Consider the following 72,089-nt stretch of genomic DNA (forward strand, 5'->3'; position numbering starts at 1 on the left):
AAACTTTTTTTTTACTTGCCAAGGGTTCAATCTTACCTCAGATCGTTGATGGCAGTGGAAGACACTGAGACTGAGCTGTGCTTAAAGTATGAACAAAAGCTGGGTGGGGTCCCCAACTGACAACATTGCTGGAAATCTGTTGCTCCCTGTATGAACTAATCTTTAGGAGCTGAAGATTCCACCTTAATCTTCTTAATGTGATGTTCAGTGAAAGGATCCCAGGCACTATTAGGGTGGGGTCCTTTGGAATAAAGCTCTTTCAATTCTTTTTGCCTCATAGGCAGAGATTTTGGTGGCACAGGCCAGTGACCCTGAGCACTGCAATCTCTCTCTCTGGACAAAGCAGCCCAGGAACACTTCGACAGTTGGGATCTCCAGAGTGGGAGACTTGAGGCTTCTCAGAGATCAGAGGCAGCAGAGTCTGTCTAACAGAGCATATGGGCTGCAGAGAATGGAGGGAGGACTACCAGCAGATGGAGATTTCTCTGGGTGTGGAACTACGGAGATTGTGGGTACAAGCTGGCTGTTCCAGACTCCTCTGCTCCGTCTGTTCCCACTGGAGCCCCCAAAGACCCTTTACAGTGACTCTTCCAAAAACATTCCTTCCTTAACAGCGAGTTCAGGTGTAAAGGCAGCACTTTCTGTGAGGCATGAATCCAGTGTAACAACTCCTGGTGATCAGTTTAAAATCACAACCATATTCCAGATCCCAAATTAACCTCAAGGGCGCCATGAATCCACAGGATGGGATCGTAGAATGAGTCGCCTACCCTTTCTCTTCCTTAGCACACTCTCTGTAACCTCCAGCCCTGAACCCAGTGAAGTAGCCCTGAACATAATCTAGTGTTGGTTTTCACTCATTTTTTCGTTCTTACTCAGTCTTCCAGCACAAATTTCCCGAAAATCTTTTATACTTCTCACACTTTGTTCGATGCTGAGCATACATTTTTGAAGAATACAACAGAGTATGAGAAAATCAGTTGTTTTGTGGGAAGTACTCGGTACAGGGGAATGCATGAGAATAACAATTATCTTGGACTTAGTGGAGGGGATTCTCAAAAGGCTTCTTAGAGGCAGTAGTAGTTAAGTTTAAAGATGAGGTGAAGTTCCCAAACTAAAAAGTGTTCTGGCAAGGAAATGTTTTCCCTGGTAGAATATATAAATAAGCCCAGAGGTGAGAGGGAGCATGGGATCTTCCAAAAACTAGACAGCTGAGGTTTAGAGTTCAAGGATGCAGTCTCTAGAAACTAGGCTGGAGAGATATAAAAAGTCAAAATCACAAAGGGTCTTAAAGCCACATTGCAGTAAGTTTGGTCTTCATCCTGAGAACAAAGAAAAAAACATGGGAAAATTTTTTTCAAGTTTTTAATTAAATTCAAATTAATTAAGATACAGTGTTATATTTGTTTCAAGTTTACAATATAGTGATTCAACACTTCCATGTAACATCCTGTGCTCATCATAACAAGTGCCCTCCTTAATCTCCATCACCTATTTAACCCATCCCTCCACCCACCTCCCCACTGGTAACCACCATTTTGTTCTCTATGGTTAAGAGTCTGTCTCTCGATTTCTCTGTCTGTCTCTTTCTCTCTTATTTTTCCCTTTGCTTGTTTGTTTTGTTGCTCAAATTCCACATATGAATGAAATCATATGGTATTTGTCTTTCTTTGACTGACTGACTTCGCTTAGCATTACGCTCTCTAGCTCCATCCATGTCATTGCAAATGGCGAGATGGAAAACATGGAAATGCTGTAAGTTAATAAAGATTGGGTTTTATCTGAGAAGAAATGCTCTGAGGACGGCGTGGAGAAAGGCAGAATGACTGAAAAGCTGTAAGAAGAGCATCCACGGTGCTGAGCAGCCACATGAGTGAAAGGAGATGTGGAGGGTGAACTAGGGAGGAGGCAGTAGGGACAGTACTAAGTGGAAGGACTTAGGCAGTGGTTAGGACATGGAGCAAACAGGTCTTGTGAGTGGTCTGATGTTTAGGTGGGATGGGAGGAGCCAAAAGAAGAGTTAAAAATGATACCCGGCCACATCCCTGGCTGGATCAACTTTGTGAATGGCAGTGCCATGTAAACATTTAAAAACTGGAGTGGAAGATAAAACTCTGTCTTAGAGTTTGTTACAGGTCTGTTGTCTATCAGGGACAATGACAGACGGAATGTGTCTGTGTTCTGGGCAGGGGACATAGATTTAGAATTTATTAGCATCTTAAGATGGTATGTAAGGCATTTAGCATCAATGGAATCGCATGAGAAGAGTACACAAAGGATGGGTAGGAGAGCAGAGGACCTGAAAACCAAGGAACCTAACGTGGAAAAGATAATTACAGGAGAAGCAGAAAATGGAGCTGAGGAGGGGCCAGAGAAAGAAAAGGGAAAAAAAAAATCAGATTTGTGAGGTGTTCAACACAATGAAGAGAAGTTGAAAATGTTTCTCAAGCTTCTGACATGGAAGATTGCACAATTGGTTACTTCAACCACAGTGGAGACCAAGGAGGGGAGGAAGAAGACATTTGACTGGGATGGGGAAAATCAGTGCTTTGTTTTGGACCAATTGAGTTCGAGGTTTGTGAGACATCCGGGTTGAGCTCGGCAGTGAGCCATTGACTATTTGGATCCACAGAGAGAAAGAATCCCGATCCTTAAGTGAAAGAGATGGCAAAACATAACCTTGACTTCAAAACATTTTGTAGGAACCTTATCATAGCTTTCTTTACATTATCTAGAATACTGAGCTCTCTTGTAACGTTTCTCAAGGTTATCTTGAGCAAAACTACAACTGCTTTTCCATCAACAAACAAGATCAAGAACTTCTGGTGAAACTTGAAAAGTGCTTTCTGGGATAGAAGTTGAAACCAGGAATATGGGGTCTGACAGATCTAGGTCTGACTACTTGATCTACCACTGACTTGTAATGTCACCTTGAGCAAGTCAATCTCTTTGATCATGTATTTTTTCATCTGAAAAATGGGGCTAGTAATATCCCACCTTGGAGGGTGTTTGTAAGCATGAAATTAGATGATACATGAAAAAAAATCTGGTTTCGTAATTTGCACCTAATCGAAACTCAGTAAAGAGCGACTATTATAATGATTTAAAACCATATTTGCTGTACAAATAGTTTACTCCAGAAAAATCTCAAAGAACCACCTAAGCTATTTCCTAGAGAGGATCTATCAATTCCCATACACGGAGCCAAGCATAAAAGTCTCCGATGCCTTGATCTTGGCTTGCTACTAAACAGAAGCTAGGCACAAAAATTCTTTACTCCTTGTGTAATTACTTCCCCTTTTCAAATCACGTCTACTTTTTCTCCTGCCTTAGCTCCTTTTAGTGTTAGCAGCGTTTCGTGCATAATAAACTCAAGATTTTCTCAAACGTAGAATTTGTTCGAAGGTGTAATTACTATTTGTGAGCCACCACGGGAGGGATAAGATAAGAGAAAATAGCAAATAGCATTGCCCTCAAGGTAGGGGCAATCCAGTAGAGGAGTCTTTACAATGCAATGCATGAGTGAAAACTAGTATCATATGTACAAGCTATTAGTTAGATAGTACCAATAGCCCACCTTTGATATAAACTTGGGTATGCCTTAGTAAGCACATAGTGGTTACTGTTTCTTCATTCATATCTAGAAACCCAAGAACATTGTGAATGTGGCCACCTGATGGCTTTCTCCAATATATGGAAGGATGTGTATACACCAGTCCCAGAAAGATGATTTCACTGGAAAATGACGTTAATGTTAGTTAGCCTTTTATAAAGATGTGTGAAATCTGGAAAATGCTGCCAAGAATTTCTCCACTGCGTCACCTTTTAATTCACACAGAGCTAGCGTCAAGTCAAAGTCTATGGAGGCATCTCTCCTGTCTTTTCTGCCCATCTGCCCTTCCCCCGTCCCTTGCTCCAAGTTCCTAGCTTCTGTTCAGTAGCATGCCAAGGTCAAAGCATCAGAGACTTTTATTCTTGGCTCTATTTATGGGAACTGATAGATCCTTTCTAGGAAAAAAAACTTAGGTTGTTCTTTGAGATTTTTCCAGAGTGAACTATTTGTATAGCAAACATCATCAACAATCAAACAACATATTTCTCAGGCTACATTTTACCATGTCTCAAGTGTAATGCTCAAAGATCTGACTCTGGGCAAGGAGAGAAAGAAATGAAGTGTTTGAAGAAAAATGAAAAATTTGCCCTACCCTATAACATTCTGAAAATGGAGGGAAGAAATACCTCTGATTTTTGCCTCTGACCTCACTGAAGAGGCTTCCTAGTTGGTCCCAGTTAATGGAAATGTTTAAGTCAGTAGAGAACTTTGACGACTATACTCTGAAAATAGTAGCAAAGCAAGCAGTATTTTCTTTTCTTTTTTTTTTTTTTTTAACGTTTTTTTTTTTTATTTTTGGGGCAGAGAGAGACAGAGCATGAACGGGGGAGGGGCAGAGAGAGAGGGAGACACAGAATCGGAAACAGGCTCCAGGCTCTGAGCCATCAGCCCAGAGCCCGACGCGGGGCTCGAACTCAGGGACCTCGAGATCGTGACCTGGCTGAAGTCGGACGCTTAACCGACTGCGCCACCCAGGCGCCCCAAGCAGTATTTTCTAATAGTTCCAAATGGAATAGAAGGGTATTTTATTTATGAAACCCTGTTATTGGGCATAAACAGCCCCTTAGCAATGAAAAACAGGGAGTAAGACAGAATCATCTGACCCCAGTATCAATAACAAACTGTTTACATTAACACAGGCTAGGGGCGCCAGTGGGTTAAGCACCTGACTCCTGATTTCCACCCAGGTCATGATCTCATGGTTTGTGAGATCGAATCCCATGCTGAGCTCTGCCCTGACAGCGTGGAGCCCGCTTGGTGTTCTCTGTCCCTCTCCCTCTCTCTCTGCCCCTACCTTGCATGTGCATGGGCTCTTTCTCTCAAAAATAAAATAAAAAAATAATAAATTAACAGTCTATTCAATTCAATAAAAGCTTTTAAAATGCCTGTTATATACCAGAGTAGTAGGTCTTAAGTTTAACAAAGATAAGGTCCCTGCCTCCTATAAATAACAATCTAGGGAGATAGACTAACAAGTAAACATATACTATAAGGGGCTGAAGGTTTAAATAGAGATATAAAGTGTTAGGGGGAAAAGTGAAGTGCATTTGTGTGCATGTCTGAGGAGGCGGTTGGAGGTTTGAAAAACGTCTGGGCAAGTTAAGGAAGGGAGCTGAACAAATAGATACAGCGATAGGCATGTTTGAGAAAATTATTTCTATCTTATGAGTTTGCATCAGGATGGTGTGAGCACCATTCAACATGACTCTCTTTGCCAGTCCCTCTGTGTACTTTGAGGACCAACGCAGATACTGTCCCCTTCCTCTGTTTGTCCCATTTCGCCAGTTTAGAGAAGAAATACTGATTACCCTCCCTGCATAATTTCACCTGTGACACTCTGTGTTGGCAATAGACGACACAGTAAGGCTGAAGTATAATCCAAAGACCGCCGTTTTAGATCCTGTAACTATGTTCTTGCATCAGCCACTTTGGCTCTTCAGAACGTTCTTTACTATTCCTGCTATTGGTTGGGGCTGGGGCGAGAGGCAAGGCTCTGATGTAGAGAAAGTCAGATTCCCAAATGAAAAGACTTTCTGCAGATGACTCTGACGCTTTTTAAACAGTTGCTTTGGAGAAATGTCCCATCACTTTGGAATAATTAACATATTAGATCTTAAGAAATTTTTCTTTTTTTTGGAATCAAAAAATTTTTTTAACATGCTTGTTTCTTGGCTCCAAGAACAGACTGTTTATTAGGAGATTAAATATTCCAAAGAGCTCAGATTAAGTGCTGGTTTAGAATGCCTTTCCTAATTCCGATTAGCAGGGTCACCCTTGGATGTATATTGTAAGAGAGAGCTGGGAGAAGGGGAAATTATACTTTATAATATACTTTATAATAACTCCACTTTATTTCCTCTTTGAGGAATAGTTTATCTTATTTCCAAGGGAAAAGGGAAATATGTGGACATTTATGTAAGTTAGAAATATGCACCACTGATATTCACAGAAATTAAAAATTGTAATCAAGGGGCTATAGGCAACAGGTAGCTGATAGTGAGAAGTATCAATAAATGAGGGCTTGGGATGAAGAGTAGAGTCTGTAAAATGTAACTGGGATGGGGTTGAGGGTGTGGAAAGTAAATGATGTAATTAAGTATTTGGTCAGTAAATATGGTGGCTTGACTTCGTCACAAGAAACTGCATTAGATAAGAGTACCCTTATTATCTGGCCTATTGCTTACTTTGAAACGTGGAATTTAAGAGCACGATAACAGGTTAGGTTCATCTATCCTGTACTTCTGGTGGCAGAAATGATCTCCAGGATGGTTAAGTGATCTGGTTAGAAAGAGAAATGAGAGTTATCCTAACTCTGACTCCAGGACTCTCGAAACTTCACCAATTTTTTAAATGCCATTGGTGGCTGAAAAACTAAAGCACAGACATGATATTTAAATTTTATCTACTGTGTAATTTGCAAAATCAAGGGTCCACTATATTAATGAATTAATTTGCTTTTTCTGATGAAAAGGCAAAGTGGCTTTGTGCCATTAAAAGGAATCGGCTTATTTTCTGCCACTAGGTGGCATGATATGTTTTTTTTTCTGCCACTCCTTTGAAAAGGAATCTGTTCCTGTCCTTACAGACAGACAGACAGACACACACACACACACACACACACACACACACACTCATCCATTCTTGGAGGACATCTGTCATTTTAACTGCTATTAATTTTGACTTGGGGTATCTGTAAAATACTTCACATCAAAATCAAACCTATTACTTTCCACTTTTTTCATTACATGGTTTCTGCTCCTCTGATACATATCTGTTTCGTCTAGTCTGTATGGGAGGAGAAACTAGGTTTGGTTTCAGTTCCTGTTTATGCTCAGTGCAATAAATGGTGGACAAAGTCTCTTCTCTTTTTTTGCCTTTTGGAGAGAAGAAGAGAAACAAAGTTCTAGTTGATTCTTAAGTGGCCACGTATTCATCCAATGTCTAGTAAGAGGTAATCATGTAATAGCGAATTATCTATTGACAATATTTTGGCTATTACCTAGCTTACGATCTTCTTATTTCCCATCCCAGAGAACATTGCCAAGTGGAGGTCCGAGTCCTGAGGAGCAGCTATCTGTTTAAGTGAAAGGAACTGGCAAGCCTGACATGCTCTGAGAGGCACTGGAAAGGCTGAGGATTGAGCAGAAGGAAGGGACTGAAGTGAATTTTCAACTACTTCCCAGGGTCGTCAGCCTCACCACCTCCGGGATTTTCTGAGTCATCAGGAGCTTCAGCATGTGAGGTAAAGGAAAGAAACGGCAAGAGCAGGACTTACAGACTCCATCCTTTTGAAGTTTATCTTTCAACCGTGTGTCTTACTTTATGGATGCTTTTCCGTCATCTCTTTGTCATTCCTTCCCTCATCCTCTGCCTTAATTTACAACTCCTTATACTAAATGTCACAGCTTTCCAGTTTTTAGTACCATGTGTTATTATTTTCAACGGAATCATCTTTTAGAAACAAGCAAACACACATTTATGGAAGGTCCAGACATGTAAAAGTTTGTTTCAACCTCATCAAAACATGGAAATCACTGGGGAGGGATGAGGTGTTTTTTGGTTTGTTTGTTTTTGTTTTGTTTTTTTTTTTAAACACGCAGGACCGAATTCACGCCTGACCAATTAAGTCTTAAATTCTAGGGCTTAAGGTGGGACATTTGAATTTCCAGAATAAGCATAAGCTCTCCAGAGTATCTTGATACACATTGAGGGTTGAGACTCTGAAACGCAGTGATATGTCACGTATCGCCTTTCCCTTACACCAGCATCTTGGTCTTACGGAGTTTCCTAGCGACTTGTATGGAAAACTCAGCCATCTTTACCCTTCCCTCTGCTGTACATGTGTGTAATTAGTCCCCACACTCTGCCTCCTTCATCTCACTAATGTCTTATAACGTTCCACCTTGTCTCTTCGTCAACACCATCATCTCCATCCAAAGCTTCCCACCATTCTCTCTCTCCAACATTGATGTATTTAGCTTCTTTTGCTGATGGTTGACTTGACGATTTGTGTAGCACTGTCAAATGGCAAAATGACAAGAGGAAGAAATCAGGATAGGAGAAAGGGATATTCCCCTGGGGAATAAAAAACTCTTGTTCAATGTGTAATATAAAAGAAAATCACCTCCACATTTCATTCATCTGGAGGAGAAAAATCAGCATCCAAGAGCATCACCAAGATAAGTTCCTTTCTTCCCTCTAGCAATATATTACTGAATTACCACCTACTGACCTTACCAGAAGGGTAAGATCTATGTATCTCTTGTTCACCATTTTATCCCTGGGGGGAAGCAAGAGGTTTTGTTTTATTAATTGAAGCTACACTAATTGTAAGTACCAGGAATCATTTTTGAGAGAACTTCTACAAAACAGGCAAGGTATAAGGCTATAGAGAGCAGTGGTTGAATTTAGCCTGGCCTGAGGAAAAAATGGCAAACAAGCCCGAGAGAGCCTATAGGGCTCAAGGCTTCTTTCTTGGTGCTTATTTTATTTTTCTTCTTTGCTCCATAGACTAGCGTTTTGGGCTTCTCAGGCCGTTATGGTATTATATACCTGCCTTCTCCTCCCAGTATATATGAGACAATTGTAGCCACGATAAAAGATTAACGTGTTACTTTCTAACAACCTTCTTGGGGACAGAATCTATTTGGCCCAGCTTGAGCGACATGATCAACTCTGGCCAAGTCAGCTACAAGCTCATGGGGGGTAACTATGGCTGTTGGAGATCTACCCCTGATGGACCTTCCTAAGGTCTCCAAAAAGGAGAATCAGTTTAAGCTGGGCAGATACCCCAAAGATGTCTATTGCCCTGACATGCGGTAAGGATAAAATAAATACTTAGAACACATAAATGAATTAAAAAATGAGTGAACCAAGAGACTCCGTGAGTTTGGGGTAGTCATCTAATTAACAGAGATTGATGGATACAGGACAATTCATTAAGGAGCTACTTTGTATGAGAGGCTGTGCTTAATAATGCAAGGAATAAAAGCTGAAAAAGAAGGTAGCTCCTGACCTTGAGAAGAAAGGGGCAAGAAGAAGTGTCATTGATATATAAGGAGAATGTAGACAGTGACAAGAACAACACCAAGTGTTATGGATATTCAGTCAATGGATAGGTCGTAATTATCATTGTGTTAGTTAAGTTAATATCAGCTGCCCAGAAATCTCAGTAGATAAACACAGAAATTCAATCGGCAACAGAGGGTGGGGGATGGGAAGGAGAGCAGACTCTATTGCACAGTCTTTAGGAACTCCAGCTGTGCCACCTCCAGCATGTGGCTTCTTCCATAATCTGAATTCTGCAAGTCAAATCCAACCAGCAGAAGAGACAGTAATGGCTCACACGGCAGGGTGTTAGGACTTCTGCTGACAGCCCATTGGCCAGTCTACCATCACATGGCTATAGCTTACTGAAAAGGAGGCTGGGGGATGTCATCTTGCTATGTTCAGGAGGAAAGGCAGATACATTTTTGGAACTTAGAGCTGGTGATGACCAGAACAGAATTACAGTCAGGGCAGTGGGAGGGAGGAAAAATCAGAGGAAAAAAAAAAAGTATTAAAGGATTGCTATGCGAGATCATCTTTGAGGAGTGCATCTCAACTGTTGAAGAAAAGAGTTGTTTTTAGGAAAAAAAAAAAGAAAAAAGGATAGGGTAAAGATATGGAGTTGAGGGAAATAAGTGTTGGGGGAGTGGTAGATATGGAGTAGCTGAGTTCAAATGTAACAAAACCCAAAAAAGGTAGATGTCTTTATTTGGCTCTTTCTTTTGAAAACATCTTTCTGTAGAACTAAGAATTTATTTTCCCGGACAATGGATTTTGGCTAGAAATTATACTGAGAATTAACTAGCAAGGAGGAAAGAAAGTGTGAAGGAAAAATAATGAACAAAACTTGATTATAAATATCTACCTTGATTATATCTTGTATTCCCATTCTTCCCATCTTCATTCTACTTTTGAGAAAGAGAGAGTGTGAGCGTGAGTGGGGGGAGGGGCAGAGAGAGAGAGGGAGGAAGAGAATCACAAGTAGGGTCTGTGCTGTCGGTGCAGAGACCAATGAGGGACTGGATCCCACCAACCGTGAGATGGTGACCTGAGCCAAAATCCACAGTCAGATGCTTAATAGAATGAGCCGCCCAGGTGCCCCTGACCTCTTGCATTCTAAAAGCTCTTATTCATTTAAGTGATCTCTACACCCAACGTGGGTCCGGAACTCACAACTCTGACATCAAGAGTCGGAAGCTCGACCAATTGAGCCAGCCAGACGTCCCCTGAATTTCTGCAGTACAAAAATTTGCAACTATCGTCATTTTCTTTTAAAATACCAAGATAGCTTTATGATTGTGTACAGAAGCGGTGCAGGTTTATTTGTCAAGATGGAGATTTAAAACAATCAAGACCAATATTAATATATTTTTATTTTTCCTACCTTAATCTTCTAACTGAAGTCAAATATATCCATACAACTGTATTTATATGTAAATGTTTTACCTTGGATGGCATTAATCTCAACAAAATATCTTAAGAGAATAATGGGAGGGTTTTTCCTTTTTGTTAGAATTTCTTTTAAATCAGACATCTGGTATTTGGTACTTGACTTTTATTAGACCGATTGAGCACTTTTAAAGGGGGATAAATCATATGACTTTCATTTTAATTTTTACTGTAATGGCTTAACGTAGCCAACATATGCTGAGTAATAGCATTAACATAAAATCAGTAAATGAAGGATTACAATCTGTCTGTGTTCAATTTTGCAAAGACACTAATTAGAGAAACATTTTTCAGATCAGCAATTTTTAAAAATTATAATATAACATAAATGCTTGGGTTTTAGCGTGTTGCTATTGGGAAAGAAAAAATTGCAAGGGAAGTGAACACTTTCGATCTGCTTCTAAGTTGTGGAGAGCCTAGGAAACTCATTAGCATGACCCTGTCCCCACCACCAGAAAGCATTTGGACAAACAGCTTAAGCCATTTCACAGTTATTTATTTGAATTAGAAATATTAACTTGAAAACTAGAATGATTTGAGTTGGCCTAAGGATGATGGAGGTTTCTCAACATCATAAGGAACATTCATTTTAATTTTCTCATTTGACTAACTTGGATATAAGAAAGACTTTCTATCCTATTTCTTCATTTTTGGCAGCCAGCCAGCTATGTTCTATGGTTCTCCTTATTGAGGTGCAAAACAGTGTTTGGAATTAAGCTGGAATCTTATTTACAGATTTAAAATGTCTTGCTGAATGTCCTTAAATATGGCACGTCTCTGTAATTTCTACGCAGAAATCGAGCAAAAAGGATATTGAGGCAATATTTACTAGTTTCCTTAAATTCCTCCACTTATGAGCTGCATAAACAAGAAAATTCAATGGGTTAGTCTTACCACAGAGATCCTAATTATAGATACTTCGGGTTCATATATATGACCACTAATTCAAAGGAGATTTTGACCAGTAACCTAAAACGTGGCAAATCATGCTGTAAGAGATAATTTTATGGCTTGTAAGATAATTTGGAGAGGTGTTGCTCTGATGAAAAGAATAAAAGGCTTTCCATTCGGTGAGACAGAACATCATGACACTTTTATCCATTTCAATATCATGAATAGGACAAACACATTGCGTTCATTGAGGGGTTTTCAATTAATAAGAAACATATATTGGTTGTATTTTGCTGTTTGTAGGCCTTCACTCTAGTCATAATTTCTTCATAGTACAGAAATCCAAAACAAGACAAGCCAAATCACTGGCTCCATTTGCCAAGTCTTGCAGAAAATGGTTTTCAGAAATGCAAGCATGTCTTCGCCCTGCTTTATTCCCTCAAATTAGTCTCCCTGATATCTTAAAGATCCTAAATTTCAGCCATTTTTGCTTTCATTTTTTTGTTCTCTCTTTTTCTGTACAATCTGGAGCAAAGACAGTGTATAGGGAGAAATCTCACGGGGTGTCACAAAGACTTCTCCTGCGGTGTGCCAATTTGATCCGTTTTCTTCTTAGACAGAGAGTAATGGCCACTACCAGATTCATTAGAAACTAGACAATAAGGCAGGAGAATTGCATTAAAAGATATAAATATATGTAATGAAAAAAAAAAAGGTACTGAGTCTGGTGTGTTTCCTTAGTCTTTCTATTTTTATATTATGTTTTATTTGAATATTGCTCTTGGCAAAACAAAAATACTATAATATACATGATTTGTATCCTCAAGGAGTTTATTATGAAACAATAAACACACCTGAAACAATCTATAAGCAATTCAAATAACAAATAACAAACTGAGAAATTAAATATAATTATTTCAAGTAATCAAATATGTGTGATACAGCTAATAGTCAGGACATGAGTGGGAGTTTATGAGTCCAGTTTATGTGTGGAAGTAACTTGAGTTGGGCTTTGGATTATTATCTAAAGAAAAGAGTGGAAGTCCAGAGGTTGTCACTGAATGGATGGAACAGAGAGAAAATTCCAAGTATGGTAAGCATTGATGTGGCAGAGATGACCTCGGGGAGGCCAGAGTATCACCTTGAGTGTGCTGAGTCAATGAGGACATTTCTAAGTTTATTTAGCATCCATCAAAGACTCACACGTGAGGCCTTTGGAAGGGTGTGTGGATATAACCAAAGAAAGGGAAACAAAAGATCTGCATTGACTGCTTTAAGATTTGGGCTAAGTCTAGCGTTATTCCAAGTATTTATCCCTCGTCCTTTCTGTTTCCCAATTTTCAGACACTACCTGGTGAAATAAAATAAAAGGAGACGTTTTTCTAAACTTTTCCATGCATTCTGCTGCATTAATTTACATCTGAGTAGCGATGCCCGTGAGCAGAATGGAGCTGTAACATCTTTTCACCTGCTAGGGTAGTTCTCACTGAACAGACCTTGGTGTATTTCTTTACACCCATCAGTCTCTACACACTTGCCAGGGGTTTGGAGCACGTGACAGTTTTGGTAAATGGCTCCAACTTTCTTAGGAAAGTGCAACCACTGGTCGTCTCCCAATGAAAACTTTCCTCAAGTGTAGGTATATATTTTGTTTGGAATATTTTAACTGGATTTTTCTCCCCAGAGAGAAAAAGTTTTCATTACATAACATACAGTCTCAACATATTTGGATCAGTATTTTCTGTCCAGTGTCTATGCCTTTTAGTCTCTTTATACTTGTTTATCTCAAGTAGAGGCATTTGACATCATGAAGCCGCTGGAATTCTCCATCATGGGGAGCCATGATGTCATAGGGGAATTGGACAAGCTTAGCTCAGAACAGTTTCAGTGAAACTTACTCATGTCACATCTTATCCACTTAGCCTTTGTATTGCTTCTTTGTATCAAACTGAAGGGCTTTAGTTTCTCTAGTTAGATGTAAATCACAGACAATGCAAAAGAAAGCTTAGGAATGGTAAATTCCCTTCAATGCACATTTTCTCCTATATCAGATCCCAGGTTTTCTATCCTAGTTGTTCCTAAGTAACTCAAAATGTCCACAGTTGTGTTAAAATGAGGAAAAGTGAAGTTCTGATTACTGAGAGTAATTACAGAGACAGTGATAAAAGAAATTGGTTCTGTTCTCTGTGCAGTGTTCCAGGTTAATGAATCTAGCATAGAGTAAGATGTTATTTTGTATGCAATCACAACCCTTATCTGATTTGCCTTCCTGTGGTACAATGATGAGGATTAAGCATTGTAAAATGTACATATGCTACATATTTAATTTAGCTTGAAAAAATACCATTTGATTCTACCACATAGCCCAGGGCTAGCATTTCCCTCTCTAAGGCTAAAGGAACCTGACTGAGCATTTTCAAGGAGCAATTGCAATTAGAATTTCCTTCATAGACTTTCCCGAAAACCCAATAAAAAGAAATAGAAAGGCGAGGCTGAGCCTATTACATTTATTGTAGGCCCACTGCCTGCTTTCTATTAAGTTTGACAGTATTTATTTTTGAAGCTAGGATAATGTACAAAACTGTGGCTGTAAATATTTTCCCCAAAATATCAAATATCAAATACGCAAACCCTAAATAATAATAATGAAAAGTGTGGAAAGTGACAAAGCTCAAATTCTCCTCCCTACTGCTAAGTCTCAGAAATTCCACTGAGTGGACAGACACTGATACTTCCTGTCTCACTGTAAAGTCTTTTGGTGCTTAGATTTAAGTCTCCATTGAGCATTTTGAAAACAGATGTTGGAAATATTTCTCCATTATATATTGCCTAAATTGTATCCTGAATAAAAACTCTATTTCTTAACCAGTTTAAAAAAATTGTCCCCATTTTTAGTCCATGATGGTATATCAATTGCATTCAGTTAATCCATTGCTGTTCCAATAAAATTGTGTCATCAGTTATGAAATGGGGGTATGTTTTATGAAACAATTAATATTTGTATTATTACCTGTTAAGAAAATTCTAGAAAATTCAAAGGAGTTTTTTTCCCCTTTGAAGTCCAGTGTTATAATATTTTCAGTATAACTGTAAACCTGTCTTTAAAAAGTTGTTACTTATAAATCCATTTTCCCATATTATACACCCAAATTCTAGGCCCTGTCCAAAACTTAGTATTTCTCCCCTACATTTTCTCTTTTGATAGCTGGTCATGTGAAAAAAAAAAAATTATGTTTCTCTAAGCAGAATGATTTTTCCAATGAATAAAATCTTAGTCCAATGTCCCCAGTAAGAACCTGACCAAGTAACCTTCTTGGTATGTTGTAGAATTTCAAATTCTCCTATGGGCAGAATTTCCTCACAAATGTAGCAAAATTACTGCTCCTACTTTTCAGGGTTCTTGTTTTTTTTTTTTTTTTTCCTGTTTTAAATAGCGGACTTGAAATGACCAAATCTGATTGTCTTTCTTATGGACTATCTTTATTATAATACGTATTGTAAAACTTCAAGCTTCGTCATTATTAAACTGGCTATTACTTCTGATATTACCTTTTAAGCAAATGGTATTCATTTAAATTTGGGTTCTGTGAATTTTTGATTTTACAAGAACCCTTTGGCTTCGGAAGGGGAATGAGAACATCTCTGAATTCTTCCACCCCTCTTTAACCGTGGGGCTCAATATACTTTCCACTAAAGGAGTGAGCATTGTCAAGTAGTTAACATAAGCCATTGGAAAAATCCCTGAACTTCGTATGGGCAGAATAATTGCACACAAATGCATTCAGGAATCCTATGGAAAATATAGTGCTGTTAACTGGCATGGTTACAGCACAATTTAGCAAGTATGTTAGAACAAATTACCCCCTTTAACCGTAAGCCATTCTGTTTCACGCTTTTTAATGAAGGCCTGTGCCACACACCAGAATACTTCTCACCTCATTACTACTCATAAAAAGCAATGATCCATTCAAAGGTTCCTCATATCTCCCATATGAGCGGTAAAGAGCTTCGCCTCTCATTCTGGCACAAAAGACAAGGAAGCTTCTTCCCGTCCTGTCTTTTGAAGTTGATCCTTAGAATGTTTACCAGATAAAAGAACTCAAAAATTTATCTGCCTTATCTCACTGTTGTCATGGGTTAATGTTCTACCCTTCCCTTAAAAACAAAACAAAACAAAACAAAGCAAACAAAACAAAACAAAATAAAACCTGAAGACAGATCTGTTCTTGTTTCGGGAGTCCATGAGATTTGCGAGACTGTTAGTGAAAATTTTTCTCCTTTAGTATTCACAAGGCATTTTCAAAGAAACTCTAAAAAGCAGGAAGAACTTAATGGGCCACTGAAATACAAAGTATGGATTCAATAAAAAGGCAGGCAGAGAAGAAATCTGGTAGGCCAGTTTAGGAGAAACAGTTCAATTTTTAAATTAAACTATTTTCCCTCTCCCCAGAGTAGCATCCAAAAAAAAAAAAAAAGTTGATTATCCTATTCTTGAAACATACTAGCTTTTTATATCTGTTACTGATGGACAGATTTCACCTAGCCTGGAATATTCTCCCCACCCTCCATTAATTTCAGGGACAATATATAATACTATTCAATATACATTTTTTATGTTCGATAAAATTTGAGGTGAATGCATGGTTTTGGGATGGGGGTGTAAGTGGGGAAGGATACATGTTTTAATTTTTTTTTTTTTCCCCAAAGGTATTACAGGGCAATTCCAACTACAAAATTTTGTACTTCTTTTTTTAAAGCTCCATGTAAAAGCAATGAAAAAGCCTATATACTGAAGAGAAGGAAGATATCGAAAAATATTGTGTGTACAACTTTACCGCAGTTCAACCAGCAAGAGAAACAGTTGTTTATCTTTATCACACAAGAATTTTCAGTTTGGCCATTAGCTTAATGGTACCCAACAGAATCACAACATTTGCAATTCAAGAAAAAGCCCACGCCAGTCCTAAAATAATTTGAAAGCAGAGAACTAGCAACTAAATTCCGTCATGTAACAAAACACTGAAATCGGGCGCATGTTATAAATTGCAGTGATGTTTAAAAACCCATTTCTCTGCAGGAAAAACACGTTTTCATGTAAACTTTTTGGTGACATTTCCAACTTTCTTTGTGGTATCGCGGAAAATATATCTGATCACCTGATGCAGTGCTGTCAAACCCTACCAAACACTTAAGCTGAGCAGTTTCTAAATTAAATTGGTATTCTCCAGGCGCTTTCCCAGAAACGCGAGCTCGGGTCGGATCACACTCACCAAGCTACGAGAGGGAAATGTCGGTACTGTACTTTAATAGGCTCGAGGAAGCACGTGCTTGCAGAGACCAGTCGACCCCGGCAATAATAGCTGCACAGCTTTGTTTCATTTGAAAACATAAATCTGTACACACATACTTAGTTAGACATATATCCATGTATACAGAAAAAAGTTCAGCTAATAATAAAAGAAAGGATGAACATTTGGCACTGTAGATGTTGACAGCATTATGCAAACTTTTCAATATTCCCTTGCATGCTCAACTTTAACTTTTGTTTATAAAGTCCACTTAGACATAATTTACAACTTCTGTTAACTTAAGCTGGGTTCTGTAAAATCTGTCTAAAAAAATCAGCCCAGAGTGCTTTTGAGATGTTACAAATATATCTAGATATCAAACATTGAGCCGTGCAAATTATATCCATTTTGGAAACTCTGGGTTTGTATTTATGTACATAATATATTTCAGCTCTGATGTTCTAACGTGATGAAGCAAGTCTTGCTTTTTTTTTTTTTTTCCCCCTGCCTTTTCCAAGTATTGCTGTAGTATCTATGAAAGAGAATTAGGAGCTCAAGAAAAATAAAATGAGAGGTCCTGGAGGTTGTCACTGTTTAACAAATTCTTGGAGTTCACATTTTGTAGAATGATTTGGGGAGAAAGATTTAAAAAAAAAAAAAAAAAAAAAAAAAGGCCAAGCGAAACTTCTTGCCAATTACCTGAAGTTTGTAATGTTATCATAGTATAAAGACTTCAGTACTTAAAAACGTTACAAAACTTTATCTGTTCCTTCCCCCCTGTACAACAATTGCAGAAATCTGAACTTCTCATCCTTCGGGACTAGTTAGAAATGTCGAGGAATTGAGATTAAGGGAATGGGGTAAATCCCATCTCTTTATTTGCTCTTCCAAATTTAAATTGCTTTTGAGATCAAAGAGATGGAAGCTGCTCTCAGTGTCCACATTTTACAGTTGCAGAAGAGCAAAAACACTCAGCTTCATTGTTTGCTCTCCTTGCTTTCATCGAGAGAACAGCCTATACTTTTCTCCCTGAAGTAGCCGTCAAGAGTGAGGCGCCCAGAGTGGTGCCCCTTTGACAACATGGCAAAAAAAAAAAAAAAAGAAAAAAAAAAAGAGAGCGTACTCAGTAAACAGTACACATTTTCAACAGGCTTTGGTCAGAGTGAAATATTTCCAGCTCAGGAGGGGAACTGCAGGGATCAAATGAAATGTAAAATAATGGAGAATAAAATAACTTGATTATATATATTATATTATTATACATATAATATATATTATTGAAGTATAATTACCCTACAGTGTTATATTAGTTTCAGCTGCACAACATAATGGTTCAACAGTTCTATAAAATACTCAGTGCCCAACACGATGAATGTAGTCTTCAATGGCCACCAAAGAATGTTTTTATGATTTTATTGACTATATGCTCTACTTTTCATCTCTATGATTTATTTATTTTGTAACTGAAAGTCTATACCTCTTAATCCCCTTTATTTCATCCCTCCTCCCACCCACCTTATAATATTTTAACGATATAGCAATTTTTCACTATGAAAATATGGACGTAAATCAAGTATTAATATATAAGGGGGGGGACGAATTCCGTATGAAAATACAGCTGGATACACACACGGAGATCTTCTTACAGGAATGGTAGGCTCATATTTAACTTTGGCCAATAAGAGGTGCTAGACAGAGTCTGGAGAAGAGAGAAAAGACCAGCTTCTTTTGTTTCTATTCTGATTATGCACCAATAACTCTCCACTCTGGAAGCAAGGAGTTCCAGCTTCTAGCCTTTTCCCCATTCTCCGAGAACCAATCTCACCATGTCCTCCCAGGTATAATCAGGATCTGCTGGTCAGTCCCTTCCTTTGAGATCTGGAGTCGAGCTCTGGCCTGTCCTCAAAGCTTCCGGGTCCCAGTTACCCCACCCACCTCCCTTTGTTCTCCCAGCCTTAGGGGCCCCTGCTCTCTGAAGTTACTACCTCTTGCTGAATGCTTGTGAAGCAGTTCCCAGGTCTCTCTGTTAGAAAAACCAGCCTGGTTTCTGTTTTCCTTTTGGACCCTGGCTGGTATACCCACTTTGCTCCACAGAGCAAAGAATTCTTAAGTTCCGCAGATCACCAAGGCTCTGCTCTTGACTCGCCACATTCAGTTCTCTCTGCTAGGTATTTTTTCTGTCCCTGTTCTTTTACCATCCCTCTTTTAGCACTTACCTCTCAGCTTTTGCCCAGGTAACTCCTCCTTGAAAGGTCACTTCCTTAGGGATCCTTCCCTGATCCTAGACCAGATTGAATCTCCATCGTCTCACCTTTATAAGACCAGTTACCTCGCTTTCTTGCCCAACATCCCTCTTCTCTCCCTCCTCCGTGCAATGAGAGATCAGGAGATGTATTTTTTTCCTACCTAGTATCAAGCACATTCTAGGCAGTCAACAAATATGGATTGATTATTGATTAACTTAGCTTCTTATAATTGAAAAAAAATTGGGTACAGTTTTTCAGCTAAATTCTAATTTTAGATTTTTATTTTTTTCCCCTTCCTTCCTTCCTTCGTCCTTTCATTCCTTCCTTCTTTTCTTCTTTCTTTCTGGTAGAGAATTTACTTCCTTTATAATCTCTCTCAGGGCCCCCTCTGGTGCCAAGGTGCCCTAAGTAAATAAGCTCTCTGAGTGAAAACTGTGTGCTTGCTTGCTGAGCAAATACTGTGTTAAGGAAAGTCCTCTAATTTTCCTTCCAACGGGATGACTATCCCAAGCCTCTCTCATGTTCCGGAACTGTCACTACTTTTGCTTTTGGACTTTAATTTTCTGTGTGCCTGCTACTGCCTTTTCCTGCCATTTCAAGGATTCTGGTTCCGAATCTACAAGCACATAGAAAGGCTACTTTCAACTCAACTGATGCACCCCCTCCTGGTACCTAGCTACCTCAGAAGATGGCTCTCTGCCATTAAAGAAGAGGCCAAGTGAAAAATTTACAAAGTTGTTGACATTTCTACATTAAGGAGAATATCCAAGAAAATATTCTTTGTGGCTCAGAGAAAATAGCGCTTTTGCGATTGTTGCCAGCGCTGTTTTCATACAAACCTGCAACATAAAATAATTTTATTTACACGGCTCCCTTTCTTTCTTTCCCCACACCACTAACCCATGGCGGTGGTAAACCCGAGCGCATCGTTGCCTCCTGCTGTTGTGACAGGTTTTCCAGGTAGTAGCTGTGCAGGTGAGAATAGTTTTGTTCCACCCCCACAGTAAGTTTCCTCTCTTTGCCCCATCTTCTCTCGGGAAAACGAAATGAAAAGCCAATTCATTAGTAGGTACTACAGGGCTAAGGAAATCAATTTTAAGCAAACGGCGCCTTTGAACTAGAATTTTCTTTCTTTCTTTCTTTCTTTCTTTCTTTCTTTCTTTCTTTCTTTCTTTTTTAATGTCTATTTTTGAGAGAGAGACAGAGTGTGAGCGGGGGGAGGGACAGAGAGAGAGGGAGAGAGAGAACCTGAAACAGGCTCCAGGCTCGTTCAGCACGGAGCTCGATGTGGGCCTCGAACTCATGAACTGTGAGATCCTGATCTGCGCTGGAGTCAGACGCTTAACCGCCTGAGCCACCCACGCGCCCTTTGCACTAGTGTTTTCTAATGTCACTATTCCTAAATTGTGCCCTTTGGATATGACTCCGTAGCAAAATAACAGATATTTGATACCTTTTTTTTCTTTACTGGACTGCTGGGAATTTACACTACTTCTGAAGGTCCTGTACTTGATGGTGACCAAATATAGCTTCAGATTTAATTTGTGGGGCCTTAACCCGAAGGAGAAATCCAATGATGTTTTTTAGATATTTGGGGCCTGAGGTAGCCTCTGGGGCTGATACAAATCACTGCTTACTTTGTCTTGAATGAAGTCTGCCCAGAAAAAGAATCTTGAGTGCGTTACAAACATTTACCTTCTAATGGGTACATGGTTAGTTAAGTGGCTTGACTGGAATTTAGACCCACACTTGGCCTCCAACTCTTTGCCCTCTGTCCTTCTCTACTAGGTTGCACTGTCTCATTGTTTTTCCAGTGTGGAGCTTGATTGGCAACTAATTTTATGACTTATTTGTAAGTATCTTTTTTTTAAGTGTTTTATTTATTTTTGAGGAGAGAGAGAGAGAGAGAGTGAGCAGGGGCGGGGCAGAGAGAGAGGGAGACAGAGGATCCAAAGTAGGTTCTGCACTGACAGCAGCCAGCTCCATGCGGGGCTCGATCTCACGAACCTCGAGATCATGACCTGAGCCAAAGTCGAATGCTCAGCCAACGGAACACCCAGGTGCCCCTAGGTATCTTTAACTTAACTTTCTGACAGGGTTCAAGGTCACTTAATGGAATTTTGGCCAGACTCTGATCTACAAATCCAGTGTCCTGCTTACATTCTTGAAGATCGGGCTTCGGTAATTTTATAGGCGCTTGTGTTTTACCCTATAAATAAATTTTGTTCTGAATGTTTTCAATGAGACTAAGCAGACTATTTGCCTGCCACTTCTATCTGATCACCACAATTGTTATGGAAACAAAGAAACAGAAAGCCTTTAAAACCTATGTAAGGTGTAAACCCATGTAAACCCTCTATTGTTTCTTCTATGGTGTGTAAATACACATAGGTATAAGATGTTTATAATGTTAACACATTAGCTTTCAAAGCATTTGCCAAATTTGGGACTTCTCTATGAAGTGGTATATTCCTAGATGAAGTTAAAAGAAATTCTCTTCTGATTCTTCCAGTAACCTTTTACCTAGGCAAGAATGGAGATTCATGAACCTGTGACAAAATGCTAAATATGAAACCCCCTGGTCATTTTGAACAGGAGGTAGTGGTGTGCCAGAAACTGCTCACACTGGCTCACAGGAGCTGATGGTTAAGTACTGAAGAATTTTGTGAGCCGGTTGTTAAACATAGCCATTGTTAAAAATCGGATGATAGAAACTTACAACTAAACCAATTATGTTACACACAAAGGCAGTAAATACTCAAAATGTATTACTTCCTAATTAACTTACTATATTGTACTATTATCTATGCTCTTGACATAACATATGTCCACTGTCTCTGTATGGTAGGAACGCCATATAAAGTTGTGCTACTGCAGATTTCTTCTCAACTCTGCCTCAGGGAGGCATGTTAGTAGCTTGAACTCCATCATTGTGGAAGTGCTGAAGCCACAGAAACTGGCAAACGCTGCGTAGCATGGTTTTATGTATTGGGGTATTTTTTTTTTCCGATGGCCCAGACTTCAGGCAATGATGGAGGAAATGTTCATAATGCAGATCATATTGAAAAGTGTATTAGATCTGTGGCTGTTCTATTGTGAATAACGCAAACTTTGGTGACAACTTCTTCTAGTATTTGCAAACTGTTAGGAGAGTCAGCAGAGGAAATGTCCATGTCATTGATAATGAGTGAGGTTCCAAAGTATTTCTTCAGGGTTTTTACTTTCATATTGTTGGTTAAGGTAAAGAAAAATTCTAACCAATGTTCACGTTGGAAATATATTCATTCATGGGTTGTAACCAGAAAACAATTGTGGACTTAAGATTTTGGCAAAAATCGACAAAAAGCCTCCTGTGAACATAAATTGGCTATATGAAATTTGAAGAAGAAAGGGTTTTAGAAACTTCATTACTATTTGTAATTTGTATGCTACACATTCTTTATATCAATGGAATTTATCATAAGCAATAAACATGCACACACACATTTTATTTTCTTCTAGAGAGTCTGTTGTTAAACGTACCAGTATACTACTGACGAGAGGCACATGCAAGCCTTATCCAGATTCCAGTTTATTCTCTTTCAGTTGTAAGTTTACTGTCTGCCTCTACGGGGCTGAGGATTGTCCTTCGCCACTATCAGTTAGAGTATTAGTATAGGTAGTTTAAGAAAAGCATGTCTTACAAAGGCTGCTGGTGAAATCTATCGTGGAATATTAAAAGTCTTCTAAATGTCAATGGATGATTTCCCCAGAATGGACAAACACCTCATCCTGCAAATCTCTGGCAAACTTCCTTCCTCCTGGAGCACACATAGAGTGCAGGGTATTTATAACATCCAAGAGAACTTTAAAAAGCCTGTTGAATTTTGTTTTCTTCTGGGTATAATTAGTGAATTGAAGAGCATGTGAAATTTTTCAAAATACTTCCTTAATCCTTAGAAGCTTTAGTCACCAGCTGTCAACGTTGAAAGCCTTGAGTGGTAGAATCTTGAAGAGATGTTTTCTTTATTTTCAAAATGTTAAATTTCTACCTTTTTTCTTTCATTTTTTCTCTCTACTTTTTTGGCGTCTCTCTTTTTTCTTGTATTGAAAATGTTCATTCATTGAAGACTTTAACTGAGAACAGAGGCATTGATGATTCAGAGAAACATAAGAATTCATGGAAAGTTACCAAAAAAGAGCGAGAAAGCAAGGCATAACTTTAAAAATTATTATTTTAGATACTTACTGTGAAAGGGAAATGGAAAATAATATTTGAGTAATTATTTTAGAAATCTTTCTAACTTGTTTAGGTACTCAGAACCTCTGGCACTTTAAACACTGTAGGTAACCTATGAAGAAGTAGTTGTTTCTAATATAAGAATGATGAATGGTTTAAAAGGCCATTCTATTCAAAATTTTATCTCCTACATGCTCCTGGGATGATTTGCCCAAGGGTTAATAAGGTACGTTTTGCAGACACTGTTAGACCATGCTTTTCATTTCCAAGACAGTCTGTATGTGTGCGTGTGTGTGTGTGAGTGTGTGCACGCGCGCCTGTTGGTGTATATGAATGAATGTGCACAAGTACTTACAATAACTATCTTGAGAATCCTCGTGAGTCTAATTTCCTTTCTGGCTATAATTTGTGAAATGTTTTGTGACATTATACAATGGGAAGAAATTTAAAATAACAGTCCCTATTTGTTTAAAGCAAAAGCAGCTTGGTGCTCATCATGTGGTCAGTAAGGCAAAAACCACTTTTGTTTATTTGTTTGTATGAATCTAAATTCTTATGATTGTCCTAAGATCTGCGTAGTTAAACAACAGTTTCTGTTTTCCTAACAGCAGAATTGTTCTCTCAAGGATAAAATCGAAGTTATCCAACAGTCCTAAAGAGAAAAGTAAAGTAATAATCAAAAGAATGAAAAGTACCGTGATTAAACAGTTGAACCACCTTGATTAGTAAGCTGTTTGGTGTGTGAGATCTAACAGCAAAATAAAGGTAAAGAGAAATTAATTTCTTACTCTAATATTCAGAAGATATTCTAATGTGGTTCTAGAAAAATTTCCTGCTGTAAGAATATTTCTGAGAATGAAATCCCTCTTTTTAAAAATTTTCTTGCATCTTAAGTCCTAAAAGCAGTATTAATATTTGCTAGAAAATACATTTCACTTTATTTTGAATCCTTCTTCAATATATATTCTCTCCCTACTTTTCTTTAGACGACACCTGTTACACGAAGCTTGGCAAGATTTAAGTTGAGGCTTGACACTGAATTAGTTTCCCCAGAAACATTTGCCTCTCTCATTTCACGGACCTAATGACAAGAAAAATATGCAAAATTGTTCACCTTCCCATTGATCCAAGTGACATCTTGCTTATCTTTCACTTATTCTACTTTAGACTTCTCTGGTTTTGAGACCCTTGACATATGAACTTAACTCATTGTTTTATCGTCTAAACAGTATGAAACTTGTCCTTTCACTTTCTCTCTTAACAGTGGGGGTAGGTCCAAGGTAAGCCAGAACGCCAGTTCTGGCGGGAAGTATTGCTTATGAGTCTTCCTACTGGATTTATCTGAGGTAGGCTTTCAGTATTATATGATAATTTGCATCTCTCAATTCGGGTCTTATTTTTCATATGTTCAAGGAATCCCATGATTGTCAGGCATCCTAACATCCCACAAACCCAAACACTTCTTTCTTTAATAAAGAAACTGAGATCTAAAGATCTTAAGTGATTTGCCAACCTCATGAAAATAATTTGGAGCAGGGCAGAGAATAGAATACAGATTTTCAGGCTTCTATTTCTGTTATTTCTACTACTTCATGTGGCCTTTTCTGAGGCCTAAATCATCTTCTGTGTGGTTACTCCTTAGAAATGAACTAAATGCAAATCAGAGAATTCCAGTATTTTTAATATTCATTTGAGAGTCTCAGCTATTGGATTGTTAGAACATGTTCCACAAGTCATAAGTGCAGGGTGGATAAAGTTATGATCTGTGGCAATGATTACTGACTTTCTGAGCCCCAAAGAGCCTCTTATGGGAAGAATAAAAATAATTCTAGGTTTCCCTGGTTAGAATTAATTGTACATTACAAGTTCCTAAGATAAAGAGGCATTTTGATTCAATTGGGTTTCTATCTCCCTTCCCGTCTCTCTTTTCATACCAGTTGAGGTTCTGCCACCAAAACATTCAGTCCTTGAATAATAAACCCCTCTGACTCCAAAGGGAGCCAGCCAGCTTGAGTTTATGACTTTCTAAAGACTCTCACAACACTAGAAATGGAAAGTACTTTGGAGATAATCTCATCCACATCTTTCATTTTACTGACAAGATCCAGAGAGTTGAGCTGGCTTGTTAAGACCACAGATATTAATGGTGCCACAGCTACAACCTGGGATTCCTACTTCATAATCCACTTCTCTTTCCACTACTCCATGATATAATGAGATGGTTAATACCCACAGATGGTCCCTGACTTACAATTTTTCAACTTTACGATGGTGAGAAAGCGATAGCATTTAGTAAAAAAACATACTTTGAACTTTGAATTTTGATCTTTTCCTGGGTTAGGGGTATGCTGTGCAATTCACTCTCGTGCTGCGGTTCAGTGGCAACACGTCGCAGCTCCCCGTCAGCCGTACTAGGGTAAATGACCGATATACACTCACAGCCATTCTGTACCCATACTACAATTCTGTTTTTCACTTTTAGTGACGTGTTCGATAAATGACATAATATACTCAGCATTTTAATATTAAATGACTTCGTTAGATGGTTTTGCCCAACTGTAGGCTAATGTCAGGGTTCTGAGCACATCTAAAGTAGGCTAAGCCAAGCCATGATGTTCGATAGGTTAGATGTATTAACAATGGTTTTTTTTTGGTGGGGGGGGCTCCTGGGTGGTTCAGTCGCTTAAGTGTCCAACTCTTGATTCAGGTTCAGGTCACAATCTCACGGTTTTGTGAGTTCGAGCCCCACATCAGGCTCTCTGCTGACAGCGTGGAGCCTGCTTGGGATTCTCTCTCTTCCTCTTTCTCTACCCCTCCCCCACTTATGCTGTCTCTGTCTCTCTCAAAAATAAATAAATAGGGACGCCTGGGTGGCTCGGTCGGTTAAGCATCCGACTTCGGCTCAGGTCATGATCTCACGGTCCGTGAGTTCGAGCCCCGCGTCCGGCTCTGGGCTGACAGCTCAGAGCCTGGAGCCTGCTTCGGATTCTGTGTCTCCCTCTCTCTCTGACCCTCCCCTGTTCATGCTCTGTCTCTCTCTGTCTCAAAAATAAATAAAAAACATTAAAAATAAATTAAAAATAAATACATAAGCTTAAAAAATGTTTTTTTGGACTTATGATTATTTTTAATTTATGATGGGATTGCCAGGACATAACCCCATTTTAAGGCAAAGAATATCTGTACTTTTTTTGTCCTAGGTAAGAAGTAGAAATAAAAAAAAAAAAAAAAAGTGATAGTCTGTACATACTGCAGGCATTTTTGTTTGAATTTACTATGAAACATGGATGCAGATATCTATAATCTCATTTATCCACATGGATACAAATATGGAAAGATTTTCAGTTTCATTACATTCAGCGAATCAATTCTTCAGCATTTTTTAATTATCACAGTAGAAGTTGAAGACGCTGCTTCTATAATTGTAATAGGTACGGTGGAAAGTTTTGGGCAGAGAAAACATCTCTGTTACATTAAATCAGTGATTATTCAATGAGAAGAAAAGTACAATCTATTCATTTGTTTCACTTTGCTCCAACAACTTCGAGGCAACTAAAATATATGTAAATACCAAAGGAAAATGATTAGGTATATGTTGTTTTCATGGCCACTGTGTCAGGGGCAATTGTAAGTGCTCGTTTATTTCCTTTTCTTCCTGAGTATACAGCATAAGTATATTTCCCAGCCTACCCTACCTTTAGATGGGTTCAGGATACTGAGTTTTGACCAATGAAAAACAGAAGCAACATATACCTTAAGACCTGGTACCTGGTAACCCGTCTCATGATCCCCACACTTTATTTCTCCTTGTCTTCGGCTGGACGCAGAGGATATAGTAGAGTAACATGAGTTCTCACTAAGGTGGTAAAACCACCTTAATCAAAGACACTTATATTAATAAAAGACATTGGTCTCCAGTTTTCTCTTCTGTAGGGTGTTTGTCTGGTTTTAATGTTAGGGGATGTCTCCCTTAAACTGCAAATGATTATGGTAAGTGTAAGAAACAAACCCCTGTGGAGTCCCTGGATGGCTCAACTGATTAAATGCCCGACTCTTGGTTTTGGCCCAGGTCATGATCTTAGGGTTCCTGAGTGGGGCTCTGTGATGACAGCGGAGCCTGCTTGGGACTCTCTGTCTCCCACTCTCTCTGCCCCTCCCCTGCTCGCTCTCTCTCTCTCAAAATTACTAAGTAAACTTAAAAAAAAACACAAAACTTCTGTTGTATTAAGAGATTAGGCTGTTAGTTGGCATAACTGTAATGTAATGGTGCAATCTTTATTTCCTGGAAAAGTTTGTGTATAATTAGTATCATTTCTTGCATAAAGGTTTAGTAGAATTCATTAGTGAATCTTTCTTCTTCTCTTTGTCCTTCTCCTCCTCCCCTATCTCCCCTTACTTCATCCTTCTCCCCCTCCTCCTCCTTCTTTAAATATTCATGGCACTTTTAAGGTTACTTTTTAATTGAGTGAGATTTGGTGGTTTATGCCTGTCATGAAAACCACGCATCGTTTTCCTTGCCTATTTACTTGTTTGTCTTCCCCATTAGATCATTATAGACTCCCTTAAGAGAAAGGCAACTGTACTTTATTTTTAAGATTCCAGATCTGAGTATAGTGTGCCTACACGGTAAACATTCAATAAATATTTCTTAAACAAATGAAGAGGCGGATGAATTTTTAGTGGGTCTGTGAGGAATTTCATAGGGGAAATCCAGAGATGGATCAAGAGGGATTAAGATAAAAAAAAGAAGCAGAAGCCCACAAAGGAAGACAGCAAAAACATAATCAAGAGGAGACGAGGGCAGGGCATGGTGAGGGAATGGCGCAGCGTATATCTTGGGATATTGAGGTGGAACTTAAACTGGATTAAGATAAGCCAGAACTAAGCCAAGGGGTGTACTGAACAGAGGAGCTTGGATGTTAGTCTGTGCACTCTGGGAAGCCATTGAAGGTTTTTGAAAAGGGGAGTTCTAAGAACTCTTCTGTGTTTAAAAAGATGTTTCTGGTGGCACAATGTGGGACTGATTAGAGAACATAGAGACACGAGGCAATGAAAGCAGTTAGGACGCTGCTGAAATACTAGTTTATTGACTAAATATGGGGACTCCACCTTGGCCATGCTGGAGGTGCAAGGAAAAGAAAAGAGATTTTTTTTTTTTTCAAAAGTAAGCTCTTTTTTTTTTCAAAAGTAAGATTCTTAAGATCTTTTCACTTGCAGCGGTGGTAAATGAAGAGATGACGGGTAATCCTGAGTTTGGGTGGACAGTGATGCCATTAACTAAGACACAACTTGCAGGGAAAGGGCGGTTTTGCTGCAAAGGGGAGCCATAACCACAGCCAAATCGCAGGTTTGGGGACTCAAGAAATTTGAAGAATGTGAAGCCACATGTGTAGTAGTAAAAGCCAAAGCCACTGAGATAAATAAGAACAGTGGATGGGAAGAAGCCCTAGGAATGGACGAAGCACTCCATATGCGTAGAGGAAAAAAAAAAAAAAAAAAAAGAAAGCCGGTGATGTTCAGGCAGAAGAAGGAGAAGAGACGAGAAAGCACAGAGATGTGATTGCCTTTCAAGAATGCCTTTCAAGGTAATGCTGCGGACTGGGAGTTGTAGAGCCATTAAGAGGCGAGGGCCATGAGTCGGGCAGATTTCCTATGGAATCTCTGCTTTAACGTCTGTACGGTATGAAGGCGATCTTACGACGTATCTCATAAGGCTTTTGCAAAGAATAAATGAGAAATAATACCGTTAAAGTGCTTCTTACATTGCGCGGCATATAGTTAGCCAGCAGTAGTATCTACTGTTATCAACAATAGTAAAAGATGCTGCAGAGAGGTTGAGAAAAATGAAGGTAGAGAAGCAGAGGTAAGTTTTGCTTCTCTGGAAGGCAAGGCTGGTTACAAACCTGTTGGGACTACTCTTACTCAGACGTGGGGTTTTCATGTCTTTCTGGAATACAGATAACTTAAAACGCTCACCTGCAGGATGTCTGGATGGTGTGTGTGTGTGTGTGTGTGTGTGTGTGTGTGTACCTGAATAAAAATAGTTACTTCTAAATAGGTCTGATAATTTACATGAAAAGAGGTTCCAAGGAAGATGTCAAGAAGGCTACTGTTTCTCTGTTTCTTCTGGAAAGATATATGAATAAATGCCTTAAAGAGCTGAATCAAAAGCAGATAGATTCTAATTTAGCTTTATTTCTTTTCCAAAAATTAACTTCTTTCATCACAGCATATTACTTTTAAAAATGTGTATTTATTTTTGAGAGAGAGAGGAAGAGAGAGTGCGAGTAGGGGAGGAGCAAAGAGAGAGAGGGACAGAGGATCCGAAGCAGGCTCTGTGCTCACAGCAGAGACGCAGGGCTCGAGCTCAGGCATCACAAGATCATGACTTGAGCTGAAGTCAGACGCTTAACCAACTGAGCCACCCAGGCGCCCCTACCATGGCATCTTACATTTCTTCTTATTGCTTTAAAGCAAATAAATAATTGAGGTTTTGATCATGATTGGAACTTCGGCCAGTTTGCTTGTGAAACCAGCCAGGAAATCAGCAAAAGCCAGAAGCCTGTGAATTTTCATGTTCAAATAGAATCTATAAAATTAAAAATCATTTTGCATTTTGATTTACCGTTTGATAGTCTAATCAAATTAATATTTAAACGTTTTTTTCTGTGGAGTTTGGAAAGCAAACTGTGAAATATGAGATAGAATCTCAAAAGTTGGAGCATCGTTCTGAAAAATGTAGTTTAAATGTCATTGAGTGTATGGAAAGTCATTTCAGTCAGAAAAGAACAGCAGGCATGCTCAGCGACGTCATACAGCACATACGTAATTTACACACATGCGTCGTGGGTACTGATTCCTTTTCAGGGTGAATGCCCAAGAAACATGCTTACCTAGTAGAGACTTTTAAGTTTTCCCACCTATTTTGTGATTTTGGCAAAGGAGACACAACTGCTTACTCACCTTTCTTTCTGTTTGGTTCCACATTTATTTCAGTAGAGCGAAATGACTGGCTTTCCTCCATGGCACCAACATAACGCCTCCAGAACTGAAATCCCTAGGTTCCCTCTGCTGGCTAAAAAAAAAAAAAAAAAAAGATAAAAAACCAAAAGCCATTTTTAAACTTTCTTCTTTGCTAACCTCTTAAGGCACAATAGCAGACCCTACCTTTGATTACTGATGCGGGTCTACTGTGGTCATCAAATATTACACAATAAACTGTTTACATAGCAGTCCTTTTTACAGGTTTTAAATCTTCCCAAGCTGCCAGTTTCTGAAGCTGAGTCTGCCAGCTGGCAGACAGAGAGGTGCTTGTGCGCTAGTTGATTGAGGTAATTAACAGCCCAAACTGTCAGAAGGTGACAGCAGGCAAAAAGGTCTTGCCCCGGGGTCACAGCTGGACTCCAACAACTTGCTCCTGGTTTACCAGTAAAACTAATAATGTAAGTAATATTCGTATTAAATTATAAAATCAAGGGTCAAACTAAAATTCTGGTTTGTACCACAAATTCACTAGCAGCAAATTAGCGATAATGTCTTACAGTGACTCTGCCCTCTTAAACGACCGCAGGGAAAAATCAGCAAGGACCCCTTTTGGCAACAATCTGTGGGTTTGGTACACTTAAAGAAGCCAAGTGGTGTCTTTCACTTGGATTTCTTTCCATAAATGTAGCTATTAATAGGATATTGTTTAATGTTTAAGAAAATACTCCCCCCCTCCCCCCCCCCCGGCATTAACAGATCATGCTTAGAGAAGGTTTGCTTATATGTTTGTGATATTGAATTTAGTTTTCACTGTTGTGTGTTTGGCCGAGCGCAGATATTAGATGATGCTTATCATCAGAGTTATACTCACTTAATTTTGCTTTGCATTTCACATTGACCCCTTTAATTCAGTGTTCTATTTTCCTACAGTGAGCTTGGGTGAGAGGTAGGGGAAGGTAGAGAGTAGATGGATGGATAGACACACAGATTGATAGATTCAGATACACATCCTAAGCATATCTTTTAAAGTGGTTTCCATTTTTAAGGTATAATCATTATTATCAGAAACTTTTCAAAATTTTTAAGAGAAAAATTCAGGGCCTGGCTAATTTGAATGAAATCTTAACTTCCCAAATTTTGCTATACCTTTCTAGCAAAAGTCACATTTGATGTTACAAGAGACATAAGCAATTACAACTCCATGTAAACATTTTCTTTCACATATCCATAAATTCCTAGACATCGTGTAGCATCATAAACTTATGGTCATCTAGAAAACAAGTGTTAGGTTTGTTTATTTATAAAATCAATAAAAATTACTTTTTAGACTTATCAAAGAAATTTCATAGGGGCCCCTGGGTGGCTCAGTCGGTTAAGCCTCCAACTTCAGCTCAGGTCATGATCTCACAGTTCGTGAACTCCAGCCCAGCATCAGGCTCTGCTGTCAGCACAGAGCCCGATTCAGAGTCTCTGTCTCCCTCTCTCTCTTCACCTCCCCTGCACTTGCTCACTCTCTCTCTTCCTCGCTTTCAAAAATAAATAAACATTAAAGAAAAGTTTTCAAAAAAGAAATTACAAATATATGGAAATTTAACTTTTCTGAAAACGAGTCATGCAATGTGCTCAGTGTTCGCACAGAGATTTTAAAATGCACTTACAGGGGCGCCTGGGTGGCTCAGTCGGTTAAGCATCCAACCTCGGCTCAGGTCACGATCTCGCAGTCTGTGAGTTCCAGCCCCGCGTCGGGCTCTGTGCTGACAGCTCAGAGCCTGGAGCCTGTTTCAGATTCTGTGTCTCCCTCTCTCTCACTCTCCCCTGTTCATGCTCTGTCTCTCTCTGTCTCAAAAATAAACAAAACGTTAAAAAAAATAAAAAAATAAAATGCACTTACAAACACATCGAGTCCTTTGAATTATGGTTCCATCTCTAGTCTTAGACATGTGGGGGACTGAGGGCAGAAGTCCGGAAGAAGAAGCCTAACAGGTTATCTTTAGTCTCCTTATCTTTGGAACCTGAATAAAGTAAAATGCTAGGCTGAATCAAATAAGATAGCCCTTTTCTAAATCTAATTGTTTACTACATATTATAACACTATGCTAAGAACTCTAGGAAGAAAAATAACTTTAAGATGTAGTTTCTACTGTTTAAGAAGTTTAGTGTCCAGGTGGGAATAGAAAGAATAAAATTGTAAAAATAAACCAGTATGTAATAATTTAAGTTGTACACTGAGTCTCATTGGATAGAAAGGCAGGCGAGAAAAGGGTCAGAAGTTGATAAGGTAAGTTTGCCTGGAGTGGAAGGCACTGAATTTCTGAGGGTGGATTTATCTACAGATATTGATAAGCTATCAAAAGTTTTTCAAAAAGAGAGCACAATGATGAAGTTTTTAGAAATTAGTTTTGCAGTCAAGTGCAGAACAGAATTTGTTGAGCAACAGTAGCAGGTAGAGAAGCGATCAGAAAGTTTCAGTGACCATTGTGGAGAAAACAGATGAAAAGATAAAGATATAGGAGAGCCTGGTTGGCTCAGAGGGTGAAGCATAGGATTCTTGATCTTGGCACAGCTCATGGTCTCATGGTTCCTGAGATCGAGCCCCCCCATTGGGCTCTGCACTAACAGCGTGGAGCCTGCTTAGGATTCTTTCTCTCCCTCTCTCTGCCCCTACCCTGCTCTTGTTCTAAATAAATAAATACACTTAAAAAAGATATATATGTATATCTACGCAAAATGTAGGATCATTTGTTAGTTGGTTTATATCCCTCTTTGGCAAGTCACTTTTCTTGTACTAGAGGCTTTAAATAAACCTCTAAGCCTTTGAAGACATTTTATTGCCATTCCAGAAAAAGGTAAGACAACCATTTGAATGTCAGTCAGCACAAAGGCTTTGACACCGCCACTGAGTCTCCATCCAGGAAGCAGCATCGGCTCAAAGGAGGCTCAAAGTCGTGGGTCTACTAAGGTCCTGGTTTAGATGATTGCCGGAAGTCCTGCCTGGTATGTGCGAAATGATTAAGAACTATTTTGATACATCTGATACAGCCTGACATTTAGGAAGCTCAGTCTCTAATTCAGAAGACATCCTCCCAGACATAGCTGACCCTTCATGAACAAAACTTACTAGATAAAATTCCTTAGCCTTTTATAGAGCCTGGAATATAGTAATTTCAATCCAAAGTGAATATTAGAACATTGGTAAAGACTCTTAGAAATTATAATACTGATAAACAAACACTGGAGTTCAATTAGCCTAAATCTTCAAATGATTGAATTTTCTTTCTTCCAATCAACTTCAAAAAGCTTTTTTATTATGGACATTTTTATACATAAAAATAGGGAGAAGAGTAGAATGAATTTCCATGTACCCATTACATAGTTCAATAGCTATCATTTTGTCAATCTTTCATTTATCCCTCAACTTTTATGGGAAAAATTTTTAAATTGTTAAAAGTTAAGCTTTAAATATCATATCCTTTCATCTGAAAATCCTCCAGACAAGAAAAATGCTCTATTCTTTCATTTTATTTATCAACTTTAAAAACTTACGTTAGGAATAATAAATCTTTGCCTATAAGTACGATTTTAGAAAACATTATGTTTTTTAATTTGCTTATGTTTTTTTTTTTATTTTTGTCATGAAAAACCTGTGAATGTGTGTATGTGTGTTCAAAATTATCATTCTTTCCTTTTTTTTCTTTCTTTCTTTTTTTTTTTTTTTTTTGCCTCTTAGGCTCTAAAGTTCACCCGTGTCATTTTCTATTGCTTATGTGGTTTCAAATCCTACATTTGGATCTGATTAGTTTGGAATTTATTATGTGTAAAAAAGATCCAGTCTTAAGTATTTGCATATGATTATTCTCTTGACAACTGGGATCTTTTTGTTGACTCCTGTATCCTCAGATTCATCCAACTTTACATAACCCTTATTTCTGCCATTTTTGCTTCACTTACAATCTTTGGTCACTCGGTGTGCCATTAGATTTCATTATAGTAAATGTCCCATATTAAGCAACTGGGATACAGAGAGGAATAGCTGTAGTTGTTATAATCCATATGGATATATAGACAACTAGACAAGAATTGTGATATAGCACATCAGGTCCCTCAGTATGAACTACTCTGTGAGTACCATAGACAGACTGAACCTAGACCAGAATAATGAGGAAAAACATCCAGGAGGACATTCAATCTCACTAATTTTTAAGGATAAAGTAGGAATCAATTAAGGAAAGCGGTATTAAAGTTGCAGGAAAAGGACTCTGGATGCCAGTAAAAGGAAGCGGCATGTGTAAAGACAGAAATCAGAGACAGAATGATACCTTCAGAGAATTGCCAGCAGTTTCCTATAACTGCAGAGAACACAAGACTAGAGACATAGCAGCTTGTTTTTATGGAGTGTTTCCCGTGTACCAGCCACTGGACTAAGAATTTTACATGCATCATTTCTTTTAATCCCTACAACCATGCAAATGCAATAGTACTATTATTTTGTACCTTATTTTGCAGGATGGGAAATTGAGAACCAGAGACATGAAGCAACTTCCTAGAATCACACAGGTAGTGGTAGAGATAAGATTGGAATCCACATTGTCTGGATCCAGGGCCCACATTCTTCATGGCTCCACTGTAATGCCTTAGGGAATCTGGTGGGTCACCAAATGGTTTTCAGCAGAAGAATGTGTTTAAATTTTAGAAGATCCATCTGGAGGAGAATGTATTAGAAAGGCATTGATAAGTGTGTGGAGATTATTTAGGACCTTAATGCAAGCTGGATGGGAAATGCTAGTTCTAGAGTTGACCTGAATGGTTATAATGGGGAGATACAGGGATGAAGATATTTAATAGGTGAGCCTATTGGATGGGTAAAGGAAGACTGGAAAAATGGATTTGGGTTTTGGCAGCTGAGTAAATGGTGGTACATTAGTTACTGAATAAGCCAACTGATGATAATTTCTAGAAAGAGCTACAACATAAAATTTGGGGTTATCTCGATGGAATGTATGGTCTATATGATCATTGGGGCAGCAGTTGGCAACCAATGAAGTTTAATTGTAAGATGATAACATTTAGTACATAAGTGTGTCAGATGATTAAGTTTATGTTGGCCTGACATGTTTTACCCAACAGTGGTACTTACTAATAGGACATGTGGGCAATGACCAAACACGACCAAACACAGATGTTCTCTAGAATTCCACAATATGCTGAACTGTCTTTCAGAGTCCTAATCTCCCAAAACATTTTTGGTTTATAATCCTCCATAATACCTTTCCCTTGAGGATATCTGTAAGATTGTTGGGGATTATTTTTGCAGAATTGGGATTGCCCAATATTTTCTTAATGTAGTGTTTGACGAACATGTCAAAATAAAAATCAGGTTTTACAATTAAGCTAAAGAGGCAGTTTTGTAGTTAAAAAACTAGGCTTTTTGGTCACCATTTAGTGGTGCTTACCAAATATGGTATTTGTTTAGAACATACTTTCTTTGAACATTCACGTCTTTTGACTCAGTCTAGACTCTTGCCATTTGCTCCTTATTAGGGTTTTTGAGAAAATGTAGTGGGTAAAGAAGATAACTGTTCAGCTATTTAATGTGCTTTCATATAGAGTGGTGGTTCTAAACAGTTCTATAAGATTTCTTTAGGGGCGCCTGGGTGGTGCAGTCGGTTAAGCGTCCGACTTCAGCCAGGTCACGATCTCGCGGTCCGGGAGTTCGAGCCCGGCGTCAGGCTCTGGGCTGATGGCTCAGAGCCTGGAGCCTGTTTCTGATTCTGTGTCTCCCTCTCTCTCTGCCCCTCCCCCGTTCATGCTCTGTCTCTCTCTGTCCCAAAAATAAATAAACGTTGAAAAAAAAAAATTAAAAAAAAAAAAAGATTTCTTTATATTACTTTTTGTATACTCTAGACATTTCAAGGTTTTTTGTTGTTGTTGTTGCTATTGTTTAGATAGAGTACACGAGAGTGGGGGAGAGGGGCAAAAGGAGAGAGAGAGAGAGAGAGAGCACAGTGCAGAGCCCAACTTGTAGCTAGAGAGGACCCTGGGATCATGATCTGAGCCAAAGTCAGGAGTAAGCTGCTCAACCGACTGAGCCACCCAGGCCCCTTGTCATTTCAGGTTTTTTTTTTTTTTTTTTAATTATACTGTACTTCATTATCAAGTTGTAACTTTTTTCCCACTTCATATCAGAGTTTCTGATCAACATGAAATAACCAATGTTGCCCAATGAACCAATAAAGTTCCAGTCTAAATTTAAAAAAACATGACCTTAGGATTAGTCTGTAATTTCATCTTAGGTAAATGCAATATTTCAATTAAACAACATTAACAATGATTCACCAACTTTTATCAGTTAGGATTTGATTTCGTTGAACTTAACAAGGCCCAAAATAGCAGCGGCTTCAAATAGGTTTATTTCTCTTTAACCTAATATCCCAAAGTAAGGATCCTGGGGATAATATGACAACTCTGCTCCATGGAGTTTTAAGGAAAATATACTCACTACACCAGTATCCCTAGGTGTAGTAGGCCGATAATGGCCCCCAAAGATATCACATCCCAATCCCGAAACCCTTAAATCTTTCCTTATTTGGGAAAAAAGTCTTTGCAAATGTGAATAAGTTAAGAATTTTGAGATGGAGAGACTATCTTGGAGGATTCATGTGGATCCTAAATGTATCTTAGAAACGGAGGGAGAGGGAGATTTGACACACATACAGAGGGGAAGGTGATGCAAAAACAGAGCAGAGAGAAATTTGAAAATTTTGGTCTTAGAGATTGGAATAATGTGGCCATAAACCCAGGAATTTCATTCTCAAATTTGAATTCAAGGAACAGAAGATTCTCCCCTAGAGACTCTGGAAGATGCATGGCTTCAGACACTCTGACTGGGGCCCAGGGATACTGAGTTTGGACTTCTGGCATCCAGAACTGTGAAAGAATAAATTTCTCTTGTTTTAGTTACCAAGTTTGTGGTAATTTATTACAGCTGACACAGGGCACTAATACACTAAGAGATGATACATAGTCTCATGGTTCAAAATGGACAAATATCACCTATTTTCTGAAAGAGAATGTGTAGACAGAGGAAGGTATACATCCGTTCATTCACTTACCCACTTCAACAGACACGTATAGCAAGCCTGTTAGATGCCAGGCATTGTTCTAAATGTTTGGAATGCACCAATGAAAAACACAAAGACTCCTCTTTCTTTTTGGACGTATATGCCAGCAGTGGAAGACAAATATAGATAAACCATAAGATAAGCAAATCATATATTATGTTAAAGATAAAAAAAATTCAATACAAAGAAAGAAAAACTATAGCAGAGGAAGGGGGATTAAGATGGTCATTCAGAAGTAAGGCAAGTTGCAATTTTAATACATTCATCATGGTAGGCTTTGTTTCATTGAATAGGTGGGATTTGAGAAATGACCTGGAAAAGTGAAAGTTAACCAATACAATATATAAGATAAGAGCTCTACAGGAAGAAGAGACAGCTAGAGTGGGAATGTTGAGATATAAGAATGCCTTCTGTGTTTTGGAAACAGTAAAGAGGCTAGTGTGATGGAGTACAGTGAAAATAGTAGACGATGTCAGATAGGCAAGGAAAGGACAATCAGGTGGGACCTTGCAAAGTATTGTAAGGTCTTTGATTATTGAAATGGAAGGTATGAGCTGAGAAGTGACATGATCTAAGTATAAGAAGGATCATTATAGCTGCACTGTTAAGAACAGATTGGTGGGGGGAAGTAGACTCAGCGACCTATTAGGTGATTTTTGTAATAATCCAGGTGAGATATAATAGTAGTTCACATCAGAGTTGTAACAGTACAGATGGAAATACATAGTTGATTTCTGGGTAAGTCTTGAAGACAGAGCCAACATAATATCTGAAAGATTGACTAGGAGTTCTGAGGGAAAAAAGAGGAATGAAAAATGATTTCGAAGGCTTGAAGTTGGCCAACTAAAAGGATGCCGTACATGAAGTGAGGGTTTGTTGGGATGTGGGGAGGAGTGTCAGGGGGAGCCCAAGGTTTGAGCTGTTAGATAGCTACATAGAGATATCAAGTGGGCATTTGACTATATGCATCCGGGAGGGAATCTGGGAGAGAGGTCTGAGATGGAAACATCCAGTGAGACTTTTTGCTTCCAGCAAAAAACAGACTATCTTCTTTCAGACCAAGGCACTTACCAAGAATAATTAGAAAATCTGGGCAAAATTTAAAAATAATTGTTTGTAGGTTATTGGTAAGCTAGTAAAGCAGCAAAGATCTGAGAGGATATCTTCAGACAGAAATGAAATGATACTGATGGAGGCATGGAGACACATTAAGGGAGCAAAACACAGTAAAAGGTGAGTATGTTAATATCTCTAAACGAAGATTGCATGACTTTTCCTTTGGATTTGAGGTATTCGTAACATTAAAATATATCTTAATGATTACATAAGAAAGATGGGTAATTGGAGTTCTACTATTCTTGAGTCTTTGCAATTTCTGGAAGGAGGTGAAGTTACAAATTTATATCAGATTTTAATAAGTGAGAAAATCATGCTATAATCTCCAAACTAATCACTAAAAGGAGTAATCTATCATTGAGAGCAAACAAAATAAGATAAAATATTTGATTAATCGTATAGAAAGAAAGAGAAGAGAAAAATGGAATGTAAGACAGGTAAGGAGAGAAAAAAAAAGCAAATGGTAAGATAGCTGATTTAAATATCAAGATATCGGGTCTTATATTAAATGTTACATAACAAAGACTCTGATTTAAAATATATCAAATTCCTTAAAAAAGCCAACTTTGTGCTACTGATAAGAGATATTCCTCAAATACAAAAACAACAAAGAATTGAATGCAAAAAGGATAAAGAATCATCCACAAAGCAAACTAACGAATGCCAACCTTGATTTTAGATGTTGTGTAATGATAACAGTTCAATCCAGCAAGATGATTTAAGAATTTAAAATTTGCATGCACTTCACACACAGCTTGAAAATACACACAGCAAAAGTTGACATAACTAAAAGGACAAACAGAATACCCACCGTCATTTGAGGACATTTTAACGTACATCTCTCAGCAACTGATAAGATAGGCAGAAAAAAAATCAGTAAGAATATAAATACAGTTCACTTATTGGATGGAATTAAATATATAGAGCACTGCACACAACTGCAGAATATATATTTTCAAATGTAGCTGTCACATTTATCAAAATTGGCCATAAAAATAAATAAATACAGATTAAGTAGGAAATTTCTAACGTAATCACCAATATAATTCTTAAAAGTACATGAGTTAAAAAAAAAACTGATGGAAATTGGAAAATACTTTAAACTGAATAATAATGAAGATATGATATACAGATACTTTATGGGGAAATTAGACAGAAACTTATAGCTCTTAATTTATATATTAGAGAAAAAGATGAATAATAAATTATTTCAAGTATCCATCTCAAGAAGTTGTGGAAAGAGTAACACATTAAACATAAAGAAAGTTGGGGCGCCTGGGTGGCGCAGTCGGTTAAGCGTCCGACTTCAGCCAGGTCATGATCTCGCGGTCCGTGAGTTCGAGCCCTGCGTCAGGCTCTGGGCTGATGGCTCAGAGCCTGGAGCCTGTTTCTGATTCTGTGTCTCCCTCTCTCTCTGCCCCTCCCCCGTTCATGCTCTGTCTCTCTCTGTCCCAAAAATAAATAAACGTTGAAAAAAAAAATTTTAAAAAAACATAAAGAAAGTTGAAGATAGCAAATAAAAATAGCAGCAATCACTGAAGTAATTTCTTTTTGAAAATAAAATAAAATTGATAAACATCTGGAAAGATTGGTAGAGGAAAAGCAAAAGTTACTAATGTTGTCATGAAAGCAGAATGATCACCACATATTCTGTAAATGGCAAAAATTCTAAAATTTGGATGAAACGAGCTACTTCCTAGAAGAACGTAACCTATCAAAAACTAAAGCAACAAATTTAACAAATGTGAAGAGTCTTGGGGCACCTGGGTGGCTCAGTCGGTTGGGCATCCGACTTCAGCTCAGGTCATGATCTCGCAGTTCGTGAGTTCAAGCCCCGAGTTGGGCTCTGGCTGTCAGCCCAGAGCCTGGGGCCTGCTTCAGATTCTGTGTCTCCCTCTCTCCCTGCCCCTTCCACACTCCTGCTCACACTCCATCTCTCTTTCTCTCAAAAATAAATAAACGTTAAAAAAATTTCTTTTTTAATGTGAAGAGTCTTATATCAGTTACGGTAATTGAATCCGTAATTAAAAGATTCTTTGCAATAAAGTTTCCAGGACTAGTTGTCTTTACTAAAGTGAGTTCTACAACACATTTAAGAAAGACATAACACCATTATTAACATATTCTTCTAAAAATAAAAAGAGAGGGAATATTTTCCAATTTGCTTCATAAAGCCAGCTTAATTCTGATACCAGAATTACAAGGCCTCACAAAAACTAGAAAATTTCAAGCCAATCTCTTATGAACATAGGTGCGACATTTTCTTAACAAGATATTAACACTTTATACCCAACAACATATAAAAGTGATAATATATCACAATGAAATTAGGTTTATTCTAGGAATGTAAGTTTGTCTTAACATTCTAAAAATAAACCAGTATTAATTAGCACATTGACAGAATAAAGAAAAAAATGATATCCTTATAATGGCAGATGCAGGAAAACATTTGACACAATTCAACGTCCATTTATAAAAAAGAGATATTAGAAAATTAGAAATGAGATGGAAACTTCATTAATCGAATAAAGGACAGTTACAAAAGAATATACAGTAAGTATTATACTAAATGGTGAAACAGTGAATACTTTCTGAAATCAGAAACAAAAGGTTTGTGACATACAAATGGTATTCAAAGGCATGGTGCTTGATGATATCAGCCAGAGAATGTACATGGAGGTAAAGGGGACTAAGATATGAGTCCTAGAGAACTCCAACATTAAAACATCGTAGAAAAGAGAAAAGTACAAAGAGATTGAGAAGGAATTCTATATGAGGAAGAAAGAAAACAAGAGAACAAGTAAGGGAAAAACATTAAAGAAGAGGGAGGCATGAATTGAGTCAAATACTAGTCCAGTCTAGATAAGGACAGAGAAATGACAACTTGAGAGCGACCTGGAAATCAGAAGAATGGTTGAGAGTAGTTGTTTTGGTAAAGTAGAAAAGTATTGGAAACAGTGAGTTTTGACATGTCTTCTGAAAAATTTTCAGCAAAGGGGAGAAAAGAAATGAAATGGTAGCTGGCAAGGTATGTGAGGTAAGAGAAGATTCTTTTAAAAGATGGATGAAATGCCATCATGTTTTTGTGCTGACACAAAATGGTCTAGGAGAAAGGAAAAGTATTAGTGATCTAGGAGAGATGGGGAGAATTATTGGAATGAAACCCTGCAGAAGGCAAGAGGAATGGGATCCAGTGCATATGAGGGGCAATTGGCAAGAACAAGAGATAGTGAGGAAGGGTCTGAGAGATGCCTACAGATTCCCTTCACACACCATTGACCGGAACTATAGTATGTGACCACATCTAGGTACCGTAAGGAAGATTGAGATTTAATCCTCATTCTCACTGGCTATATGCCCAACTTTCTATTATTATTATTTTTTAATTACTGAGGACGAAACAGATGGAAATTTAAGTGGGGAGCACTAGAATCATCTGATATACTAGCATTTTCTCAGCTACTACAGTTTTAAGCATTGGAGGGATTATGGACATTTTTTAGATTTCTGATATCAATTGATAATTCATTTACACTGAGATGGTTTTAACAGCTTAAGGTAAAATAGAGGTGAAGGGAATTAGCATTTATTGAGTGACTTTTAGATGTCAATCCTTTGATAAATTGTCTCATTAAACCTTTAATGATCCCATCAGGCAGGCATTATCATGCTTATTTTATTGATGGATAAACTGAAACTCAGATTGGTTAATAATTACTTGAAATTATGCAGCTAATAAAGTCAGACATACCCTTAGGCCTATCCAGGAATAAGACTAAACACATTATATCCACAGACTTTAGGTGTATTGGAAATATATATACTTTTAATTCTGAAATAAACCCTGTCCTCCACTAGTGTGAATTAACCTCCCTTTTTTGCTTTCCTGGCATTTCATAGATATCTATGCTATAACATTTATCTCATTAGTTTTTTAATGTATATTTATTTGTCTGTGCTAATTGTCTTTTCCACGCCTCTCACCCTTCCATAATTGTGTGATGAATTCTTTAGGAACTGAGATTTACCTTGTTCATTTTTGTATCCTATTTTTGATACAGAGGGGCACGGAAATAATGTTGTTGAATAAATGAGTGAATAAGTAGATATACTTTAAAACACATTAAAAGTTTTAATAGGACATAGAATGTGTCCCGTTTAGAAAAAGATTGACATATCATGGGGCACCTGGTGGCTTAGACGGTTAAGTGTCTGACTCTTGATTTCGACTTGGAACATGATCTTCTGCTTCAAGAGATAAGCTTCATGTTGGGCTCTGTGCTGACGGCTCAGAGCCTGCTTGGGATTCTCTCTCTCTCCCCCTCTCTCTCTCTGACCCACCCCCACTCATGCTCTCTCTCTCTCAAAATAAATACATAAAAATCGTTTAAGAAAAAAAGGGAAAAAAAAGAAAAAGATTAGCATGTCAGACTACATTAAAATTAGGGAATTTCATTCCTCTGAAGACACAAGAAAGTATTACAAAAATTCCCAGGTATTTTCCAAACATCCCTAAAATGTTTTAACTGTTTCACTGTCATAACAGAAATTCATGTTACTTTAAGAATATTTGTGCAGTAATTAAGCCTTAACCCAGACAAAATGTTAAATTAATTGCAAAATGATAGATTCCATTACAAGGATAGCATTTCTTTTGCTGTAAATTCTGCATGAAATTGTTTCCTCAGTCTAAAAAGAATTAATTTATTCCTACTGGGACATCATTACCATTTTAAGTTAATATGCCTTTAATTTTATTAATACTCCCATTTTCGCAATCTCTTCTTTCATTGTTTTTATTTCAGAGGAAGTTAGTTCTTTGTGTAAGAAACATGTTTTAGTTATTTTCTTTGTGATTGAAATTTAAAGCATTTATTAAAATTATTAGCTATTATGTGACTGTTTAGTAATTTGTGACTATTCCCATTACAAAGTTTAAACTTGTTGCCTTGAATTTGTGAGTGGAAGAATTACTTCAGAAATGTAGGCATCTATTTTTTTTTTTTTTTTATTTCAACCCATGGATCTTTGACAAAACCAGTTAATTAACAATATTTTCAATTTTTTTGACTTGGAAAAGCGGAACAAAAAGAAAGACTATTTTTTGAATCATGAGTTATTTCCCATATGTTATTTTGTTAGTCATCAGACCAGTTTGAATATAGACACTATATAACTAGATTGCCAAGATGAAAATTTTGAGGCCCAGAATATTTAAGTTTTTTGCCCATAGTCATAAGCTATTAACTGGTGGAGCCTGATTTTAAATCCCTAGATGTATTACCTCAAAGCTCATGAATCTGCTTTTGTCAAGGTCATCATTAACCTCCATTTGCCATTGTCTTTCTCTACCAATCAGTAGTATTTGGCAAAATTGATCACCCCTTCCTTCTCTTTCTTCCCCGAAGTCAGTTCCCTCTATTGAATGTTGATTTTCACAGACCAGAAATACAAAATAAAAGTAGAAATAGGCCCCAGTTAGAAGCGACAGGCCCGACCTCACATGACCCCTGCTATACCAACTTGACCTGAACAAGAAGCATATATCATGACCCGAATAACATCTCTTGGAGGCATCTTGACATGTTCTTGGTGATCTGCCTGTCAAAGGGCTTCTTCATCTCTTCCTTATTCGTAATAGGAGTCAAGAAAATGTCCTTGTTCTTAGGGAAAAGAAGGGTCAGGAAGTGGCATTAGGTTTGATCCTGCCTGATGGGCAGATTCAGGCTAATCACAAAAAGCCTCTGGTGCTAGTCGTTGTAGAGTAGCGAAAAGAGATTAAGTATCATGGTGTAGGGGATCTTATAGTCAAAGAACTTGCTGTGCAAGTGCAGAAGGTTGGGGTAGATCCAAATGTTCTCACGATCAAGAGAAGTCACACATTGCAGCTTCTGGAAGATGTATCTTCAATGCCTCCAGGATTATGTACATCTTAGCATGTATCAGGCAAAGGCCTCAATCAGGTCCACGTCACCCTCTAGGGTGGGAGACCCACAGAAGTGCACCTCCGTGAGAGAGATTTTGACATCAACATTCTGGTGGAATTCTGGTGTCACCTCATTCTTGCCTGTGGTGCACTGAGACATGTTGCTGAGGAGTATTTCAAAAAGCAGACGGCCATCAATGTCAAAGGAAGGCAGCAGTCCACGAAACTTCACCGTCCCTCAGCTTCTGCCCTTCATAAATAGGACCTCCTCCATTAGTTCGAGGCAACAGTGAGTTTCGAAGAAATCAGAGTTCCCTAAATCCAGGTTCTCATATGCCATCATACTTGTAGACGTGGCTGTTCTTTTTGAGTAATTTAAGTCCATGATCCAGAACTACATTGTACTAGATGACCTTCCATTAACGCTCCAGCCTGGATGTTGTCCACTTTGCCTGTCTTGCTATTCTTAAATATCACACCCAGGAGCCTCAACTTTAGCCAATTAGCATTCATAGAGCCTTTCACTTCTGATAGGTACCTTGAACTCCTGACCTTCTGCCACGAGAATAAAGATTTGTCTTACTTGTTCCCCACTGTTTTTTCAAAACAGTACAGAGCCTATTTTGCACTCAGTAAATATTTGTGGAGTAAATGAAAGAATTAAGGAATGTATGCCTTTCATAGAACAGCTTCATATGGATTGTGTATAGGTTTATGTCCCAGCTATGCCTATATATACGTCAACAATACCTCAGTAATAACAAATGTTGTTTCTATAAATGACATCAATGTTTACCCTATCATTCACATAAAAAAAAAAAAAAAAACTAAGGGCTTCCTGTTTCTGGTTCCACATGTAAAGAGCTTGGAAGTTGCCACTCTATCCTAATAACAAGTAAAATGCTGAACAGACAGAAAAATCAACAACTCTTCTAGGATCCAAAGGAGAAATGAGAACACAGGGCCCTCAAGATAGGAGAGACAGACAGGCGAATATAGAAAGTCATAGCTCACAGGAGCAGAGGCTCATGTGTGGAAATTGCCACGTGAACCAGGTATTATTGGAGCCTAACTGTCTTAGAGGGAGGGAAAAACCAAATTCCAGTCGCTCTAGCTTTCCATGTGGAAGAAGGGAATATCCAACTCCAACCCACTCTAGCCATCCTTTACCACTGAAGGATGGAGGAAAAAAACTAAGAAATACTTCTGAACTTCATAGTCCAGGGGTATAGGCTTATTAAAAGTCTGAGACCTAATCTCATGACTATAGAACACTTTCTCTTTCCCCACATCTCACCACCACATTACTAAAGACCTATTTACAGCAACTCTTTTTACCCAAGTACCTCACATGTGGCTCTTGAGAAAAAATTACACGGTATACCAAAAGGCCCCTCCATCCCCCCCCCCCCCACAATTTGAAAAGATAGAACAAGTGTCAGAACCAGACATGGCAGGACTGTTGAATTTATCATACCAGGAATTTAAAAAACTATGATTCATATGCTAAGAGCTCTAATGGATAGAGTAGACAGCATACAAGAACAAATAGTGATTGTAAGCAGAGAGATGGAAATCCTAAAAAGAACCAAAGAAAAATGCTAGAGATAACAACAACAATGACAACAATAACCAAAAAACACACTATAACAGAAATGAAGAATGCCTTTAATGGGCTAATTAGTAGACTGGAAAGGACTGAAGAAAAAATCCCTGAGCTTGAGGATATGTCCATAGGAACCTCCCAAACTGAAAAGCAATGAGACAGAGACTGAAGGAAAAGAACAGAATATCAAAGACCGAGGGACAACTACAAAAGGTGTGACATATGTGTAATGGGAATTCCACAAGGGGAAGAAAACGAGAAAGGAGCAAATAAATATTTGAATCAATAATGATGGAGAATTTCCCTAAGTTAATGTCAGACACCAAGCCGTAGATCCAGAAAGTTCAGAGAACACCAAACAGGATAAATATAAAAAAAAAAAAAAAAAAAAAAAAAAACCTATACCAGGCAGATATTTTTAAACTACAGAAAATCAAAGATAAAAATAAAATCCTGAAAGAAGGCAAAGGGAAGAAACACCCTGACTAAAGAGGAACAAAGATGTGAATTACATCCGACTGCTCAAAAACCATCCAAGTGAGGAGGGAGTGGAGTGAAATATTTAGTGTTGAGAGAAAACAAGACAAGACAAAACAAAACAAAACAAAAACACCAATTAGAATTTTGTACCCTGAAAAATTATTCTTCAAAAGGGAGGGCAAACTAAAGCCTTTCTCACATAAACAAAAATTAAGAGAATTTGTTGCCCGTAGCATTGCCTTGCAAAAAATGGTAAAAGAAGTGCTTTACAGAAGAGGGAAACCATATAGGTCAGAAACTCAGATCTACATAAAGAAGGGAAGAGCACTGAAGAAGAAATAATAAAGATAAAGTTAAAAACTTTATATTTTCTTTTTTTTTTTTTTTAACATTTCTTCATTTTTGAGAGACAGAGAGAGACAAAGCATGAGCAGGGGAGGGGCAGAGAGAGAAGGAGACACAGAATCTGAAGCAGGCTCCAGGCTCTGAGCTGTCAGCACAGAGCCCGACACAGGGCTTGAACCCACCAACCGTGAGATCATGACCTGAGCCGAAGTCAGACGCTTAACTGACTGAGCCACCCAGGTGTCCCAAAACTTAAAATTTTCTTATCCTTAATTGATATCACAGATAACAGTTTGTCCAAAACAATACTAGTAACAATGCATTTAATTGAGAAACAATTTGATAAACATCACCGTGTAAGTTTAAGGTGTGTAGCATGATGATTTGATTTACACATGCTGTGAAATGATTAACACAATAGGTTTTGTTAACATCCATCATTTCATATAGATGCAATAAAAAGAAAAGAAATCCTCATTGTGATGAGGACCCTTAGGATCAATTTCATTAACAATTTTCCTAGATATCATACAGCAATATTAACTCTAGTCATCATGTTGTACATTACAACCCTAGAACTTATCTCTTATCACTGGAAGTTTGTATATTTTGACTACATTCTTTCACCTACCCCCCTCCACCTTCTACCTCTGGTAACCACAAATATGATGTCTTTTTCTAGGAGTTTGGTGTTTTTTGCTTTGTTTTCTTTTATTTTGATTTGTGTTTAGATTCCACATATAAGTGAGATCATATAGTAGTTGTCTTTCCCTGACTTATTTTGTAATGCCCTTCAGATCCATCCATGTTGTTGCAGATGGTTGGATTTCTCTCATTTTTTATGCCATTGTATATATATGCCACATTTATCCATTCACCTATTGATAGACACTTAGGTTATTACCATGTCTTGACTATTGTCAATAACGCTGCTATGAACATTGTGGCGGGGAGGGGGGGTGCAGGTATCTTTTCAAGTTAGTGTTTTAGTTTCCTTTAGATACATTCCCAGAAGTGGAGTTGCTGGACCATATGGTAGTTCTATTCTTAGTTTTTTGAGTATCCCCATACTGTTTTTCCATCATGGCCGTGACAATTTACAATCCCACCAACAATGCAAAGGAGTTTCTTTTTCTCCACAATTACACCAGCATTTGTTTTCTCTTGTCTTTTTTATGATGACCATTCTAAGGGGCAGGTGGTGATATCTCACTGTGGTTTTAATTTGCATTTTCTTAATGACAAGTGATTGTTGAACATCTTTTCATGTACCTGTTGGCCATTCATATATTTTCTTTGAAAAATATCTATTCAGGTCCTTTGCCCTTTTTGAATTGGATTATTATTATTGTTATTGTTATTATTTTTGCTATTGAGTTGGAGGAGTTCTTTGTACATTTTGGATATTAACCCCTTATCAGATACATGATTTGCAGATATATTTTTCTTATTCCAAGGGTTGTCTTCTTTTTTTTTTTTAATTTTTTTTAACATTTATTTTTGAGACAGAGAGAGAGCATGAACAGGGGAGGGTCAGAGAAAGAAGGAGACACAGAATCTGAAACAGGCTCCAGGCTCTGAGCTGTCAGCACAGAGCCCGACGCGGGGCTTGAACCCACGGACCGAGAGATCATGACCTGAGACGAAGTCGGACACTTAACCGACTGAGCCACCCAGGCACCCCCCAAGGGTTGTCTTCTTACTCTGTTGATGGTTTCTTTTGCTGTGCAGAAGATTTTTAGTGTGGTATAACCCCACTTGTTTATTTTGATTTTGTTGCCTTTGCTTTATGTGTGATTTCCAAAAAAAATATTACCAAGACCCATGTCAAGGAGATTTTTTTCTTGTTTTTTCTATGAGTTTAATGGTTTCAGGTATACATTTAAGCCTTTAATCATCAGTTTTGAGTTAATTTTTTACTTTCATTCTTCTACATGTGAATATACAATTCTCCCAATACCATTTATTAAAGACACTGTTTTTTTCTCCATTGAGTATTCTTGGCTCTCTTATTAAATATTGGTTAACTGTATGTGCTTGGATTTGTTTCTGGGATTTTGATTCTGTCCTATTGGTCTATTTGTCTGCTTTTGTGCCAGAAATGTACTGTTTTAATTACTATAGGTTTATAATATAGCTTGAAATCAGGAAGTGTGATGCCTCCTGCATTGTTCTTCCTCAGGACTTCTTTTGCTCTCCAGGGTCTTCTGTGGTTCCATATAAATTTTAGTAGTATTTTTTTTTTAATTTCTGTAAGAAATGCCACTGGAATCTTGATAAGGATTGCATTAAATCTATAGATGGTATTTTAGCAACATTCAATATTATTTCTTCCAATGCATGAACATGGGATACCTTTCCATTTATTTGTGTCTCTTTCAATTTCTTTCATCAGTGGCTTATAGTTTTCAGAGTAGAGATCTTTCGTCTTCTCAGTTAAATTTATTCCTAATTATTTTATTGTTTTTGATGTTATTCTGGATGGAATCAATTGTTTTTGTTTCTTTTTCAGAAAATTAGTTGTTAGCGTGTAGAAACACTACTAATTTTTGTGTGTTATTTTGTATCTTTCAATTTCACTGAATTCATTGATTAGTTCCAACAGTTTTTTAGTTGAGTCTTTAGGATTTTTTATACATAAAATTATGTCATCTCCAAATAGAACAGCTTCATTTCTTCCTTTCTAATTCTGATGTCTATTATTATTATTAATTTATTATTATTATTATTTTGTCTGATTTTTCTAGCAAGGATCTCCAGCACTATGTTGAGTAGAAGTGGTGAGAGTGGGAATCCTTCTCTTGTTCCCTATCAGAGGAAAAGCTTTTAACCTTTTACCATTAAGTATGATGTTAACTATAGGCTTGTCATATATGGCCTTTATTATGTTGCAATGCTCCTTCCGTGTCTAACTTATTAAATGTTTTTATCATAAATGGATGGAGAATTTTGTTAAATACTTTTTTTGTGTCTATTGAGATGATCATATGTTTCTTTTCTTTCAGAAACAACCTATTTGATTATGTGTGCTAATGTATGCATCTTACATATGTATATATATTTATACATATGCTTATGTATGCTATAATAAGTTAAATGAATGACAGCAATGATTCAAGGCACGGGAGAGAGGAATTAAGATTATTTTATTATTATAAGTTACTCACACTACCATGAAGTGGTATAGTGTTATTAGAAAGTGTTCTTAGATTTATAATAAATATATATTATAAATTCCAGAACAACCACTACAAAAAGTTTTAAAAAATAGTATAATTTGTACATTAACAAAGGAGAGAAAATGGAGTTATATAAAATGTTCAATTCAAAGGCAGAAAAAGAGTAGAAGACAGAAAAGCAAAAAAGAACAGGGGCAACAAATAGAAAACAGTAGTAAATATGATAGATATTAATCCAACTATATCAATAATCATCTCAAACGCCAATGGTTTAAATTGGACAATTAAAAGATGGAGATTGTTAGAGTAGATCAAAAAACAAGATTCAAATATGTGTTGAATAAATGGATGAAGAAATATATACCATGATAACTCTAAAAAAAAATCAGTAGCTATATTAAATACACACAGAGAAAATTTCAAAGCAGGGAAAATTATCAGCAATAAAAAAGGACATTAAAGAATGATAAAGGGATCAATTCTCCAGGAAGATAATGATTTTTAACATGTAGGTGCCTAACGTTGGAGCAACAAACTACATGAGGCAGAAGTGCAAGGAGAAATAGATGAGACCACATCAGAGTTGGAGACTTCAGTATCCCTCTATCAGAAATGATCAGATAAAAGAGGCAGAAAATCTATAAGGATATAGTTGAACTCAGCAACACCATTGTTCAACTGGCTATAGTGGACATCCACAGACTACTTCATCAAACACAATAGACATGCTTCTTAAGCTCACATGAAACATGCAACCAAGGCAAACCACATTCTGGGCCATAAACACACCATAGCAGATTTGAAAAAATAGAAATCATACAATGTCTGCTCTCAGATCACAATGGAATTAAACTAGCGGTCAATAACAGAAAGATGAGTAGGAAATCTCAAAATACATGAGTTTAAAGAGCACACTTCTAAATAAAGCATGGATCAAAGAAATCCCAAGAGAAATTTAAAAATATTTTCAACTAAATAAAAATGAAAACACAACCAAGTTTGTAGGATGTAGCAATAACAGTCCATAGAGAGAAATTTATAACATTAAATGAATATATTAGAAAAGAAGAAATATCTAAAATAGGTAAACTAAGTCTCTTCCTTAGAAACTTAAAAAAAATAAGAGCAAATTAAATTCAGAGTAAGCATAAGAAAAGAAACAATAAGCAGATATCAATAAAATTGGAAATAGGAAATCAATCAACAAAATCGTATACTTGTTCTTTGAAAGATACATAAAATCAATAGTCTTGTAGCCAGGCTAAGTAAGAAAAAAAAAAAAAAGAGAGAGAGACAATATAAATTACTAATATGTGAAATAAAAGAAAGGATATCACTACAGATCCCTTGGACATTAAATGGCTAATCAAGATGTGCTATGAATTAACTCTATGCCCGTAAACTGATAATCTAGATGAAATTCCTTGAAAAACATAAAATACCAAAAGTCACACAAGAAAGAATAGACAAACCGAATAAGCCTATATTTATTAAATAATTTGAGTCAAAAATTAATAACCTCCTCAAATAGAAAGGTGGGGTCTAGACAGATTCACTTTCGAATTCCACTTCACATTTTAGGAAGAAAATGTATCAGTTATTGACAATGTCTTTCAGAGGACAGAAGCAGAAAGAATACTTTCTAACTCATTCTATGATGCTAGCATTACTCTAATACCAAAATCAGACAAAGGTATTAGGAGAAATAATTTCTCTTTGAGCATAGATGTAAAAATTCTCAACTAAATAATAGCAAGTAGAATTCAACAATGTATAAAAAGAATTATACACCATAACCAAATGACATTTATCCCAGGTATACAAACCTGACTCAACATTCAAAAATCAGTTTATGTAGGGGTACCTGGGTGGCTCAAGTACCCCTACAAGGGTGGCTTAACCTCGGTTAAGCGTCCAACTTCAGCTGAGGTCATGATCTCATGGTCCATGAGTTCGAGTCCCGTGTCGGGCTCTGTGCTGACAGCTCAGAGCCTGGAGCCTGTTTCAGATTCTGTGTCTCCCTCTCTCTCTGACCCTCCCCCATTCATCCTCTGTCTCTCTCTGTCTCAAAAATAAATAAACGTTAAAAAAATTTAAAAAAAATCAGTTTATGTAATCCATTGCATCAACTTTCTATAAAAAAAAAACCCACATGATCATATTAGTAGGTGCAGAAAAAGCATTTGACAAAATCCAACACCAATTCATGATAAATAATTTTAGTAAGCTAGGAATAGATGAGAATTTCCGCAACTTGATAAGAAATATCTATAAAAAACAAACAACCCCCCCACCCCGCCCCAAACAAACAACAAAAAATCCCTACAGCTAACATAATGAGAAACTTGAAGCATATTCACTAGTTATCAAGAACAAGGCAAGGAGATCTCCTCTCATTACTTCTTTTTAACTATCCTATTGGAAGTTCTAGCTATTGCAATAAGACAAGAAAGGAAAATAAAAGGTATACAGATTGGGAAGTAAAAAATAAAACTACCTTTGCTTGCAGCTGACATAATAGTATACACTGAATATCTGGGTTTCCCAGATTCAAATCCAATCACGTTCATTGTTCATTTTATTTTTTCTTCTTTCTCTTTCTTTTTAACAATTGAAATATAACTAACATATAATGTTATCTTAGTTTCAGGTGTACAATATGATGATTCAACAATTCTATACATTACTCAGTGCTCATCAAAATAAGTGTACTCTATCTCCTTTATCTATTTCACCCATCCTCCCACTCGTCTCCCCTTTGGCAACTGCCAGTTAGTTTTCTGTATTTAAGAGTATGTTTTGGGGACACCTGGGTGGATCAGTTGATTGAGCAACCAACTCTTGATGTTGGCTCAGGTCATGATCATGGTGTCTTGGAATCAAGCCTCGAGTTGGCATCTGTGCTGAGTGTGGAGTCTGCTTAGGATTCTCTCTCTCTCTCTCTCTCTCTCTCTGACCCTCTTCCCCCTCCCCTGCTTGCACTCTCTCTCTCTCTCTCTCTCTCTCTCAAATAAAATTCAAAAACAATTGTATTTTTTTGTGTGTCTCCCCTTCTCTTTATTCATTTGTTTTATATCTGAAATTCCACATGAGTGGAATGATATGGTATTTTTGTTTCTCTGGTGAGGATGTGGAGAAAAAGGAACACTTGAGTAATGTTAGGGGAATGTAAATTGGTGCATCCACTGTGGAAAGCAATACGGAGGCTCCTCAAAAACGTAAAAATAGAATTATTATATCATCCAGTAATTCCACTACTGGACATTTACCCAAAGAAATTAAAAACACTGATTTGAAAAGATACATGCACCCCTATGTTTATTACAGAATTATTTACAATAGCCAAGATATGGAAGCAACCCAACTGTCCATTCATTGTTGCCTATTATCTTCAGATGAAGATATAACAGACTCTTTAAGATTTTGTCCCAGTTTTCTTTTCTAGTGGTAGGTCTCCCATTCTATATTCTAGCACCTCATACTTCACCTTTCCAAACTTCTTTCAGAATCCCAAACATGCAATGGTAGATCTCACTTTAGAGCATGCTTATCTTATGCCTTGGAATACCCTTACTTTGGTATTTCCTTTGGATACTACCTATTTATCCCTCAAAACTTAGCCTACAGGGTACCTGGGTGGTTCAGTCAGTTGAGCACCTGACTCTTGATTTGGGCTCTGGTCATGATCTCACAGTTCATGAGATGGAGCCCCACCTATGGCTCCATACTTACAGTGGGGAACCTGCTTGGGATTTTCTTTCCTCTTTCTCCCTCACCTTCCCTCACCACTTGGGCTCACTTTCTGTGTCCCAAAATAAATAAATAACTATTTTTAAAAAATTAAAAAGAACATTTTAAGAAAGGTTAATCACATGAATAATTGAGTGAACAAATAAAAATCTTTTCAAATTTAAAAACATTTCTCACATGTGTCTTCCCTCTCTTTTCCTACTGGCACTTTTCATTTCGGGTTTTATCCATTATAAGTAGAACATTGTAATAATGCCTAAGTAACTTCTTTCAATATGAGGTCCCTTCTCTCCCTACTTTTCCTCTCTACACACACACAGTGTCACAGGGTTCTGGGACACACACACACACACACACACACACACACACACACACCTATTCTTCTATCCTGAGCACTATTACATTAGACTTTCTTAAAGATTCTTGTCTCTATTCAATCCCTTAACTAACATCTTTCTGCCAGTTTTTTTTCCAGTAAATCTCTTTCTCCCCACTTGCATTAATGTAGATTATATTCATCTACCTCATCCATGAATATGCACTTACTGTTCTTGCTCTGAGACTTGAAATCCTTTCTTCAGATGACTTCCTTCAGCTTGTATGTGCACCTCAATTTTTATCGTAAATGGATATATAACATGGATTATAACCCCAACTGAATTATTAACCTCTTGGGAGAAAAGCATGCATTTTAGATGTCTATAGCATTCTATAGAATAAAATTCTGAATTAAGAACACAGTATGTAATCAGCAATGATTTAGTGATTGATTCCATGCTAATTTTGGAAATCTTTATTGACATTTTCACTTAACTATTCTTAGATACAAGTACAATTGGATACTCATGTGTTAAGGTAATCCATCTTATTTCAGTAGAACCTTGTGGATTTTTGCATTTTTGTTTAAGGTATACTACAGTGTTGATTTCCATGGATCTGTATGTATGTTTGATTACAGTATTAATATGTTAAGAGCTTAAGATGTAAGTTGTAGAACAAAAAGGTTAAGCACTTGGGTTATGAGCACAAATTAACTTGTATTAATTATAGGTTTGAAATGATCCCTGGGTCTCATTCCAGCTGAATAACCTCAGACAAGCCACTGAATTTCAAAGTCTCAGTTTCCTCATCTGTAAAGCAGAGATAATGAGTTCCTAGTTCCTAGTTCATAGACTACTGGGAGAATTAAAGGACATGGAATGTCTTTCAACTTGTAAGAAAAGAACAGTCAACAGTAAAATGTATATCCAGGAAAACTATCCTTTAGGAACGAAGAGGAAATCCAGACATTCTCATATGAATGGACACTAAAAAAAAAAAAAAAATGGTCACAAGCAGACCAACCCTTCAAGAATGGCTAAAGGAAGTTCTTTAAATGAACAGGAAATGACAAATAAGGAATCAGGGAGCATCAGGAAAGACAGAGCAATGGAAAGAGCAGAAAAAGGGGCAAGTATAATAGACAATTTTTCTCCTCATGTGTTTTGCAAGTACATAATGCCCCTCTTTTGTCCATTATAATGTTTTAAATTTTAATTTAATTGGAATTTGAAATGTTTCTAATTTAGTTGTATTAATAGCAAAAAAAAAAAGACATAGGGCTTCTAAAATATTTAGTATAGTGCCTGACACAGAGCATAAATGCTTGATATACACTAATTTTTGTTATAAAGAAGATTTAAAGATCAAATCTAAACTTCTAATTTAATCTATGAGGAAAATGAGATCTAGAGAGGGCAAATGACTTGCTCAAGACCAATAGTTAATGAGAGAAATGGCCTGGATAAAAATCCAGGTCTCCTGATACTCAATGTAGTCTTGTAATGTCCATATTGCTTTGCAGGCTGTGGAGGACTCCCTGAAGGCCTTCTAAAGATGTTCCGCTTCCTCTTACTGTAGGTATATAGTGCTCTGAGAGCATTTGATATGTAAATTTTTGAAACTGAAAGAATAAAAACACATGGAATTGTTGAATCACCATACAGTACCCCTGAAACTACGATAGCACTCCATGTTAACGAACTGAAATTAAAATAAAAAGTTTTTCAATTTTTTTTTTAAAAAGCATAAAAGCAAAAGTATGTATCTCATCATATCCAGTTCCTTTGTTTTTCAAAAGGAAGGGCCTATAAAATTGTCCCTTACCGGCTAGTGATAAAAATTTCATTTGAATTTATACTACCTTGACTTATATTTTCAGGTTGTAAACATTATTTTGAGTCAAGCATAGTGCTATTTCTACCTTACAGGAGTTCATTGTTCTATTTCAGAGGTTTCTTTTTAAAAATTCTTCTTGGAGTTTAAACATGCTCATGGTTTTCCTCTTCGAAATAGATCCTACATGCAGTTTTAAAGAATGCTTTCTTAAACTATGAGTAGGATGACTAATTCCATTTTAAGTTTGTGGCCAAATGATGGAAAGCAAAGACATCCTCCAGAGAGTTTACCAGGGGGCTGGGGTCTACAAAAACCTTTTAACAGAGATTTGAAAATGCAACTGTATTAATTATCAGGAAGGATACTTTTCCCCTAAAAGAATATTCAGCTATAACAATAATGATTTGTTTGCCTCATTTAGAAGCATAGATTTTTTTGAAAGTAAGGAAAATTCTTTTACAAGGAGAGCTAAGCCAACTCTCGTGCATATGTAAGAAATAAATCCCAATTCTTTCTTGTTTCTGTTTCTTTTTTTTCCCCCAAAAAAATTGTATAAATGAGGAAGTAGTGCCAAGGACCTATTAGTAATAGTTATTTCCTAATTGCAGTGGGAAGCATCCTGCATGTTTAAATAAATATTGTTAACTCTGACCCCTCGCTTTGCCAGGACTGATAAGGCAATTGTTTGACCTATATGAAGCGCATACAGTATACACAGAGTGGAGTGCAGCAGGAAAACAGGAAACAATAAATCAGAAATTAGAGCACTGATTGTTGTAGCTAATTACATCAGGCTTCTGCTTAATTTCTCACTCTGTCATTCTAACCTGATTTTCTTGCCAACAGACTTTGCAAATTGCTGGTGTCACGTACATTCAGCAAATAATAATCCTTAGTTACTGTGACTGACAAATGAATGAGCAGGAGAAGATAGTTTATTATGCAAGGATGAACTGAGACATTCACCAGATACCTGCCTGGATGCTTTTTTAATTCACTTACCTACATGTGCTGCATGATGCATTTCTCCAGGAGCAGAGATTTTGGCCATCAAGACAGCTTAATTAGATTTGTGGTTTGGTTTGATAATATTGAGCAAGAAGAAAAGACGGTACTGTAAAGCGGAGGGAGGGAAGAGATTGGCTTGGACAAAGAGAGAGATAAAGTGGTAACTTAGCTATTTAAGTCAAATCCAAAAATAATATGTTTAGGGTGAGTGAGATTAGTCAGCATGTTATTGAAGGTTAACCTTGTCTAACATAGATTTGGGGAGCCAACTCGGTATTTTCAGCCTGTTATGGTTTGAGTATTGAAATTCTAAACCACATGTGTTAAAAAAAAAAAAAGAATAATACAAATGAGATGCTCTTATTCCGAATTAATTGATTACTCCCAGGTGCTACTTCTGTACGGAGATAATGCATGTCAGTTCAGTTTTCCTTGAATCCAGTCCTGGTGTTATTTAAATAGTCTAAAATCAACTTTCCTTTCCTTTTTTTGATTTTATAAAAAAATCCTTAAAAAGTTCTGCTATAGACCCTGAAGATGGAATATGGAAGATCTAAGTGAAGAGAGTTTTCACTCTTGGTTATTTAATAAATTTTCATATTCTGGGTATACTCTCTAACCTTGTTATAGTATTTACTAATCAGATTATCCAACTGCTGAGCAAATCCCCAGCTAGATACAACTTCACCCAGGCTCGCTGCTTCTTTGGTGCTTAATAAAAATCATATTACTTTTTTTAACTGAAGGTTCCATGTATGCAAGTTATTTAAAATGAAAACTGCTTCTCAGTTTAAAATCAAATTTACTTCATTCTTCTTTTCCCCTGGACTCTGATTTTACCCCCGTCTTGCTTTAGCATCATTTTCAGGGGAAGAGAAAGAGGATTTAACACTGAGATGTGAGGGGATCACACAGTGACAAAGGATGTGGCAGAGATGTAGGGTCCCATGTTTGAAACCACTGTTCCACTTGGTAAAGCAGGAGGTCAGAGTTAACTATTTACTTAAACGTGTAGGTGATGTCTTACATTCCAGCGATGAACTTGGAATGCAGGCCAATTAAGCAGCCCAGGAACTGTGGTAGAAGGGCCAAAAAATGGAGTATAACATGCCAGCATTGCTGCTGGTCCAAAGGTCAGAGGGTGCAGAATGCTTCATTCCTTGTGTTTTCAAATTAATTCTCGTGTATAAAATGTTTAAACCTCTCCAAGTCCCAAGCTGACCTTCCAAGAGTCCTTCTTAATGTCATTTTTTTTCATGTTTTCAGACAAATTTTATAGATATATATTAAATAACCATCGTGTGCGTATTGTGCCATTGCATTCTTCCCACTGTAGGGGAAGATGTCTTCCCACTATAGGGAAGACCGCTTAATATAGCATCCCAAAGTCATCACCCTCAAGAGCAGTTGAAGGAAGCAAACTTGAACTTATAAAACAAGAATTAAATGACACAAACCGGAACATAATCTTCTAGATTCCTAAATGTGTGGTATTGACAAGGCTATGGAATTTAAAGAGACCAAATTTTTCAGAGAATGGAGATAATTTGACATGGACTTAGATGGATAAATAGCATTTGGATAGCTGGAGAAGAAGGAGAAGACATTTTAAGCAGAGAGAATTGGTTAGAAGAAGTGGGGGAAACACTGCAAAATTGGAAACAGGGAGAAGAGTGGTGAGAAGGGGGTAGGAGGTTGTTGGATGGAGAAGGTGGCACAGATCCTAAGTGTTACAGGAGGGGTTAGATTTATTATTACAGGTAAAGAGATCGCACCAACGGATCCAACAGTGAGGGCTTGGGGTGTGGAAAATAGGGAAGAGAAAAGGCTGGAACTAGCACATCAAATGAAGAAATTATTAAAATAATCCAGGTTTGATGTGATCAGGGTCTGCTCTAGCTGGTGATAGTGAGAGAAAAGGAAAATATAAATTCAAAAGCTACTCAAAAGCAGAGATTGGCAGACATGATGACATTCCATGTAGATGAATAGAAGGGTTGTGTCAAAAAAGAGAGATGTGGCACCTGGAAGAATTATCTTTGCTTTGGCAAATATAGAAAATTTGGAAGAACAAGTGTTTCGACGGAGAGATGAAAGGGCATCAGTCTCCAGGGAGAGAAGGAGAAGGGACAGAGCTCTTTTCTGGTCTTAGCTGCAATAAATCTTCCAGATGCCTCATTCCTTATCAGTTACAGACATTTGTATTAGCACAGCGTGGTTTGTGTGAAGTGCACAGACTTGTCCCAAGACAGTAAGTACGACATCTGTGTGAAATGTGTCAAAACTAGAAAGGTGTGTGCGGGGGAGATGACAACCTGATGAAATATTATCAAACGCTACCCCTCAAATACCAGAGGTAGCATGGTATTCGGGGGCAGGGAAGGGCACATACTTTTACAAGAAGCCACCACAAAGAACTGTGCATCCCAAAAGGAGATGCGTTTCTCAGTTTCCTTTTGTCCTCGTCCACTCTGGTCAGCTCTAATCTTAACTGTGCTACAGGACCTTGGTTCTTGCACCTGCTCGGATTGGATCTGGTGTCAGATGCCAGTTGATTGGTATGTGACTGGCCTGTCTCCTGCTCAACTTTTGCTCTAAGTACTAGGCTTTGGGTGGGGACCAGTGTCTGACCTCATGCCACCCTCTAGTGATTGACTTCACAACTCCTGAGGCATCAGTCTCCACTGAAAGGGACTACACAGTCCAGAATGTATAAATATAATCTTCTATTGTCTCCCACTTCTTTCACACCCATGCACTATAACATTAGCCATAAAAGGCTGATACTTTTGCTTATCACTCTGCTTTCACGGTCTTCATCCTCACTGCCTGACGGTTTGGGCTAAAACTCAAAGTGGAAGCACACTTCAACTTTTTGCACATATTAGCATCTAGGACCATTTTAAACTGTTGTGCAACAGAAAAGGGTATGATTGTGAACGGCGTGCCTTCATTATCTCGAGCGAATACAATAAGGAGCTCAAGCATATGTCCTTATCCAAGACGGTTCTTATTAATCCAGACATTGTTTGTAGCTACAGGGAGATTTCTGAAGATTCATCACCACCTCTGATTGTGATAGGAGCGATCCCTCCAAATGAATCCAAGATCAAATTTGAAGGTGACTTTTGTAGATGAGCCAGTTAGAGTTTTAAGGAGTCCATGGCTTGGTTTACAGTGTCCAGGGAAGTTAAGACTCGAGGTAAGTCATTAAGTTGTTTTCAGTTTTTACCTTGTGTAAAAGCCATTGTTAACAGAACTTATATAAAAATCAAGACATTGGGCCAAACTTTGCTTCTAGAAGGGAGGCTGGTCAAGGTTGGCCCAAATTGACATTACAAGAAAACCTGTTTTATTTCTCCCCTTTTCTTATAGACATTAAAGCATTCTTTCTCCATGTAATTTTCACCGGTGAATGGTTTGCTGTAAATGGGGTGCACCGTAATAATTCAAAGTTTTGATTTCATTTATGATTCCCAGAATACCTGGCTTAAAAGAGCCTCAAAGCTTTCCTTCTTTTTTTGTTTTTTAACTTGAATTTTAATATTCCTGCTTTCTTGGACCCTGATGACACCACAAATGAGAATATAACTAAAAGTATACGCTGCTCATTAGTGGAGCTCTAGCACACCTGTGTTATATATATATGTATATATATATATGTGTATATATATATACATATATATATACACACATATATATATACACACTGTCTATAAAAGGCTGGCCTAACAGCCTTAGGAAGCACTGCCGAAAAGAGGTTGCTTCAGGCAAGCTCTCTCTCGGGAAGAATATTGTTTTCTCTCAAAGAATATTAGTTCTATTAGTTTCTTCCCACGAGCGCGTGTGAAGAGAAGGAAAGAAGCTAAAAGGAGAAAAGCACAGCTCTGCCCAAATCCACTTAACCCCCCTCATGAAAACTCATTATTAACAAGAGTTTTGATCTTTGTACTTTGCTAATTTACTCCACACGCAAAGAAAACTCGATTTTGCGTGTGTGTGCCCGGGGATGTTAAAAGCAGAATTATTAGAAGCCGTGGTTCACCTGAAGACTCCAGGGGACTTCAGAATTTCCACACCTACCAGCTCCATCAACGACCTCCCTACTCCTGCAGCCACACCCCAAATATACATGTCATTTCAATAAGAGCAGAGCGGTTGCGATGCAGAGAGGCTTAAATAAAATTAAATCAGTTAATTTCCAATCAGATCGTCACCCCCAAATCTTCTTTAGTCAGGGAAGCCGGACTCAACATGGAGGTCCTCTTGGAATGCAGAAAACAATGATCTCTGCCACGGTCTTGCTGGCTCCCACATGGATTCTGTTTATTGTCCTCATCTTCTTACCGACAGAACTCTGCTTTTGCTCAAGGGAGCGTGCCCAACTACAAGATCACCTCCCCAGGTCTCTCTTGCTCTTACAGACGCCATTTAACACAGTTCTAGCCAATGAGAACCAAATAGAAGCTTTGAGCAGAGCTTCTCGGAAAGTCATTTCAAACGAGTCGACTTTGTTCTTTTTCTTCTTCATTTATGGGCAGAAAATATAATGCTAGAGGTGGAGTACTCATCTTACGACTGGAAATGAGGGGGATGGGAGACAAAACCACATGCCACGGAGAGTCGGATAGAAAGAAGAGATGCAGGTTCCCGAAGGCACTGGAGAGTCAACACGCCATTCCACAAACACGTAAAACTGTGCTGCCATACCGATTCCCAAATGGTATCGTCTCAGAAGTGAACTTTTCAGTAATATTACCAGACATGATAAAAAAAAAAACAATTATGCATGTATTTATCTTGAAGTAATAGATCTGTCCCTGGGTTGAGATAATTAACATATTTATTGTGCACTGATTAGATATTCGACACCTGTTCTTATGCCAATTCATCCAACCTTCATAGCTACGCCAGTAGGTGAATGTTACTATCCACCCTTTTTACAAAAGAAGAATGCAATGTTCAGAGAGGTAAAAAGGGCATACAGCTCGTGCATTGGATTTATTACATTCTCTTTCCGCTGTACAATATTGCACTTTTAAAAAATGTTTATTTATTTTGAGAGAGAGCTAGAGGGAGAGGGGCAGAGAGAGAAGTAGAGAGAGAATCCCAAGCAGGCTCCACACTCAGTGTGGAGCCAGACACGGGGTTCAATCTCAAGACCGTGATATCATGACCTGAGCTGAAATCAAGAGTCGGATGCTTGACTGACTGAGCCACACAGGCACCCTTATCCTGGACATTTTTCAAATGTTTTAGATACTAACTCTTTCTTTATTCTGCATTAGGCACTACTATTTTACTTTATTTATAGGATCTTTTGTTTAAAAGTGTTTTCACTTCCAATGGAGACAGATATATCCATCTTTACACATTTTTGTGTGTTTAGCAAGGTGTCTGCCTTGTTTAAAAATTTTCCCTAAAAGGGAAACACTTTTTCCTGACTCACATACCAACTTCAGACACACAATGTAATTGTGTGGCAGGGATTCCCACACAAACCAATTTTCCAACTCTCCCGACACCCACCCTGGTGTCTTATAAGTCAATTCTGACACCAGCTTCCTGGAGTTATCACAGACCCCACAGGTGTAGGGTTCACTTCCACAACACTGCTCCCCACTGTAGATGCCAGTCACCAAGTCCCAGCCTCCCATAATGCTGACCAATAGGCTATAAAATCAAGGGTTCCTATGACCCCTTCCTTGGGTTTGATAATTTGCTATAATGGTTCACAGAATTCAGGAAAGCATTTTATTTACTCTCATTGATTTATTACAAAGGATACAACTCAGAACAGTCCAATGGAAGAGATGCATTGGACAAGGTATGTGGGAAGGGGCGTGGAGCTTCTGTGCCTTCTCCACGTTCACCACACTCCAGGCACCTCGATGTGTTCACCAACCCAGAAGCCCTCTGAGCTCCTCGTGTTAGGATGATGGAGACTTCATTACATAGATATGATGAGTGATATCATTGGCCATTGGTAATTCCTGGACTTCATTACGCAGAACCCTACACCTGTGGGGTCTGTGCTAACTCCAGGAATTACCAATGGCCAATGATATCATTCATCATATCTATGTAATGAAGTCTGGGAATCCATTTCCAGCCTCTCTTCCCCAGAGACTAAGGGTGGGGCTGAAAGTTCTAACCTGCTAATCACAAGGTTGGTTCCCCTAGGAACCTGCTCCCCATCATTAGATGCTTTTCAAAAGTCACCTCATTAACATACACTCAGGTATGGTTGGCCAGACTTGATACGATAACAGAGGACACTCCTTCACCTTTGTCACCTTTGAGCTATTTCTAGAACTGGCAACAAAGACAAATATTATTACAAAAGATGCCCCTTTAGTCCTTTTCAGGAAATTACAAGGGTTTTAGAAACTCTGACCTGGAGCTGGGAACAAAGACCAAAATATATATTTCTTATATCACAATATCATACTCCTAATTCGAAATCATAAAGATAGAATCCTATAGTTTTATTTCTAGTGTGTGTATAAAAAGAATTTTATAGTTTCATTGAGTCAAATTTATCACTCTTTTGCTTCATGACTTTTTTTTTGGTATATTTTATTTATTTATTTATTTTTTTTTTATTTTTTTTATTTTTTTTTTTTAAATTTTTTTTTTTCAACGTTTATTTGTTTTTGGGACAGAGAGAGACAGAGCATGAACGGGGGAGGGGCAGAGAGAGAGGGAGACACAGAATCGGAAACAGGCTCCAGGCTCTGAGCCATCAGCCCAGAGCCTGATGCGGAGCTCGAACTCACAGACCGCGAGATCGTGACCTGGCTGAAGTCGGATGCTTAACCGACTGCGCCACCCAGGCGCCCCTTTTTGGTATATTTTAAAGAAATTCTTTGCTACCTCATCACGAAGATGTTATCTAATACTTTTCCTCTCAAGATATTATTGCTTTGTTTTTTATATTTAGGCTTTTAGTCCACCTGGAACTCATTTTCATATACAGTATGAGGTAAGGATCTAATTTTACCATACAGATAAGAAATTATCAAACATTTTTCCTTTCAGTATTTTCCAGACTGTTTTGTACTATTACCATTTTTCTGTAACATGTTTCTGTCTCTGAGCTCTCTATTCGGCACCACGTATCCATTCTTGCACGATTTCCGTGTTGTCTTAATTACAGACAATGCTTAATTACAGCTTTATCATAAAGCTTGATATCCGGTTGATCAATACTGCCAATCTTTATATTGCTTCAAAATTATCTTACGTATTCTATTTTTTTTCATATTTAAAGACTAATTTTTTAACGTGGTTTTAGGGTTCACAGCAAAGTTGAAAGTAAAGTAGAGTCTCATATATTCTTTGCCCCTCTATATGCATATCCTTCCCCATTACTAACATCCCCCACCAGTGTGGTACATTGGTTCTAACTGATGAACTTACACTGATACACCAGAATCGTCTAAAGGCCACAGTTTACCTTAGGGTTCACTCAGTGTTGCGCATTGTATGGGTTTGGAAAAATGTTTAATAATACGTAGCTATCATCAGAGTATCATACTAAGTATTTTCACTGCCTTAAAAATCTTCCATGTTCCACACATTCACTCCCCCAAACTCAGATCCTGGCAACCATTGATCTTTTTACTGTCTCCATAGCTTTGACTTCTCCAGAATGTGGTAGAGTTGGAATTATACAGCATGTAGCATTTGCAGATCGGCTTTTATTTAGTCCGATGCATTTAAAGTTCCTCCATGTCGGGGCGCCTGGGTGGCGCAGTCGGTTAAGCGTCCGACTTCAGCCAGGTCACGATCTCGCGGTCCGTGAGTTCGAGCCCGGCGTCGGGCTCTGGGCTGATGGCTCGGAGCCTGGAGCCTGTTTCCGATTCTGTGTCTCCCTCTCTCTCTGCCCCTCCCCTGTTCATGCTCTGTCTCTCTCTGTCCCAAAAAAAATAAATAAACGTTGGATAAATAAATAAAGTTCCTCCATGTCTTTTCATGGCTTAATAGCTCATTTCCTTTTAGCATTGCATAACACTCCACTGTCTAGATGTACCAGTTATTTTAGCCCTAAATCTCCTGAAGGACACCTTGATTGCTTCCAAGTTTTGTTAATTATGAATAAAACCGCCATAAATATCCCGGTGCAGGTGTTTGTGCGCATTGAAGTTTTCATCTCCTTTGGGTAAACATCAATGAGTGTGATTGCTGGATCAGATGATAAGAGTAGGTTTAGTCATGTAAGAAACTGCCAAAGGTCTTCCAAAATGGCTGTATTTCCACCAGCAGTGAATGAGGATTTTGTTTTTCCACAACCTCTTCAGTGCGAGGTATTATCAGTGTTCTGGATTTTGGCCATTCTAAAATATGTAGTGGTATCTTAGTGTTGTCTCAGTTCACAGTTCCCTGATGACATATGATGTGGGGCATCTTTTCATATGATTATTTGCCATCTGTATGTCTGTATGTCTTCTTTGGGGAGGAGATAAGGGTTGTTTGTTTTCTTATTGTTGAGTTTTAAGAGTTCTTTGTATATTTTGGATGGCAGTGCTTAGATGTGTCTTTCCAAATGTTTTCTCTCAGTGTGTGGCTTGTCTTCTCATTCTCTTGACATTGTCTTTCACGGAGAAGAAATTTTTTTAATTTATTGAAGTCAGCTTCTCAATCATTTTTCATGGATCGTGTATCTGATATTGTATTTAAAAAGTCGGCACCATGCCCAAGGTTGTCAAGATTTTCTCCTATGTTATCTTCTAGTTCTATAAGTTTAAGTCTGTGATCCTTTTTTTTTTTTTTAATTTTTTATCGTTTATTTATTTTTGAGAGACAGAAACAGAATGTGAGCGGGGGAGGGGCAGAGAGAGAGGGAGACACAGAATCCGAAGCAGGCTCCAGGCTCCGAACTGTCAGCACAAAGCCCGATGCGGGGCTTAAACTCGTGAACCTGTGAGATCATGACCTGAGCTGAAGTTGGACACAACCTACTGAGCCACCCAGGCTCCTCAAGTCTGTGAATCATTTTACGTTAATTTTTGTATAAAGTCTGTGTCTGGATTCATTTTCCACATGTAGAGATGTTCAGTGTTGTAGTACTGTTTCTTGAAAAGAATATCTTTTTATATCTTCTCATGCCATTTAAAAGAAGAAAGGAGAACATGTATTTATCAAATGTATTATATTTGCAATTTCTAGTTGGTTTTTTTTTTCCACCTATGAATTCAACGGAACATGTGTTGTCATTTCCTTACTCTGAATCAACTTCGTTCCCATCCATCTCCTTTTTGCTGGCATTGCCAATTGCCAAATATATTTCTATATACTATAGGCCTCTCTCTCTCTCTCTCTCTCTATATATATATATATATATATATGACTATATATATTTATATATATATATATATATATATATAATATATTACCTTTACTGACACTCTTTGTGTGTGTGTGCAGATTTGATTTGAATTACTGTCTGGTGTCACTTACTTTTTATCTTAAGAACTTCCTGGGGCACTTGGGTGGCTCAGTCTGTTAAGCATCTGACTTCAGCTCAGGTCATGATCTCGCGGTTTGTGAGTTCGAGCCCCACATTGGACTCCAGGCTGACCGCTCAGCTTCATATTCTGTCTCCCTGTCTCTGCCCCTCCTCCACTCACACTCTGTCTCTCTATCTCAAAAATAAATAAAAATATTTTAAAAAATTTTGTTTTAAAAAAGAACTTCCTTTAAGTGTTTATTATAAAACATGTTTGATAGCAACAATTTCACTCAATGTTTGTTATCTTAGGACTTTTTATTTCATTTTTTGAGAGAGATTTTTTGCTGGCTATAAGATCCTTATTTGATAGTTCTTTTCTTTCAGCACTTTGATTATGCCATCGCAAAGCCTTCTGGTCTGCACCGTTTCCAATAAGACACCAGCCATTACTATTATCGGGGTACCTTGAACATAAGTAATTTTTCTCTTGCTGCATTCTTATTTTCCTGTTTGTCTTTATCTTTCAATATTTTTACTATGATGTTTCCAAGTATAGATCTCTTAGGGTTTTTTCTACTCGGGGTTTTGAGCTTCTTGGATTTCCAGATCAATATTTTTGATCAGATTCGGGTAGTTTTCAGCCATTATGGCTTGGAGTATTTTTTTTGTGCATCTTTCTCTCTTCCTTCTTCTCCTGGTGCTCCCATTACGTTTATGTTGCTATGCCTAATGGTGTCCCATGTTTCTCTTAAGTCTCTGTTTGTTTTTTTTTTTCTCTCTGTTTTTTAGATTGTATAATTTCTATTAATCTATCTTCAACATCACTGCTCTTCTCTTGTGCGAACTGAAATCTACTGTTGAGCCCCTCTAGTGAAGTTTTCTTGTCACTCCAGAATTTCCAGAACAGAAGTTGATTATTTTTTTTTATTTTGCCTATCTCTTTAATAATACCTCTATGTGGGGCGCCTGGGTGGCGCAGTCGGTTAAGCGTCCCACTTCAGCCAGGTCATGATCTCGCGGTCCGTGAGTTCGAGCCCCCATTGGGCTCTGGGCTGATGGCTCAGAGCCTGGAGCCTGTTTCCGATTCTGTGTCTCCCTCTCTCTCTGCTCCTCCCCCGTTCATGCTCTGTCTCTCTCTGTCCCAAAAATAAATAAACGTTGAAAAAAAAATTAAAAAATAAATAAATAAATAAATAAATAAATAAATAAATAAATAAAAAAATAATACCTCTATGTGATGAGATATTTTCACAATGCCTCCTTTGACATTTTACTTATATTTTCCTTTAGATTTTTAACATATTTCTAATCATTTCTTTGAATTCTTCTCTGATATCTGGGATCCCTCAAAGACAGTTTTTGTTGCCAGTTTTTTTTCCCCTGTCTGTTGATAAACACCTAGTTCTTTGCACGTCTCATAATATTTGGTTAAAATCTGGACATTTTAGATGATATAGTAAAGCAACTATTCGTACCAATTCCCCTCCCCCACCCAAAGGCTTATCGTTTCCATGTTGGTTGTTTTGTGACTTGGATGTGAACTATTTTAGTGAAGTTTATTTCCCCTCCAGAAAAACCTCTGATGTCACTCCCCAGTAGGTACAGCCTTGACATGGATATAATCACCCTTAGCTGAGAATGGATTTTGCAGTGCTGTGTGTCCCTGATTTCTCTATTAAGGATTGCCTTTGCTGATATCACACATTGCTGCTGGCCTCCAGTCCCTGATGGTGGATTACTCTATTTTTTTTTTTTAATTTTTTTTTTTCCAACGTTTATTTATTTTTGGGACAGAGAGAGACAGAGCATGAACGGGGGAGGGGCAGAGAGAGAGGGAGACACAGAATGGAAACAGGCTCCAGGCTCTGAGCCATCAGCCCAGAGCCTGACGCAGGGCTCGAACTCACGGACCGCGAGATCGTGACCTGGCTGAAGTCGGACGCTTAACCGACTGCATTTTTGACTAGGCCTTGGGGCATAAATTGTTCCATAGTCTGATCCAATAAATTTGATCCCCTTTGCAGGCGTGATCTTTGAGGAGAATCTTTGTGATTTGTTTCAACCCTAGGAGTTCTCTTTTTATCTGTCTCTCTCTCTCTCTTTCTCTCTGGTTCTCCCTTTTAAACTTCTTGTTCATCTACTGTTTAGCTTATTTCCCTCGTGGGGTTGCTAACCTCCTCTTAAGTGCTCACCACCAAGATCTCAACTGTTTTCCACAACACCCCTAATCATGAACTTCCCCCATACTCTGTTCCAAATATAATCAATTCACCTTAAGCTGAGCTGTACTGCTCTCTGTTCTTTTTCAATGTTTATTTTTGAGAGAGAAAGTGAAACAAAACGGGAGAGGGGCAAAGAGAGGGGGACAGAGGATCTGAGGCAGGAACTGTGCTGACAGAAGAGAGCCTGATGCGGGGTTCGAACCCATGAACCACGAGATTATGACCTGAGCCGAAGTCAGATGCTCAACCGACTAGTCACCCAGGCACCCCTGCCCTTTGTTCTTTTAATCTCTCTCTCCCCCTAAATGAAACTACTGTGCCACTGCATTGCAGCTGTAGCCCGGACAGGAGCCCACTTCTGCCAGGGTGATACCTCTGGTCTGTGATTAGAGCTCTGAGTGGAGACACTCGACCCTGGTCTTCTCATTTAGCTCCGCCTGGCATGGAATACTTGCCCTATAAGTGAGCTTGGACAGAAGCATGAAAAGTCTCAGTGTTCTCAGCCTACTGTCCCTGGAGTAGAGCTTTTCTATGACTGGGGTCGTGTCAGGAAAGAAGACAGGTTCCCTTGGCCACATCTGCCTGGAATAGTGCCGGGGGCTGCGGACAGGGCCTACAACGTGCATCGCCAGTTCCACGTCTTCTAGCCGGTCTCGGCCCCTAAGTGGCTTATTTGGGCCTCTACTTAGGAATAGGAAAACTCCACCAAAATCTAATTTTCAAGCACATTTTAGGCCTTGCCCCCTCCCGACAACTACTTACTGCCTGCTGCTAGGTCAGACATTAGCATGACTCATAGCTTTGTGCTTTGGCTCTGTTTTTAAGCCATTAAAATGATTATCTTGCTTTTGCATTCTACTTTATCCTTTAAAATTTTTTTTAATGTTTTATTTATTTTTGAGAGTGAGAGAGAGACAGTGGGAGTGGGGAGGGGTAGAGAGAGAGACACACAGAATCCGAAGCAGGCTCCAGGCTCTGAGCCATCAGCACAGAGCCCGATGCAGGGCTCAAAACCACGAACTATGAGATCATGACCCGAGCCGAAGTCGGACGCTTAACCAACGAGCCACGCAGGTGCCCCTCTATTTTATCCTCTTCAGTTTTAGTTTCTGTAATCATATTGTTGCTATGTGCCCAGTGACAGGGGATGCTTCAAAGCGTCAACTCACTCTGCAATTTTGGCTGTTAATCTTTCCTGACTTTACATTCCCTCCCCCAAGCCAACATGTTGAAAGTCATATTGTAAATTAAATCTAATTTTAAAGATGATGCTATGTATTATTGAGCATTTACTTTGTGCCACACTCTATTAAGTTTTTTAAGTACAGTTTCTTGTTGAAGCCTCATACCCATCTCACGAGGTAAGTACTATGATTATTTCTGTATAATCAATGAGGGAACTGAGGCACAGAGAAGTTAACCTGGCTGGGTGCAAGGAGCACAGAGTTAATAATTAAGTTTTGGACTAGAATATCATCCAAGACAGTCTGGCTGTGGCATCTACCCTTTGAAATATTATACCCTACTCACCTCCAGATAGATATATCCTTATCTCTGTCTATCTATACAATGTATAGTAACACTATGTATAATATAATAACCAGAGGAGAATGAGCCATCACCTTATAATCCAACACATCATCATCTCTACTATAAAACGCAAGTGACACAAATAAATATAAATCAAAAAAAATTCAGAGTTTTTGTCTGGTAGAAAAGATACATTGATCTTTCTTTAAAAAACTTTTTTTTAAAAATGTTTATTTATTTATTTATTTTTTAACGTTTTTTTAATTTATTTTTGAGACAGAGAGAGACAGAGCATGAAGGGGGGAGGGGCAGAGAGAGAAGGAGACACAGAATCGGAAGCAGGCTCCAGGCTCTGAGCCATCAGCCCAGAGCCCAACGCGGGGCTCGAACTCACGGACCGTGAGATCGTGACCTGAGCTGAAGTCGGACGCTTAACCGACTGCGCCACACAGGCGCCCCTGTTTATTTATTTTTGAGAGAGAGAGAGAGCACGAGCAAGGGAGGCACGGGATCCAAAGCAGGCTCCAGGCTCTGAACTGTCAGCAAAGAGCCCAACGTGGGGCTCAAACTCACGAGCCATGAGATCATGACTTGACCCAAAGTCGGACGCTCAGCCAACTGAGCCTCCCAGGCACCTGATACATTGATCTTTCAATCTTTCTCTCTCTCTCTCTTTAAAATTATCATTAGTTTTTAATGTTTATTTATGAGAGAGAGACAGAGCACGAGCAGGGGAGGGCAGAGAGAGGGGGAGACACAGAATCCAAAGCAGGCTCCAGGCTCTGAGTTGTCAGCACAGAATCCAATGTGGGGCTCGAACCCATGAACTGTGAGATCATGACCTGAGCCGAAGTCGGATGCTCAGTGGACTGAGCCACGCAGGCACTCCACCTTTCTTTTTTCTTTTCTTTTCTTTTCTTTTCTTTTCTTTTCTTTTCTTTTCTTTTCTTTTCTTTTCTTTCTTTTCTTTCTTTCTTTCTTTCTTTCTTTAGTAAATAGACAACAGATAATTAAGGGCACGGCATAGAATCAGCATGGTGCTTTTTTGATTCACTAGCTATAAAGACTATGTCCTCTGAGACAAAGGCAGGACAGATGTAAGACTAACAAGCGGAATTTACCAAATAGGAATTAAAACAAAAACACCAGAATATGAAAACAGAAGTAATAAACAATTGGTAAGTGGGGAGATTGGGGTCATGTAATATTAATAAGGAAAGACTTCTTGGTGAAAGGAGAAGCGTTCAAGATTAAAGGAATGAAATTACAATGTGTGGAATGGAACAAAAGAGGCTATTACATGTGTAAGTGGAAATCTAGGGAATGTTCAGAAAGAATTCTGCCAAGCCCTTAGAGACCAACAAATTGGGCCATGATTGGAGAAAAAGGAACACCCTAAATTGTTTCAGGGAACATAGAAGTGTGGTATTTGAAGAATAAACAGAATGGTTTATATAGCCCATTTTGAGAGCTATAATCCTGAGAACCACTGAAAGGTTTTTCAGGATGGCTGTGATGTGATCCGAATGACGAACACTGGGCAATTATGTTCGTGGAGTTGTGAGGAGTCCCGCTAAGAGATGGAGCCATTGGGTTTCTAAGCGGGCAGGAAATGTGAGCAAAGTACCATTTTATTGGCAGAAATGGGTTACTTTAAAAAAAAAAAAACATATACACAAAAGGAGATGGTCCAAGACCCCAGGGAATTACCCCTGACATTGATGGAAAGTGAAGCAGTGTAAAATTAAGATACGGAAGCGGTTGTCAAATTGGCCTTCTGGACCTGAAATACAGACAGATGGAAATTGAGATTTACAATAGCAGATCCTACAATAACCTAAGGGGCTAAGGCACAGGCTCAGGAAAACCTGGCTACAACTTGCATGTAAATGGAAAAGGTCAGTTACAGTGATCCAGAAAGGAGCAGAAGAAGAAAAAATCTACTTAAGGGGTGTCCACCA

The 72,089-nt window shown here is 38.1% G+C and overlaps 2 long non-coding RNA genes across 2 annotated transcripts; one reads left to right on the plus strand and one right to left on the minus strand.

Moving 5' to 3' along the window:
• The first annotated feature begins 6,839 nt into the window (after nt 1–6,839).
• LOC147581645 (uncharacterized) lies at nt 6,840–7,525 on the plus strand. The gene is made up of 2 exons (XR_015249719.1): nt 6,840–7,057; nt 7,145–7,525. It is a non-coding gene; the product is annotated as an uncharacterized LOC147581645 (long non-coding RNA).
• Nucleotides 7,526–7,681: 156 nt separating this feature from the next.
• LOC147581646 (uncharacterized) lies at nt 7,682–30,324 on the minus strand. The gene is made up of 2 exons (XR_015249718.1): nt 30,217–30,324; nt 7,682–8,130 (listed from the first exon to the last, which is right to left on the minus strand). It is a non-coding gene; the product is annotated as an uncharacterized LOC147581646 (long non-coding RNA).
• Between the last annotated feature and the right edge of the window lie 41,765 nt (nt 30,325–72,089).

This window comes from Puma concolor, chromosome B1 (genome assembly GCF_028749965.1).
Source record: "Puma concolor isolate L17-30 chromosome B1, mPumCon1.1.hap2, whole genome shotgun sequence".
In the NCBI taxonomy this organism is placed as follows: Eukaryota; Metazoa; Chordata; class Mammalia; order Carnivora; family Felidae; genus Puma; species Puma concolor.